We start from the raw sequence: 71,195 nt of genomic DNA, 5'->3' as shown, positions 1-71,195 counted from the left end.
TGAACGCTGGTGGATGCTGTGGAGGATCGTGGAGGCGACGATGGGGTTTTTGGGCCAGGGTCCTGGGCAGGGGGCTGACTAGCAGCTGACACAGGGGAAGGAGCAGTGGTGTGCACGGCCGGAGGTGAACGGGCTTGTTGCCACTGAGTGGGGTGCTTAGCATTCATATGCCTGCGCATACTGGTGGTAGTTAAGCTAGTAGTGGTGGAACCCCTGCTGAGCCTGGTTTGGCAAATGTTGCACACCACAGTCCGTCGGTCATCCGGTGTTTCCTTAAAGAACCTCCACACTTCTGAAGATCTAGCCCTCGCCGCAAGAGCCCTCACCACGGGAGCTTCACTAGTTGACAGTGGCGCTGATGCACCAGCTCTGGCCCTGCCTCTCCGTCTGGCCCCACCACTGCCTCTTCCAACCTGTTCAGGTCGAGGACTCTCCTCCGTCTCAGAAGCACTGTGTTCACCCGGCCTCTCAACCCAGCTTGGGTCTGTCACCTCATCATCCTCCGATCCCTCAGTCTGCTCCCCCCTCGGACTTCCTGCCCTGACAACAACTTCCCCACTGTCTGACAACCGTGTCTCCTCATCGTCGGACACCTCTTTACACACTTCCACTACGTCAAGAAGGTCATCATCACCCACAGACTGTGACTGGTGGAAAACCTGGGCATCGGAAAATTGCTCAGCAGCAACCGGACAAGTGGTTTGTGACTGTGGGAAGGGTCCAGAAAACAGTTCCTCAGAGTATGCCGGTTCAAATGGCAAATTTTCCTGGGAGGGGGCAGACTGGGGGGGAGGAGGCTGAGGTGCAGGAGCTGGAGGAGTGGGGATTTCGGTGACATGGGTGGACTGCGTGGAAGACTGACTGGTGGTGGACAAATTGCTCGAAGCATTGTCAGCAATCCACGACATCACCTGTTCGCACTGTTCTGGCCTCAACAGTGCTCTACCACGAGTCCCAGTAACTTCAGACATGAACCTAGGGAGTGTAGCTCTGCGGCGTTCCCCTGCTCCCTCATCAGCAGGTGGTGTCTCACCCCGCCCAGGACCACGGCCTCTGACCCCTGCAGTAGTTGGACGCCCACGTCCCCGCCCTCGTCCTCTACCCCTAGCCCTGGGGTTAAACATTTTTAAAATGAGAGTTATAACTTTTTTTTTTTTTTTACTTTTTTTTTTTTTTTTTGTGTGTTTTTTTTGTGTTTTTTGTTTTTTTTTGTGTTTTTTGTTTTTTTTTGAGTTTTTAGAACCAAACAATCCTATCCTATTGCTATGGCTATTTTCTAGCCAAGTATCAAAGGAAGCACACTACTATGCCAGATGAGATGACACTGAGTTATTGCCTAATAGAAATCCAACCCCTACTGAATTTTGCCACTTCAGCCTTTGCTATGGATATGTGCGCCACTAAGCGCAGAACACAGCGGTCGCAAGTCTCACTACAAATTGCTCAGAATTGGCAAGTACATGCACTGCAGAAACTACAGCCACCAGCAGATCAACCAGAAATCAAATATATAGAACGCTACTGTAGGCTTCAAGAAGCTATTTGTATTCTCCTATGGCTATTTTCTAGCCAAGTATCAAAGGAAGCACACTACTATGCCAGATGAGATGACACTGAGTTATTGCCTAATAGAAATCCAACCCCTACTGAATTTTGCCACTTCAGCCTTTGCTATGGATATGTGCGCCACTAAGCGCAGAACACAGCGGTCGCAAGTCTCACTACAAATTGCTCAGAATTGGCAAGTACATGCACTGCAGAAACTACAGCCACCAGCAGATCAACCAGAAATCAAATATATAGAACGCTACTGTAGGCTTCAAGAAGCTATTTGTATTCTCCTATGGCTATTTTCTAGCCAAGTATCAAAGGAAGCACACTACTATGCCAGATGAGATGACACTGAGTTATTGCCTAATAGAAATCCAACCCCTACTGAATTTTCCCACTTCAGCCTTTGCTATGGATATGTGCGCCACTAAGCGCAGAACACAGCGGTCGCAAGTCTCACTACAAATTGCTCAGAATTGGCAAGTACATGCACTGCAGAAACTACAGCCACCAGCAGATCAACCAGAAATCAAATATATAGAACGCTACTGTAGGCTTCAAGAAGCTATTTGTATTCTCCTATGGCTATTTTCTAGCCAAGTATCAAAGGAAGCACACTACTATGCCAGATGAGATGACACTGAGTTATTGCCTAATAGAAATCCAACCCCTACTGAATTTTCCCACTTCAGCCTTTGCTATGGATATGTGCGCCACTAAGCGCAGAACACAGCGGTCGCAAGTCTCACTACAAATTGCTCAGAATTGGCAAGTACATGCACTGCAGAAACTACAGCCACCAGCAGATCAACCAGAAATCAAATATATAGAACGCTACTGTAGGCTTCAAGAAGCTATTTGTATTCTCCTATGGCTATTTTCTAGCCAAGTATCAAAGGAAGCACACTACTATGCCAGATGAGATGACACTGAGTTATTGCCTAATAGAAATCCAACCCCTACTGAATTTTCCCACTTCGGTCTTTGCTATGGATATGTGTGCCACTAAGAGCTAAACACAACGGTAGCAAGTCCCCCTGCTAATTCCTCACAAAATGGTAAAAGATGCAAATTAAAATAAAAAAAGTAGAACGTTATTGTAGCCCTAAGAAGGGCTGTTGGGTTCTTTGAGAATCACTCCTGCCTAACAGTAAGCTAATAGAACACCCTAACGCTTTCCCTGACCAGCAGCAGCTCTCTCCCTAGCGGCATCCAGAGACAGAATGATCCGAGCAGCGCGGCCAGCGGCTAGTCTATCCCAGGGTCACCTGATCTGGCCAGCCAACCACTGCTATCGACGTGTAAGGGTACCACGTCATGCTGGGTGGAGTGCAGAGTCTCCTGGCTTGTGATTGGCTCTGTTTCTGGCCGCCAAAAAGCAAAACGGCGGGAGCTGCCATTTTCTCGAGCGGGCAAAGTATTCGTCCGAGCAACGAGCAGTTTCGAGTACCCTAATGCTCGACCGAGCATCAAGCTCGGACGAGCATGTTCGCTCATCTCTAGTTATAGTCTTTTTAGAAAGGATCGTATAAATAAAAAAGGGGGAGGGGTTTGTTTATATGTGAATTCTTGCCTCAAGCCCGTCCTGCGAGATGACATCAGTAACGCAAATGTGGAGTCCCTATGGGTGGAGATAAGAGGAGGGAAAAAGAATAATAAAATATTACTAGGGGTCTGTTATAAGGCTCCAAATATAATGGAGGCAGCAGAGGAAATGCTGATAAGTGAAATGGATGCGGCTTCAAAGCATGGTGAAGTACTTATCATGGGGGACTTCAATTACCCAGATATTGACTGGGGGGCAGAAACCTGCAGGTCCTTCAAAGGTAGCAGGTTCTTGTCAACAACAAAAGACAATTACCTGTCGCAACTAGTCCTGGAGCCAACAAGAGGGGGGGCACTGCTGGACCTTATCCTTACCAACAGACCTGATAGGATATCAAAACTACAGGTTGGGGGGAACCTGGGGAATAGTGATCATAATATCATTGATTTTGTATTACGCTTTACTAAGAGCGTTAGTGAAGGGGCAACCAACACTCTAAACTTCAGGAGGGCAAATTTTCAGCAACTAAGGGAAGACCTTAAAGGCATAGACTGGGATAATGCTCTCAAGGACAAAAGCCCCCCCCAAAAATGGGACTTTTTCTCATATATTCTGAAAAAGTCCTGTGAGAAACACATACCTTATGGGAAAAAGCATAAAAGGAACAAGAAAAACCCTATGTGGCTAACTAGTCTTGTAAGGAAAGCAATAAGCGAGAAAGATAAAGCATTTAAGGTGCTAAAACGTGAAGGTAGCGATGAGGCATTACAGGATTATAGAGAGAAAAATAAATCCTGTAAAAAGCAGATAAAGGCCGCAAAAATAGAGACTGAGCGAAATATTGCCAGGGAGAGCAAAAATAATCCCAAATTATTTTTCAAGTATATAAATGATAAGAAACTAAAAACAGAGAGTGTGGGTCCCCTTAGAAATAACATGGGGGTCATGGTGGAAGGAGATGAGGAAAGGGCCAATCTACTGAATGTCGCCTTCTCAACTGTCTTTACCCAGGAAAATCCCCTGGTGGAAGACACAATGAGGAATAATGTAAATTCTTTTTATAATGTCAACAGTTTAACCCAGGAAGAGGTACGGCGCCGCCTCGCAACCACTAAGATAGATAAATCACCGGGGCCAGATGGCATACACCCCCGGGTTCTGCATGAATTATGTACTGTGATAGACAGACCGTTATTTTTAATATTTGAAGATTCACTGAGGACTGGTTATGTTCCACAGGAATGGCGCATAGCAAATGTGGTACCAATATACAAAAAAGGATCAAATAGCGAACCTGGAAACTACAGACCCGTAAGTCTAACTGCTGTGGTGGGGAAAATATTTGAGGGGTTTATTAGAGATGCTATCCTGGAGTATCTCACTGTGCACAACCTTATAACCCAGCGTCAGCATGGGTTTATGAGAGATCGGTCCTGTCAGACTAATCTGATTGGTTTCTACGAGGAGGTAAGTTCAAGACTGGATCTGGGGGACGCTGTGGATGTTGTATATCTGGACTTCTCAAAGGCATTTGACACCGTGCCACATAAAAGGTTGGTATACAAAATGAGACTGCTGGGAATAGGAGAAAATCTGTGTATCTGGGTAAGTAATTGGCTTAGTGATAGAAAACAGAGGGTGGTCATTAATGGCACATTCTCAGATTGGGTTGATGTTACCAGTGGAGTGCCACAGGGGTCAGTATTGGGGCCACTTCTTTTTAATATTTTTATTAATGACCTTGTAGTGGGTTTACACAGTCAAGTTTCAATATTTGCAGATGATACTAAGCTGTGTAAAGTAATAAATACTGAGGTCGATAGTTTAGCATTACAGAGGGATTTGTGGAAGCTTGAGGGATGGGCAGAGAAATGGTTGATGAGGTTTAATGTAGATAAATGTAAAGTTATGCACTTGGGCCATGGAAACAAAAAGTATAATTATGTTCTAAACGGTCAATTACTTAGTAAAACTGAAGCTGAAAAGGACTTGGGCGTATTGGTGGATGGTAAACTTAATTTTAGTGACCAGAGCCAGGCGGCTGCTGCTAAAGCAAATAAAATAATGGGATGTATCAAGAGAGGAATAGATTCTCATGATAAAGACATAGTTTTGCCCTTATACAAATCCCTGGTTAGACCACACATGGAATATTGTGTACAGTTTTGGGCACCAGTGTATAAAAAGGATATAATAGAGCTGGAACGGGTGCAAAGGAGAGCAACCAGGATTATTAGGGGAATGGGGGGATTAGAATACACTGACAGATTACAAAATTTGGGATTATTCAGTTTAGAAAAAAGACGACTGAGGGGAGACCTCATTACAATGTACAAATACCTGAACGGACAGTACAAGGATCTCTCCAAAGATCTTTTTATACCTAGGCCTGTGACCAGGACAAGGGGACATCCTCTACGCCTAGAGGAGAGGCGATTCTACCATCACCATAGACAAAGGTTCTTTACTGTAAGAGCAGTGAGACTATGGAACTCTCTGCCGCAGGAGGTTGTTATGGCCGACTCTATGTACATGTTCAAGAGAGGCCTGGATGACTTTCTGGAGAGAAAAAATATCACGGGTTATGGGGATAAAACATTTATTTAATTCTTGAAGGTTGGACTTGATGGACTTGCGTCTCCTTCCAGCCTTATATACTATGATACTATGATACTATGATACTATTCCAAGTTCGGACAAATTTAAAAAACCTGACTGGGTATGCTCAGGGGTATACCAAGCCTGTCTGCTGCCTGAGGCGAGCCATAGAGAGACGCCCCCCCCCCCCCCCCGCCCATATATGTAATATTTCAGGGAGTGTCAGGACCAGATCCATCATATTGGTTTGGTGTGAAAATAAAGCAATGCAAAAATGCATACAGAGTACCGCCCTGTAGTATTTAATGCATACAGCATGCCGCCATGTAGTATAAAATGCATACAGCATACCACCATGTAGTATAAAATGCATACGGTGTGCCGCCATGTAGTATTAAATGCATACAGCATGCAGCCATGTAGTATAAAATGCATACAGCATACTGCCATGTAGTATTAAATGCATACAGTATACCGCCATGTAGTATTAAATGCATAGAGCGTACCACCATGTAGTATAAAATGCATACAGAATATTGCCATGTGGTATAAAATACATACAGCGTCCCCCCATGTAGTATAAAATGCATACAGCATCCCCCCCCCCCCATGTAGTATAAAATACATACATCATATTGCTATGTAGTGTAAAATGCATACAGCGTATACGGCATGTAGTAAAAAATACATACAGAATATTGCCATGTAGTGTAAAATACATACAGCGTACCACCATGTAGTATAAAATGTATACAGCATATCGCCATGTGGTATAAAATGCATACAGCATATCGCTATGTAGTATAACATGCATACAGAATATCGCCATGTACTATATAATGCATACAGCATATCGCCATGTAGTATAAAATGAATACAGAATATCGCCATGTACTATATAATGCATACAGCATATCGACATGTAGTATAAAATGAATACAGAATATCGCCATGTACTATATAATGCATACAGCATATCGACATGTAGTATAAAATGAATACAGAATATCGCCATGTACTATATAATGCATACAGCATATCGACATGTAGTATAAAATGAATACAGAATATCGCCATGTGGTATATAATGCATACAGAATATCGCCATGTGGTATAAAATGCATACAGCATATCGCCATGTAGTATAACATGCATACAGAATATCGCCATGTACTATATAATGCATACAGCATATCGCCATGTAGTATATAATGCATACAGCATATCGCCATGTAGTATAAAATACATACAGCATATCGCCACATAGTATAAAATGCATGTATTGTATCGCCATGTAGAATAAACCGCATACAACGTGCCACCATGTAGTATAAAATGCATATGGAATACATATATACACATATAAACACGTACATATACACATACACATCATATACACATACAAATCACACTCATATACACATTACATACACAAATCACATACATATACACATTACATACACAAATCACATACATATACACATTACATACACAAATCACATACATGTACACAAACATATACACATACATATATATATTACATACACAAATCACATACATGTACACAAACATATACACATACATACACAAATCACATACATGTACACAAACATATACACATACATATATACATTACATACACACATGACTTACATATACACATACATATACACATATACACACATACATAGACACATCACATACATATACATATATATATATATATATATACACATTACATACACACATCACATACATATACACATATACACACATACATAGACACATCACATACATATACACATATATATATATATATATATATATATATACACATCACATACACACATCACATACATATAAACAGATAAAGTTACTTTATTTTCTTTTATTTTCCAGGAAGGTTCTCCAGGAGCGGGGGAGGGGGGGGCTTGGGCATACAAGGGGGGGGGGAGCCAAGCGGAGGAGGGGGGGAGCGGAGCAGAGTGGAGGAGAGGGGGAGGACTGAGCGGAGGAGGGGGGGAGGACTGAGCGGAGCATAGCGGAGGAAGCAGAGATGAAAGGGACAGAAGGAGTGGAGCAGAGTGGAGGAGAAGGGGGAGCCGAGCGGAGGAGGGGGGGAGCCGAGCGGAGCGGAGGAGGCCGGGAGCGGAGCAGAGCGGAGGAGAGGGGGAGGACGGAGCGGAGGAGGGGGGGAGGACGGAGCGGAGCATAGCGGAGGAAGCGGAGATGAAAGGGACAGAAGGAGCGGAGCAGAGTGGAGGAGAAGGGGGAGCCGAGCGGAGGATGGGGAGAGCGGATATGAACGGGACAGAGGGAGCGGAGCAGAGTGGAGGAGAGGGGGGGCGGAGCAGAGGAGGGGGAGAGCGGATATGAACGGGACAGAGGGAGCGGAACGGAGCAGAGTGGAGGAGAGAGGGGGAGCGGAGCGGAACAGAGCAGAGGAGGGGGAGAGCGGGGATGAAAGGGACAGAGGGAGCGGAGCAGACAGGTGCCCAGGAAGATGTGGCGGCCAGCGGGTAAAAGGATGTGCCGGCTGGTGGGAAAGAGGATGTGCCAGCCGGCATGCGGGGGGGGGGGTGTCAGCCTGGGATGGTGGTCAGGTGGACGGCAGGACAGGCCGGCGGGCGGCAGCAAGGTCCGGTAGGCGGAAGCACGGGTGGGGGTTCCAGCGGCAGCATAGGCAGACTGGCGGGTGGTAGCATGGACGGCCGGGCGCACAATGCCGCCCCTCGTCCAGCAGGTGGCGCGCCGCCTGAGGCGAGATTCTCAACTGGCCTCATGGCAGGTGCGCCCCTGGGTTCTCAGCTGAAGATAGTTCTATGTCTGTCTCCGCAGCTATGCTGCCCTCAGATTCATTAAAGTGGCTTTGGTCATTGATAAATTTGCTGGCGGTGTCTTATGCTATGGCGGTTGTTTGCAAAAGTCATATAAAAAAAGAATACCTTTAATAATTGCAGCACATAGACCAGGGTGGGACTGGTGTCAATTTGAGCCAAAATTTGTGCCTAATCGGAAAGTTGCAAAATCATGAATTTAGTCTAGAGATGAGCGAGCACTAAAATGCTCGGGTACTCGTTACTCGAGTCGAACTTTTCCCGATGCTCGAGTGCTCGTCTCGAATAACGAGCCCCATTGAAGTCAATGGGAGACTCGAGGATTTTTCAAGGGGACCAAGGGGACCAATAAAATGTGTCATTTTATTGAGAAATAAGGAAGTCAGTCCTGTTTCTTCGTTTTTTTTATTCAATGGAATATTCGTGGAACTTCAAAAAGGAGAATGACCCGTGTTATCTGCAATGTGTTCTTCACACATATAGTTCTTTACATACTATTGTGAAGAACACCGTTCTGCACTAATGTTTTCTAAAAGGTAAGCAGATGTACGGAAACATCTGCAATGTGTTCTTCACAGTGTTCTTCAATGTGCTCTTCACTTAAATCATCCTTAATGATCCTTAAATGATCCTGTGTTCACTTTGTTCACTGTGCTCTTCACTGTTCTTCATTGTGTTTCCTTAAGTGAAAGCTCGTTATCGAGCAGGCGAAATACTCGTCCGAGCAACGAGCCGTTTCGAGTACGCTAATACTCGAACGAGCATACTCGCTCATCTCTAATTTAGTCCTATTGTGAGAACTAGTTTATGCAAATAATGAATTTGGGTCTTAATGACTTTTCACTGTCCTATGTTCATTTGGAAATGGAAAGTCAAAAAACATTTGTACCACAGCTTTGCCAAAACAACGGCAACATAGAAGAAGTAAAACGAACAGTGGAAAAACCACTTTTTCACTCAATGGATGCAGATACGTATAATATAAAGGTTTATTTTTACAAAATAATACTCTGAAATTATATCGCCATACTCCTTCATATACCGCTATACTCCGAAATTTTATAATTTGTTATCCAGCCATCTCAGCAGGCTTTTCACTACAATGAGAGTTTCTTGTTGAGATTGCCGCAATGGTTGTGGCTCGCTCAACATGCAAGAATTTACACAAATCTTCATCAAAGATACCTTGTGCATGTGCATCAACCAGAATACCTTTGAGTTGTCTATTCAATGTAAATTTTGGATCAGTGTTAACACGCTTGTATACATTAATATCAGAAAGTTGTCGGTGTATTTCTGCTAAGTATGAGCTGGTGTCCATGACGACGACAGCACCACCCTCGTCTCTGTAGTGATTTTGAATTATTATTTGTGATATTGACTTTTTTTCTGTAAAAAATTGTGAATTTTTTTGTATAGAGGGTTGGCATCAAGTTCTTCTGTATCTCATATCTGCAGTCACATCTTGTCATATATTAATTGTTATTCCTTATGGGGTCGGCAACCAATGTTTTGCTACAGCTGTGGTTATTACCACTGAAACAGAGGTTAATCTGCCGTTCTTTGTTTTTTTCCCCTGGGAAGGGGTTAGACATTTATTAGCACCTCCAGCCTTATTAGGCACTAATCGCAATAATTGCGGTTCACTTGCGGTCATTGTGCGTTTCTAATATGTACATCTTGCCGATACACAGGTTGCCATGGTGCGTTTCCGCCACACTTTATTGTCTGGACCGTCTGGTCCATACTGCAGTGTGAATACTAACATACATATTGTCATCACGCTTATATTTACTTGTTCATGGTTCCAGCGATGTGATCCCCTATATATATATATATTTTTTTTTTTTTTTTTTTTTTTGTCTATTGATATCAGCTGCTGTCGGCCTTTTGATTGACAGTCGTTCTGCCCATAGACTTACAATGTGCCGATCCGCACACCCGCGGTAGCAATTCCCGCTTTGCGTTTCCCCATGTGTGCCACTACAGTGCAATGGTGTATACGGCTATCACCAGCTCTTCTTTTAAAATAAGGTGGTGAGACGATGGGGACTTTGTTTATGGCTTGTTAGCTATGTTTTACGTTTTTTTTCACTTTTGTTATGTCAGTGTTCACACACATCAATGGATGATCACGATGTATGCTAAAAATATATATGCATACATATACCATGGTGAGACACATGCACATGCACTTTAATCTAATGATGTATCTATTTGATATTTGTATTTCAGTACATTTTATGAGCATTATGATTGTTTGAACTTTGCACATTGCTTGAACTTTGCACTTTGTCTGTATTGGTCAATAAAGATCACATGACCTCCTCCATTTTGTTTATATATCTGTACACAATCATGGATATTCAGCTTGAGAAAGGCTCAATTTGCTCTTTCACATGGAATAAGGCTGCATTCACACTACAGTATGGGGGACGTATATGCGGCCGATATACGTCCCCCATACACTTCTATGGGCTTGCGGCGCCCTACGGGAGCGGTACGGTGCAGCACACATGCGGCACCGTACCGCTCCGTAGCCCGGGAAAAGATAGGACATGTCCTATCTTTTCCCATATTACGCCGCCGTGGCCATACATCGCTATGGAGAGGGGCGGGGGTGAGCTGCGCTCACCTCCTCTTCCTCTCCCCGCGCTGCCATGTGCCCGCCGTGCTATGGTGCGACGGGCTCACGGCAGTGTGCATGCAGCCTAAATCCACTAAGGTATTTTTTACTACAATCTGGTGTGCTGCCTTTTTTTTCCTTTGACTCTACTAAACAGCTTGAGTAGATACATTTATTTAGTAATACAATAACATTGGGCCCCTTTTGAGCAACCTGGAGGCAGACCTTAGTGAGTGAATGTAGCAGAACTGTGTGAGTGAATGGTTGTATTTGAGTTGTGAGTGAGTAAATGGTTGTAGCAGTGGTGTGTGAGTGAAATGGAAGGACTTTTGTGTACCAACCATATAACTCAATCACAACCGCCAGCACAGGTTCTTGAGTCTGCAGAGATGTCTTTCTATGTTGCTGCAGTTTCTTCTGCTCTCTCAATAATGGCAGGAGTAGAACCGGGTCTCCAGTTGTCACAGTCAGAGACCCTGGGGCATGGGTGTCAAACACAAGGCCCGTGAGTGGTAGTGTAAATACAGGGGGGCACTGCGGATGCTGGGTTTCTCTGGCTGCTAGGGTACGCTGTGGCTGTTGCGGGGCAATGTTGGGGCTCTGCTGCTGCTGGGGGGGCAGTGTGCCTACTGGGGACACTCTGACTATTGGAAGCATTCTGGCTGTCCAAATGGCTCTGTGGTTGCTGGGGGGACGCATTGTGGTTGCCTGGGGGGGGGGGCTCCGGGGGCACTATGACTGCTGGGGAGTCACTTTTGCTGCTGGGGTTGTTCAGCTTTATGGTTGCCCTCAAATGGCAGATTGTAGTTGAAATGATCTATAAATGTAACTTCTAAACAGCTTGAGTAGATTGATGAGTTTGACACTCCTGTCCAAGGTAGTAGGTTTAAGAGGTTTATTACTGCTTCTGCATTCTCCTTTCTTCACTGCATCACACTGAAGTAGTGCAATGCAGTGAATGCAGGAGCCGAAGATGCCACCGCTGTAGACCTCTATAGTCACATGACCACTTGGGCTGTGGTGGTTACTCCGAGCTGCTGGGTCTGATCAGACATCTGCACCCACAGGGGGTTGTTTACCCTTGGATCCTTAAAGATGTCTCAGTTACATGGAAAAACTAGAAAGTGAAATAGACCCTCAGGGGTCTTTTATGACTTAATAGGGGTTATATAAAGTAAAAAAAAAACACATACACAAAGAAATATTTAAAAATAAGCATTACTATTTCGAATAAAATAAGAAAAGGCCATTAAAGTCTTAAGGTGTCTGTTATTTTAGACCATAACAGAATAGACTAAAATACATAATTAGCGGTGCAATGAATTTTTGCCTTTGATCCAACACCTTGAGAATCGGAGTTGGCTTTAGGTCTGTCATCTTAAAACTAAGAGACTATCATCTCAAAACTGAAGGCTGCATTTCTATAAACCCAATCTGTCTACTAAAGACTTCGAGATGACTTGAGTTCTTCTAGATCAGAAGATGGTGACCTCAGATCTATCATCACAAGATCACATCTTGACATTGGTTCATCACCTTGACATTGTTATATGAAGTCATATGGGAATGTTATATGATATCACTCAGAGATGGTCAGTTGGGCATGAAACTCAGAGATAGCCTCATGTCCATCATCACCGATGAATAGTGAATAGTGGCTTCAGTTCTGTAAACCGCGGCCTCAATTTTACTTTAGTGGAAACCTTACATCATCTGTATCAGAAATGAGTGGACTTTGTAATGTGAAATGTCTGACTTCAATTACTGTGTCCTAACCAATTGGGAAAATTGGTCACTTGTAGAGATGAGCGAACATACTCGTCCGAGCTTGATGCTCGATCGAGCATTAGCGTACTCGTAACTGCTCGTTGCTCGGACGAGTATTTCGCCCGCTCGAGAAAATGGCAGCTCCCGCCGTTTTGCTTTTTGGCGGCCAGAAACAGAGCCAATCACAAGCCAGGAGACTCTGCACTCCACCCAGCATGACGTGGTACCCTTACACGTCGATAGCAGTGGTTGGCTGGCCAGATCAGGTGACCCTGGGATAGACTAGCCGCTGCCCGCGCTGCTCGGATCATTCTCTGTCTGGATGCCGCTAGGGAGAGAGCTGCTGCTGGTCAGGGAAAGCGTTAGGCTGTTCTATTAGCTTACTGTTAGGCAGGAGTGATTCTACAACAACCCAACAGCCCTTCTTAGGGCTACAATAACGTTATACTTTTTTTTTTATTTGCTTGTGGCTGGGCTTGCTGGCACTAGTAGTGCAGCTTGTACCATATTGTGAGGAATTAGCAGGGGGACTTGCTACCGTTGTGTTTAGCTCTTAGTGACACACATATCCACCTCAAACACCAAAGTGGGAAAATTTATTAGGGGTTTGATTTCAATTAGGCACAGTCTGCCAGTTTCTTTTTATTTTACGTTTATTTTTTTAATAACTCAGTGTCATCTCATCTGGCATAGTAGTGTGCTTTAATACTTGGCTAGAAAATAGCCATAGGAGAATCCAAACGGCTTACTTACGCCTACAGAAGCGTTATATATATTTGATTTCTGGTTGATCTGCTGGTGGCTGTAGTTGCTGCAGTGCATCTACTAGCAAATTGTGAGCAATTTGGAGTGAGACTTGCGACCACTGTGTTTTGCGCTTAGTGACGCACATATCCATCGCAAAGACCGAAGTGGGAAAATTTATTAGGGCCCGGGGTTGTATTTCAATTAGGCACAGTCTGCCATTTCCTTTTTTATTTTACGTTTATTTTTTTCATAACTCAGCGTCATCTCATCTGGCATAGTAGTGTGCTTTAATACTTGGCTAGAAAATAGCCATAGGAGAATCCAAACGGCTTACTTACGCCTACAGTAGCGTTATATATATTTGATTTCTGGTTGATCTGCTGGTGGCTGTAGTTGCTGCAGTGCATCTACTAGCAAATTGTGAGCAATTTGGAGTGAGACTTGCGACCACTGTGTTTTGCGCTTAGTGACGCACATATCCATCGCAAAGACCGAAGTGGGAAAATTTATTAGGGCCCGGGGTTGTATTTCAATTAGGCACAGTCTGCCATTTCCTTTTTTATTTTACGTTTATTTTTTTCATAACTCAGTGTCATCTCATCTGGCATAGTAGTGTGCTTTAATACTTGGCTAGAAAATAGCCATAGGAGAATCCAAACGGCTTACTTACGCCTACAGTAGCGTTATATATATTTGATTTCTGGTTGATCTGCTGGTGGCTGTAGTTGCTGCAGTGCATCTACTAGCAAATTGTGAGCAATTTGGAGTGAGACTTGCGACCACTGTGTTTTGCGCTTAGTGACGCACATATCCATCGCAAAGACCGAAGTGGGAAAATTTATTAGGGCCCGGGGTTGTATTTCAATTAGGCACAGTCTGCCATTTCCTTTTTTATTTTACGTTTATTTTTTTCATTACTTAGCGTCATCTCATCTGGCATAGTAGTGTGCTTTAATACTTGGCTAGAAAATAGCCATAGGAGAATCCAAACGGCTTACTTACGCCTACAGTAGCGTTATATATATTTGATTTCTGGTTGATCTGCTGGTGGCTCTAGTTGCTGCAGTGCATCTACTAGCAAATTGTGAGCAATTTGGAGTGAGACTTGCGACCACTGTGTTTTGCGCTTAGTGACGCACATATCCATCGCAAAGACCGAAGTGGGAAAATTTATTAGGGCCCGGGGTTGGATTTCAATTAGGCACGGTCTGTCATTTCCTTTTTTATTTTACGTTTATTTTTTTAATAACTCAGCGTCATCTCATCTGGCATAGTAGTGTGCTTTCATACTTGGCTAGAAAATAGCCATAGGAGAATCCAAACGGCTTACTTACGCCTACAGTAGTGTTATATATATTTGATTTCTGGTTGATCTGCTGGTGGCTGTAGTTGCTGCAGTGCATCTACTAGCAAATTGTGAGCAATTTGGAGTGAGACTTGCGACCACTGTGTTTTGCGCTTAGTGACGCACATATCCATCGCAAAGACCGAAGTGGGAAAATTTATTAGGGCCCGGGGTTGTATTTCAATTAGGCACAGTCTGCCATTTCCTTTTTTATTTTACGTTTATTTTTTTCATAACTCAGCGTCATCTCATCTGGCATAGTAGTGTGCTTTAATACTTGGCTAGAAAATAGCCATAGGAGAATCCAAACGGCTTACTTACGCCTACAGTAGCGTTATATATATTTGATTTCTGGTTGATCTGCTGGTGGCTGTAGTTGCTGCAGTGCATCTACTAGCAAATTGTGAGCAATTTGGAGTGAGACTTGCGACCACTGTGTTTTGCGCTTAGTGACGCACATATCCATCGCAAAGACCGAAGTGGGAAAATTTATTAGGGCCCGGGGTTGGATTTCAATTAGGCACAGTCTGCCATTTCCTTTTTTATTTTACGTTTATTTTTTTCATAACTCAGCGTCATCTCATCTGGCATAGTAGTGTGCTTTCATACTTGGCTAGAAAATAGCCATAGGAGAATCCAAACGGCTTACTTACGCCTACAGTAGCGTTATATATATTTGATTTCTGGTTGATCTGCTGGTGGCTGTAGTTGCTGCAGTGCATCTACTAGCAAATTGTGAGCAATTTGGAGTGAGACTTGCGACCACTGTGTTTTGCGCTTAGTGACGCACATATCCATCGCAAAGACCGAAGTGGGAAAATTTATTAGGGCCCGGGGTTGTATTTCAATTAGGCACAGTCTGCCATTTCCTTTTTTATTTTACGTTTATTTTTTTAATAACTCAGTGTCATCTCATCTGGCATAGCAGTGTGCTTTCATACTTGGCTAGAAAATAGCCATAGCAATAGGATAGCATCGTTTGGTTTTAAAAACTAAAAAACACACAAAAAAAAAAAAAACACAAAAAAAAGTTAAAAAAAAAATTAAAGTTATAACTCTCATTTTCAAAATGTTTAACCCGAGGGCTAGGGGTAGAGGACGAGGGCGGGGACGTGGGCGTCCAACTACTGCAGGGGTCAGAGGCCGTGGTCCTGGGCGGGGTGAGACACCACCTGCTTATGAGGGAGCAGGGGAACGCCGCAGAGCTACACTCCCTAGGTTCATGTCTGAAGTTACTGGGACTCGTGGTAGAGCACTGTTGAGGCCAGAACAGTGCGAACAGGTGATGTCGTGGATTGCGGACAATGCTTCGAGCAATTTGTCCACCAGTCAGTCTTCCACGCAGTCCACCCATGTCACCGAAATCGGCACTCCTCCAGCTCCTGCACCTCAGCCTCCTCCCCCCCAGTCTGCCCCCTCCCAGCAAAATTTGCCATTTGAACCGGCATACTCTGAGGAACTGTTTTCTGGACCCTTCCCACAGTCACAAACCACTTGTCCGGTTGCTGATGAGCAATTTTCCGATGCCCAGGTTTTCCACCAGTCGCAGTCTGTGGGTGATGATGACCTTGTTGACGTACTGGAAGAAGTGTGTAAAGAGGTGTCCGACGATGAGGAGACACGGTTGTCAGACAGTGGGGAAGTTGTTGTCAGGGCAGGAAGTCCGAGGGGGGAGCAGACTGAGGGATCGGAGGATGATGAGGTGACAGACCCAAGCTGGGTTGAGAGGCCGGGTGAACACAGTGCTTCTGAGACGGAGGAGAGTCCTCGACCAGAACAGGTTGGAAGAGGCAGTGGTGGGGCCAGACGGAGAGGCAGGGCCAGAGCTGGTGCATCAGCGCCAAATGTGTCAACTAGTGAAGCTCCCGTGGCGAGGGCTCCTGCGGCGAGGGCTAGATTTTCAGAAGTCTGGAGGTTCTTTAAGGAAACACCGGATGACCGACGGACTGTGGTGTGCCACATTTGCCAAACCAGGATCAGCAGGGGTTCCACCACTAATAGCTTAACTACCACCAGTATGCGCAGGCATATGAATGCTAAACACCCCACTCAGTGGCAACAAGCGCTTTCACCTCCGGCCGTGCACACCACTGCTCCTTCCCCTGTGTCAGCTGATAGTCAGCCCCCTGCCCAGGACCCTGCCACAAAAACCCCATCGTCGCCTCCACGATCCTCCACAGCATCCACCAGCGTTCAGCTCTCCATACCCCAGACGCTGGAGCGGAAACGCAAATATAGTGCAACCCACCCGCACGCCCAAGCCCTTAATATGCACATCTCCAGATTGCTAAGCCTGGAGATGCTGCCCTATAGGCTAGTAGAGACCGAGGCCTTTCGCAGCCTCATGGCGGCGGCCGCCCCTCGGCATTCGGTCCCCAGCCGCCACTACTTTTCCCGATGTGCCGTCCCAGCCCTGCACCAGCACGTGTCAGACAACATAATCCGTGCCCTGACCAACGCCGTTTCTGACAAGGTCCACCTGACCATGGACACGTGGACGAGTGCTGCCGGGCAGGGCCACTATGTATCGCTGACGGCACATTGGGTTAACTTGGTGGAGGCTGGGACCGAGTCTGACCCTGCGGCTGGTCATATACTGCCGACGCCGAGGATTGCGGGGCCTACCTCGGTCCAGGTGTTTCAGGCCTACTATGCCTCCTCCTCCTCCCACCCCTCCTCCACCTCCTCCGAACGACCATCCGTGCGCATGGCGCCATCAGTCGGTAGCTCTAGGCACAGCAGCAGTGCCGTCGCTAAGCGACAGCAGGCGGTGCTTAAACTGCTGAGCCTAGGCAATAAAAGGCACACCGCCCAAGAACTATTACAGGGCATCACGGCGCAGACTGATCTGTGGCTGGCACCGCTGAACCTGAAGCCAGGCATGGTTGTGTGTGACAACGGCCGTAACCTGGTGGCGGCTCTGCAACTCGGCAGACTGACACATGTGCCATGCCTGGCCCATGTGTTAAATCTGATAGTTCAGCGTTTCCTCAAGACATACCCCAATCTGTCTGATTTGCTCACGAAGGTGCGCCGCATCTGTGCGCATTTCAGGAAGTCCAGCACAGATGCTGCCACTCTCAGGGCAGCGCAGCGCCGCCTCCAACTGCCCGCTCACCGACCGTTGTGCGACGTGCCCACGAGGTGGAATTCAACACTGACCATGTTATCCAGAGTTTACCAGCAGCGCCGAGCGATTGTAGACTGCCAGATGTCAACTTCCACCAGAACTGGTAGTCAGGTCAGTCAGCTTCCTCAAGTCTACAATGAGGAGTGGACGTGGATGTCTGATATCTGTCAGGTGCTGAGTAACTTTGAGGAGTCAACACAGATTGTCAGTGGCGATGCCGCCATCATCAGCCTCACCATCCTGCTGCTTGGCCTGTTGAAAAACTCTCTGGTCAGCATGAAGTCGGAAGCTTTGCGCTCCTCACAAGAGACGGGGGAAGAAGATTCCCTTGTTGATAGCCAAAGCACCCTTAGGTCTGTTTCTCAGCGCATATCGGAGGAGGTGGAGGTGGAGGAGGATGAGGAGGAAGAGGAGGAGAATGTTGGCGAGACACAAGAGGGGACCATTGTTGAGTCCTTCACTGTTGAGCGTGTATGGGCAGAAGAAGAGGAGTTGGAGGAGTTGGAGGAGGAGGAAATGGACAGTCAGGCCAGTGAGGGGAGTGAATTCTTACGCGTTGGTACTCTGGCGCATATGGCAGATTTCATGCTAGGCTGCCTATCCCGTGACCCTCGCGTTCAAAGAATTTATTCCAGCACCGATTACTGGGTGTTCACTCTCCTGGACCCACGGTACAAGCAAAATCTTTCCACTCTCATCCCTGGAGAGGAAAGGAGTGTGAGAATGCATGAATACCAGCAGGCCCTGGTGCACAAGCTGAAACAGTATTTCCCTTCTGACAGCGCTAACGGCAGAGTGCGTAGTTCTGCGGGACAAGTAGCGAGGGAGAGTAGGCGAGCAGGCAGCTTGTCCAGCACTGGCAAGGGTACGCTTTACAAGGCTTTTGCCAGCTTTATGTCACCCCAGCAAGACACTGTCACCTGTCCCCAGTCTCGGCAGAGTAGGGCTGATCTTTACAGAAAGATGGTGAGGGAGTACGTAGCTGACCATACCATCGTCCTAAATGATCACACAGCTCCCTACAACTACTGGGTTTCAAAGCTGGACATGTGGCACGAACTGGCGCTGTACGCCTTGGAGGTTCTTGCCTGCCCTGCCGCTAGCGTCTTGTCCGAGCGGGTTTTCAGTGCAGCTGGTGGCATCATCACCGATAAGCGTACACGCCTGTCGACTGACAGCGCTGACAGGCTGACGCTTATCAAGATGAATAAAGCCTGGATTTCTCCTAATTTCCAATCTCCACCAGGTGAAGGAAGCTCAACCTGAATAATTTATCCACTCCTCCTCCTCGTCATTTTCCTCCTTCTCCTCCTCTTTGTACAGTAAAGCAGAGGAAACTGGCTATTTTTTGACAGGGCCCACTGGCTCTAGCTATAGTACTTTATGCATTTAATTTTTCTGGAGGGCCACCGACCCGGTCCTCTGTTTTAAACAATTTTTGGGAGTGCCACATACAGGCACTCAATCTATTCAATTTTTCTGGAGGGCCACCTACCTGCTCCTCTGGTTTGAAAACTTTTTTGGACTGCCACATACAGGCACTCAATCTATTCAATTTTTCTGGAGGGCCACCTACCTGCTCCTCTGGTTTGAAAACTTTTTTGGACTGCCACATACAGGCACTCAATCTATTCCATTTTTCTGGAGGGCCACCTACCTGCTCCTCTGGTTTGAAAACTTTTTTGGACTGCCACATACAGGCACTCAATCTATTCCATTTTTATGGAGGGCCACCTACCTGCTCCTCTGGTTTGAAAACTTTTTTGGACTGCCACATACAGGCACTATCCAAATTGAATTGTCTCCATAGCAGCCTCCACACGTTGTCTCCATTGCTACCTCCAAAAGTCGTCCATATAGCTGCCTCCATACATCGTCCCTTTATCAAACGAGGTGTGTCAGGCCGAAATTTGGGTTGTTTTCATGGATTCCACATCAAAGTTGTTAACTTTGTCGCCACCCTGCTGTGTTATCCACAAAATACACTGGCAAACTTTTACCATTTACGGATATTATTTCAGCGCTTCTTGCGCATCTGTTTACATTCCCCTCACCCGCCATATCCTAAACTTATAAGAACGCTACTACACTTGATCTTATACAAAAGGTTCTTAGAAGTGCTGTTTGGGGAGTAGCCTAGAGACAGGGGCTTGGATTGGCGAAAGCTCGCCTGGCAGCGGAGCGCCAGCTCCATGCCAAGAACCAACTAACATAGTTTTAACTGCAGCACCTTTAATCTACTACTAGTTCACTGCCTCCATACATGGCCGCCTTATCAAACGTGCTGTGTCAGGCAGAATTTTGGGTTGTTTTCATGGCTTCCACAACAAACTTGTTAACTTTGTCGCCACCCTGCTGTGTAATCCTCAAAATATACTGGCAAACTTTTACCATTTACGGATATTATTTCAGCGCTTCTTGCGCATCTGTTTACATTCCCCTCACCCGCCATATTCCAAACTTATAAGAACGCTACTACACTTAACTTGGTGCAGGCTGGGACCGAGTCTGACCCTGGGGCTGGTCATATACTGCCGACGCAGAGGATTGCGGGGCCTACCTCGGTCCAGGTGTTTCAGGCCTACTATGCCTCCTCCTCCTCCCACCCCTCCTCCACCTCCTCCTCCGAATTACCATCCGTGGGCTTGGCGCCATCAGTCGGTAGCTCTAGGCACAGCAGCAGTGCCGTCGCTAAGCGACAGCAGGCGGTGCTCAAACTGCTGAGCCTAGGTGATAAAAGGCACACCGCCCAAGAGCTATTACAGGGCATTCCACATCAAACTTGTTAACTTTGTCGCCACCGTGCTGTGTAAGCCACAAAATATACTGGAAAACTTTTTTCATTTACGAATATTATTTCAGCGCTTCTTGCGCAGATGTTTACATTCCCCTCACCCGCCATATCCCAAACTTATAAGAACGCTACTACACTTGATCTTATACAAAAGGTTCTTAGAAGTGCTGCTGGGGAGTAGCCTAGAGACACGGGCTTGGATTGGCGAAAGCTTGCCTGGCAGCGGAGCGCCAGCTCCATGCCAAGATCCAACTAACATAGTTTTAACTGCAGCACCTTTAATCTACTACTAGTTCACTGCCTCCATACATGGTCCCCTTATCAAACGAGCTGTGTCAGGCAGAATTTTGGATTGTTTTCATGGCTTCCATGTTAACTTTGTCGCCACCCTGCTGTGTAATCCACAAAATATACTGGCAAACTTTTATCATGTACCGATATTATTTGAGCGCTTCTTGCTCACCTCCTTTGGTTCCTCTCTGCCACCCATTGGTTTGAAGCCTGAGTCCATTTAGGGTATGTTGCCATGACACTCTCTAGCCTGCCGCTGCTGCCGCTGCCTCTGCATGCCGTCCCCTATAGTGTCAGGGTCAATTATTGGATGTTTTAGATGCTATCTAGCCTCATTCGGTCACTCTGTCATGGCCATGCTGTTGCCCATAATTTTGGCATAATGGTGCGATTAAGCAGCCTCAGAGGCATCCATGCATGCTGCCCCTGCTGTTTCCTGTCCATTTCCGTGGTGTTTCCATCCTTTTCTGAGGTTCCCAGGTGTTTGGCCAAGCTTCCCTGTGCAGAGCCTTGGTCCCCTTGAAAAATGCTCGAGTCTCCCATTGACTTCAATGGGGCTCGTTACTCGAAACGAGCACTCGAGCATCGGGAAAAGTTCGTCTCGAATAACGAGTACCCGAGCATTTTAGTGCTCGCTCATCTCTAGTCACTTGTCATTGGTTTTCTGCTCACCAAAGGAATAAACACTAGTGATCAGACATTTTTGTCACACCGAAAAAGTCTATAGGAACTACAGTATGTGAACAGCTAAGAGATTCTCCCCAAAATTGTGCATCTCAGATGCAATATGTCAACTTTTATTTGTGGGATATCACAATTATAACATAATGTTATGGAATTATCACAGATGTTCTTGAGATGCTCTTCAGATGTGCAGGTTCACAAATTGTAGACATGGGTAATAGAGGATAGTAAGAAAGAAACACAAATTAATTAGCAGCAACGGTGTCTTGGATCCAGGTGTTGTAGTTGCAGACTCTAGTGTAGACTCCAGGATAATTCTTTTGGGCACAGCCGTATCCCCAGGAGACAATACCCTGCAGTTCTCCATTACATACAACAGGTCCACCAGAGTCACCCTGGATAAATAAAGAAAAAAAAATTACAAGCTGAAAATATTATTGACCCAGTTAAAATAATCTGAATGTTGTCTTGTATTGGAATATGAATGGTCGAAGAGAAAGCGTGGGTCTGTAGTCCACTCCCTGAAGAAAGACCAGACTTCCCAATTCCGCGTGGACTACAAAGGGCTCAAGGCTGTCATAGTCACCCTGTGCATTTATGACCTGATCGATCAATTTTTTGGGGCAAAGTATCTTAGATCTGAGTTAATTTAGGGAAATTTAGGTTTTCCTTATATTTCAACTGTAGTTTCTATCTTAATAGGGGGGATTATAGGTCTGGATCATAAATAGAGGTCCAAAGCAGGGAATGATCACTTAGAAAACTAATGAAATGCACAAGTCATATAGTCATAGTGGGGCAGATTTACTTTTGGACTTTGGCCATCTACTCACAAAAACTTGCAAACGTTTCTTATTCCAAATTGATTTACTGTTTTTGATATGTTTGAGAGTTTCTGTTCTTAGTCATGGGTGGAGCTTATTGGAAGTGGGATGGGGTTGAATTAAACTGGGAGGGATAAGGACGTGCCAAGAAAATGTGCTAAAAACGTTGTTATTTCAATGTTAAAAACCAAGTCAACTAATAGATCGAGTACACGAGACAGCCTGACAATCATCTAGCATCAGTCGTTGATACATTTTCTAGTCTAAGTTTACCGCACAAAAAAGTTTTGCTCAGTCTCCTCATTTATAGAGTGGTCATATCGGTGAGTCCATTACCTGGCAGGAATCTTTTCCTCCTTCCATGTAGCCAACGCAGACCATATTGGCTGTGATCTCTCCTGGATAGGCGCTGTTACACTGAGCATCAGTCAGGACTGGAGCGTCCACACAATGCGGGAGATCGGGGTAGTTTGCTGAAATAATAGAACATAAAGATATAAAATACAACATATTTAGCCTTCAAAAATGTTGCATAAATAAAAGCAATAATACTGCATAGAAAAACCTTGAAATATATCTAATCAGAAAAAATGTGTATCTCTCTCCATTACATTTACCGTGAATTGAAAGTTCTGCTAAATCCATATAGTCCCACAATAATTACTTAATGTACTAAAAGTAGGGAAGAAACTTGAGGGGTTGCAGAGACTGCGGACACAACTGGGTCCAAGAGGCTTTGGGAACCCATTAGGTCACTTTTCCATATGAGAAGGCTAGTACAGTATTTTTCAGACTATAACGCGTACCGGATTATAAGGCGCACCACGAATAAATGCCTGCTAAAACATCTAGGTTTCAGATATAAGGCGCACCGGTTTATAAGGCGCATCTCATTGTAAGGATGAATGACCAGCAGCTGGCAGACCTGTACACAGTTCTAGGCAGCTGTTGTCTGTAAGTATGGTTCACATATAAGATGCACTGGACTATAAGGCGCACCTTTGATTTCTGAGAAAGTCAAAGGATTTTTTGTGCGCCTTATAGTCCAAAAAATATGATACTATAAACCATATTAAACATAAGCCTGGCACAGACTTTGCACTGGGCCCATCCGCTTAAAGTTATACTATTGATAAAGTGTCAATAAGAGTCTATGGAGGGGGATGGGGGTAGGAGGAGGAGTCTAGTGGAAAAACAGAGACACAGACAAACAGATTCTTCCTGCTGCAGATAACTATACGTTCTGTTCCACTTCAAGTGATTTATTTCCATAAGAACAGTTGAGTACTTCTCTATAATGTTCTACATGATCTTGCTAAGTCTTATGAGTGACACAGAGAGAGATAGCAACCGAGCAGATTCGTATCTACTTTCTGTGTGCCGTGTATGGGAGACATCACGCTGGCTAGTCTCCAGCCACCTGCTTTGACAATGCATTATAAAAGTCATAGAATGGCCAAGATACGCAATACTTAAAAGAAATTAATTTACCCATGACATGTGTGTGGAGATATGCATTGGAGGGGCACCAAAAATAACTTTGCATTGGGCCATAGAAAACCAAATCTGACACTGCATAGCTATATGTGGCTATAGAGTCATGAACTTACAGCCACTGCTGAGGGTATTTCCCCAACCGGAGATCAGACAGCTGGTGCCGGCGGTGACACATCCTGAGGGCAGGGGGATAGTATTGACAAAGGCATTGAGAGTAGCGGGAGTGGAAAGCTTGATCAGGAGAATATCGTTGTCCAGGGTCCTGGAGTTGTACTTGGGGTGCTTGATGGACTTGGCATTGTCGATGAACTGCTCTGTGCCTTCACTTACAGCAATGTTATGTTCTCCCAGCCTCACCTGTACCTTCCTATAGTGAAGAACATAACCATCACATACATATACATACATATACATACCTTAAAATGAGTTTTCCACTTATCACTACATGTTTACTATCTGTAAGTATTTATTTGTTCCTTGTTCCTCATGGGTGGGGCCAACTTGTGCACTCATTACAGTGAATGGCAGACAACTGTTTCCAACTTAGTGCCCTTTGTTAATGCAAAGCTAAACAGCTGATCAGTTTGGGGGCCTGGTGATGGCGATTGATGCCCTACTGTATCGTTCAGACATCAATTTTAATTCTTGGGCAACCCATTTAATACCAAAACTAGCCATGGTTAGTTTCTAGGGGCTTCAGTTTGCCAGATTGGCTGTTCAGCCACCAATCCGGCAATATGACCATGTTGCATGGCGAACCTCGAGCACCAATGTAGGGTCTACTCATCTCTTCTTCTGATGGAACCCTTTTGATTGGCAGCTGCCATTGTCACTATGATTTTAAGCTCAGATTATTATCTTCCTGGTTCTGATAGTTTACACTTACTGTTTGTGGCAGTGAGCAGCAGAGACCACCCACAGGCTATTAATCAGGGACCCTCCACAGAAGTGGTAGCCCGCATTAAGGGACACCTGCCAGGGGACAGAGTTCTTAGCACAGACGTAGCCTCCTACAATTTTATCTTCTTCAAAGGCAACTGAAAGAGAATACAAATAAATCTTTGAAAAAATGTTTTTAAATATTAACATTTAAAATAATAACAAACATAACAATATATTACTATAACAATGACAGAAGTAAATTATCAACTGCCACAGATAAAAGCAGGGTGGATATATATATATAATAGATATGATATTGCACATGGTATAGACACTGAGACATAAATATAGTGGGAGTTTAATATAGAAATCCTATCTTAATCAAAGGTAGAGCCATCGACCAGGTCTACACCTACAAGTACACCGCGCTGACATCGGAGGGTGAGTATTTAAGTTTATTTTTTTTTAAGTGGGTAATTTTTTTTTTGTTATAGACTCGTGTATAAGCCGAGGGGACGTTTTTCAGCACATTTTTTGTGCTGAAAAACTTGGCTTATACACGAGTATATACGGTAAGTAGTTCAACAACTGCAACACAATGTTCTACGAATCAAAAGGATTATATCCTACACCATTGTCTGCTGGGACAGCCAATCCTAAAAAAAATGAATATAACAGGCTGGCCAAAATCACCAAAAAGTCTCAAAGCATTGTGGGAGATAACCTGAGCCCTATCGACAGCATTGGACAGGTTAGAGGTCGCAGCAGGTTTATTACCATTGTAGTAGTACCAAGTACTACTCCAACAACGGAGCACCAGAAGTGTCCAGTGTAGACCGATCTGCTACCGGACGAGGAGGCTTCAGAAGTCCTTCATACCAAAAGACCTTGATCTCTACAATAAATGGACTCAAGGAGCAGCCAAATCAACTTAATTACCCTTTGCTAGCACCTCCCCCCAAGCCATTGTTTTTATAGGGGCACATTTACTACCCAGTCCGCGGAGTTCACAGAAAGTGCATTGTCCGTGTATGATGCCCTGTGCTGCGATTCATTGTTCGCCCGATATCCTGCATGTGTCGCTTCCCCGCTCAGGTCCGACAGAGTTCACCTTCTTCTTCTTGGTGCATGTAAGTACTTGATCTTGCGACACAATTTGAATCTTAAAACCCACACTCAGTCCGAATCAGTGCAAATCCGACGCCCCCCGATTTGACTTCAGTCGCATGAAAGCCAGCGCAGCTGCGCCAAAATCTGTCGCTTGATACACAATCCCAGCGCAGACCCCTGTTAAATAGCTGTCAAAGCTGCGCAAATCCCAAAACCGCCAAACAGTCAAAAGTGCGATCCTTAGTAAATAAGCCCCATTGTATTATGTCTGTGCTACTGTTTATCTCTGTGATTTTCTTTGTACTCTACATACCGGAGCTATGTACACTACAATATCCTTAATAAAGCTTTATTGTATCATATTTAGAGATGAGCGAACATGCTCGTCCGAGCTTGATGCTCGGTCGAGCATTAGGGTACTCGAAACTGCTCGTTACTCGGACGAATACTTCGCCCGCTCGAGAAAATGGCAGCTCCCGCCGTTTTGCTTTTTGGCGGCCAGAAACAGAGCCAATCACAAGCCAGGAGACTCTGCACTCCACCCAGCATGACGTGGTACCCTTACACGTCGATAGCAGTGGTTGGCTGGCCAGATCAGGTGACCCTGGGATAGACTAGCCGCTGGCCGCGCTGCTCGGATCATTCTGTCTCTGGATGCCGCTAGGGAGAGAGCTGCTGCTGGTCAGGGAAAGCGTTAGGGTGTTCTATTAGCTTACTGTTAGGCAGGAGTGATTCTCAAAGAACCCAACAGCCCTTCTTAGGGCTACAATAACGTTCTACTTTTTTTATTTTAATTTGCATCTTTTACCATTTTGTGAGGAATTAGCAGGGGGACTTGCTACCGTTGTGTTTAGCTCTTAGTGACGCACATATCCATAGCAAAGACCGAAGTGGGAAAATTCAGTAGGGGTTGGATTTCTATTAGGCAATAACTCAGTGTCATCTCATCTGGCATAGTAGTGTGCTTCCTTTGATACTTGGCTAGAAAATAGCCATAGGAGAATACAAACAGCTTCTTGAAGCCTACAGTAGCGTTCTATATATTTGATTTCTGGTTGATCTGCTGGTGGCTGTAGTTTCTGCAGTGCATGTACTTGCCAATTCTGAGCAATTTGTAGTGAGACTTGCGACCGCTGTGTTCTGCGCTTAGTGGCGCACATATCCATAGCAAAGGCCGAAGTGGCAAAATTCAGTAGGGGTTGGATTTCTATTAGGCAATAACTCAGTGTCATCTCATCTGGCATAGTAGTGTGCTTCCTTTGATACTTGGCTAGAAAATAGCCATAGGAGAATACAAACAGCTTCTTGAAGCCTACAGTAGCGTTCTATATATTTGATTTCTGGTTGATCTGCTGGTGGCTGTAGTTTCTGCAGTGCATGTACTTGCCAATTCTGAGCAATTTGTAGTGAGACTTGCGACCGCTGTGTTCTGCGCTTAGTGGCGCACATATCCATAGCAAAGGCCGAAGTGGCAAAATTCAGTAGGGGTTGGATTTCTATTAGGCAATAACTCAGTGTCATCTCATCTGGCATAGTAGTGTGCTTCCTTTGATACTTGGCTAGAAAATAGCCATAGCAATAGGATAGGATTGTTTGGTTTTAAAAACTCAAAAAAAAAACAAAAAACACAAAAAAAAAAAAAACACAAAAAAACACCAAAAAAAACAAAAAGAAGTAAAAAAAAAAAAAAAAGTTATAACTCTCATTTTAAAAATGTTTAACCCGAGGGCTAGGGGTAGAGGACGAGGGCGGGGACGTGGGCGTCCAACTACTGCAGGGGTCAGAGGCCGTGGTCCTGGGCAGGGTGAGACACCACCACCTGCTGATGAGGGAGCAGGGGAACGCCGCAGAGCTACACTCCCTAGGTTCATGTCTGAAGTTACTGGGACTCGTGGTATAGCACTGTTGAGGCCAGAACAGTGCGAACAGGTGATGTCGTGGATTGCTGACAATGCTTCGAGCAATTTGTCCACCACCAGTCAGTCTTCCACGCAGTCCACCCATGTCACCGAAATCCCCACTCCTCCAGCTCCTGCACCTCAGCCTCCTCCCCCCCAGTCTGCCCCCTCCCAGGAAAATTTGGCATTTGAACCGGCATACTCTGAGGAACTGTTTTCTGGACCCTTCCCACAGTCACAAACCACTTGTCCGGTTGCTGCTGAGCAATTTTCCGATGCCCAGGTTTTCCACCAGTCACAGTCTGTGGGTGATGATGACCTTCTTGACGTAGTGGAAGTGTGTAAAGAGGTGTCCGACGATGAGGAGACACGGTTGTCAGACAGTGGGGAAGTTGTTGTCAGGGCAGGAAGTCCGAGGGGGGAGCAGACTGAGGGATCGGAGGATGATGAGGTGACAGACCCAAGCTGGGTTGAGAGGCCGGGTGAACACAGTGCTTCTGAGACGGAGGAGAGTCCTCGACCTGAACAGGTTGGAAGAGGCAGTGGTGGGGCCAGACGGAGAGGCAGGGCCAGAGCTGGTGCATCAGCGCCACTGTCAACTAGTGAAGCTCCCGTGGTGAGGGCTCTTGCGGCGAGGGCTAGATCTTCAGAAGTGTGGAGGTTCTTTAAGGAAACACCGGATGACCGACGGACTGTGGTGTGCAACATTTGCCAAACCAGGCTCAGCAGGGGTTCCACCACTACTAGCTTAACTACCACCAGTATGCGCAGGCATATGAATGCTAAGCACCCCACTCAGTGGCAACAAGCCCGTTCACCTCCGGCCGTGCACACCACTGCTCCTTCCCCTGTGTCAGCTGCTAGTCAGCCCCCTGCCCAGGACCCTGGCACAAAAACCCCATCGTCGCCTCCACAATCCTCCACAGCATCCACCAGCGTTCAGCTCTCCATACCCCAGACGCTGGAGCGGAAACGCAAATATAGTGCAACCCACCCGCACGCCCAAGCCCTTAATGTGCACATCTCCAGATTGCTTAGCCTGGAGATGCTGCCCTATAGGCTAGTAGAGACCGAGGCCTTTCGCAACCTCATGGCGGCGGCCGCCCCTCGGTATTCGGTCCCCAGCCGCCACTACTTTTCCCGATGTGCCGTCCCAGCCCTGCACCAGCACGTGTCAGACAACATCATCCGTGCCCTGACCAACGCCGTTTCTGACAAGGTCCACCTGACCACGGACACGTGGACGAGTGCTGCCGGGCAGGGCCACTATATATCGCTGACGGCACATTGGGTTAACTTGGTGGAGGCTGGGACCGAGTCTGACCCTGGGGCTGCTCATATACTGCCGACGCCGAGGATTGCGGGGCCTACCTCGGTCCAGGTGTTTCAGGCCTACTATGCCTCCTCCTCCTCCCACCCCTCCTCCACCTCCTCCTCCGAACTACCATCCGTGGGCACGGCGCCATCAGTCGGTAGCTCTAGGCACAGCAGCAGTGCCGTCGCTAAGCGACAGCAGGCGGTGCTCAAACTGCTGAGCCTAGGCGACAAAAGGCACACCGCCCAAGAGCTATTACAGGGCATCACGGCGCAGACTGATCTGTGGCTGGCACCGCTGAACCTCAAGCCGGGAATGGTTGTGTGTGACAACGGCCGTAACCTGGTGGCGGCTCTGCAACTCGGCAGACTGACACATGTGCCATGCCTGGCCCATGTGTTAAATCTGATAGTGCAGCGTTTCCTCAAGACATACCCCAATCTGTCTGATTTGCTCACGAAGGTGCGCCGCATCTGTGCGCATTTCAGGAAGTCCAGCCCAGATGCTGCCACTCTCAGGGCAGCGCAGCGCCGCCTCCAACTGCCCGCTCACCGACTGTTGTGCGACGTGCCCACGAGGTGGAATTCAACACTGACCATGTTATCCAGAGTTTACCAGCAGCGCAGAGCGATTGTAGACTGCCAGATGTCAACTTCCACCAGAACTGGTAGTCAGGTCAGTCAGCTTCCTCAAGTCTACAATGAGGAGTGGACGTGGATGTCTGATATCTGTCAGGTGCTGAGTAACTTTGAGGAGTCAACACAGATGGTCAGTGGCGATGCCGCCATCATCAGCCTCACCATCCCGCTGCTTGGCCTGTTGAAAAACTCTCTGGTCAGCATGAAGTCGGAAGCTTTGCGCTCGTCACAAGAGACGGGGGAAGAATATTCCCTTGTTGATAGCCAAAGCACCCTGAGGTCTGTTTCTCAGCGCATATCGGAGGAGGTGGAGGTGGAGGAGGATGAGGAGGAAGAGGAGGAGAATGTTGGCGAGACACAAGAGGGGACCATTGTTGAGTCCTTCACTGTTCAGCGTGTATGGGCAGAAGAAGAGGAGTTGGAGGAGTTGGAGGAGGAGGAAATGGACAGTCAGGCCAGTGAGGGGAGTGAATTCTTACGCGTTGGTACTCTGGCGCATATGGCAGATTTCATGCTAGGCTGCCTATCCCGTGACCCTCGCGTTCAAAGAATTTATTCCAGCACCGATTACTGGGTGTTCACTCTCCTGGACCCACGGTACAAGCAAAATCTTCCCACTCTCATCCCTGGAGAGGAAAGGAGTGTGAGAATGCATGAATACCAGCAGGCCCTGGTGCACAAGCTGAAACAGTATTTCCCTTCTTACAGCGCTAGCGGCAGAGTGCGTAGTTCTGCGGGACAAGTAGCGAGGGAGAGTAGGCGAGCAGGCAGCTTGTCCAGCACTGGCAAGGGTACGCTTTACAAGGCTTTTGCCAGCTTTATGTCACCCCAGCAAGACACTGTCACCTGTCCCCAGTCTCGGCAGAGTAGGGCTGATCTTTACAGAAAGATGGTGAGGGAGTACGTAGCTGACCATACCATCGTCCTAAATGATCACACAGCTCCCTACAACTACTGGGTTTCAAAGCTGGACATGTGGCACGAACTGGCGCTGTACGCCTTGGAGGTTCTTGCCTGCCCTGCCGCTAGCGTCTTGTCCGAGCGGGTTTTCAGTGCAGCTGGTGGCATCATCACCGATAAGCGTACACGCCTGTCGACTGACAGCGCTGACAGGCTGACGCTTATTAAAATGAATAAAGGCTGGATTTCTCAGAATTTCCAATCTCCACCAGGTGAAGGAAGCTCAACCTGAATAATTGATCCACTCCTCCTCCTCCTCCTCATTTTCCTCCTTCTCCTCCTCTTTGTACAGTAAAGCAGAGGAAAATGGCTATTTTTTGACAGGGCCCACTGGCTCTTGCTATAGTACTTCATGCATTTAATTTTTCTGGAGGGCCACCTACCCGGTCCTCTGTTTGAAACAATTTTTGTGAGTGCCACATACAGGCACTCAATCTATTCCATTTTTCTGGAGGGCCACCTACCCGGTCCTCTGTTTTAAAAAATTTTTGGGACTGCCACATACAGGCACTCAATCTATTCCATTTTACTGCAGGGCCACCTACCTGCTCCTCTGGTTTGAACAATTTTTGGGACTGCCACATACAGGCACTCAATCTATTCCATTTTACTGGAGGGCCACCTACCTGCTCCTCTGGTTTGAAACATTTTTGGGACTGCCACATACAGGCACTCAATCTATCCCATTTTACTGGAGGGCCACCTACCTGCTCCTCTGGTTTGAAAAATGTTTGGGACTGCCACATACAGGCACTATCCAAATTAAATTGTCTCCATAGCAGCCTCCACACGTTGTCTCCATTGCTACCTCCAAAAGTCGTCCATATAGCTGCCTCCATACATCGTCCCTTTATCAAACGAGGTGTGTCAGGCAGAAATTTGGGTTGTTTTCATGGATTCCACATCAAAGTTGTTAACTTTGTCGCCACCCTGCTGTGTTATCCACAAAATATACTGGCAAACTTTTACCATTTAGGGATATTATTTCAGCGCTTCTTGCGCATCTGTTTACATTCCCCTCACCCGGCATATCCTAAACTTATAAGAACGCTACTACACTTGATCTTATACAAAAGGTTCTTAGAAGTGCTGTTTGGGGAGTAGCCTAGAGACAGGGGCTTGGATTGGCGAAAGCTCGCCTGGCAGCGGAACGCCAGCTCAATGCGCATCATGCGCTTCTTGCGCATCTGTTTACATTCCCCTCACCCGCCATATCCCAAACTTATAAGAACGCTACTACACTTAACTTGGTGCAGGCTGGGACCGAGTCTGACCCTGGGGCTGGTCATATACTGCCGACGCAGAGAATTGCGGGGCCTACCTCGGTCCAGGTCTCAAAGGCCTACTATACCTCCTCCCACCCCTCCTCCACCTCCTCCTCCTCCGAATTACCATCCGTGGGCATGGCGCCATCAGTCGGTAGCTCTAGGCACAGCAGCAGTGCCGTCGCTAAGCGACAGCAGGCGGTGCTGAAACTGCTGAGCCTAGGCGATAAAAGGCACACCGCCCAAGAGCTATTACAGGGCATTCCACATCAAAGTTGTTAACTTTGTCGCCACCCTGCTGTGTAATCCCCAAAATATACTTGCAAACTTTTACCATTTAGGGATATTATTTCAGCGCTTCTTGCGCATCTGTTTACATTCCCCTCACCCGCCATATCCTAAACTTATAAGAACGCTACTACACTTGATCTTATACAAAAGGTTCTTAGAAGTGCTGTTTGGGGAGTAGCCTATAGACAGGGGCTTGGATTGGCGAAAGCTCGCCTGGCAGCGGAGCGCCAGCTCCATGCCAAGATCCAACTAACATAGTTTTAACTGCAGCACCTTTAATCTACTACTAGTTCACTGCCTCCATACATGGTCCCCTTATCAAACGAGCTGTGTCAGGCAGAATTTTGGGTTGTTTTCATGGCTTCCATGTTAACTTTGTCGCCACCCTGCTGTGTAATCCACAAAATATACTGGCAAACTTTTATCATGTACCGATATTATTTGAGCGCTTCTTGCTCACCTCCTTTGGTTCCTCTCTGCCACCCATTGGTTTGAAGCCTGAGTCCATTTAGGGTATGTCGCCATGACACTCTCTAGCCTGCTGCCGCTGCCTCTGCATGCCGTCCCCTATAGTGTCAGGGTCAATTATTGGATGTTTTAGATGCTATCTAGCTTCATTCTGTCACTCTGTCATGGCCATGCTGTTGGCCATAATTTCGGCATAATGGTGCGATTAAGCAGCCTCAGAGGCATCCATGCATGCTGCCCCTGCTGTTTCCTGTCCATTTCCATGGTGTTTCCATCCTTTTCTGAGGTTCCCAGGTGTTTGGCCAAGCTTCCCTGTGCAGAGCCTTGGTCCCCTTGAAAAATGCTCGAGTCTCCCATTGACTTCAATGGGGTTCGTTATTCGAGACGAGCACTCGAGCATCGGGAAAAGTTCGTCTCGAATAACGAGTACCCGAGCATTTTAGTGTTCGCTCATCTCTAATCATATTGTATTGTATTGTATTTTATATGCTATATACTATATTACATGTATATTTTTATATACCAACAACTACCAAATACCAAGTGGAAATATTAGCAATTTTAGGGAAATCAGAGAACAAAAATTTGTAATAAGTTGCAAAACTTTTCATAATATAATTTAGTAAACTAACAGAACATAAAAAGATTTTGTGTAGGTTTTTCCTTTGCTAGAAATTGCATTTTCAAAAACATGGTCTTCTTTTGCATTTTATGGCGTAAAGATATCTACTAAAGTGCCAGTGACATGAAGTGAATGTGTAACTTAGACCTTGACAAATCGATTTTTTAAAAAACAGTTTACAACTTTAAGATGGCCAAAAAAGATTTTAAAAAAAACTACTGAAGATTTCAGATTGTAAGGACCAATTATAAAAACAAACACAAATGATGATTGACATAATCTGGCAGGACTTACCGGCAGCTCCGAGGAGCAGGCAGAGCAGGAAAAGCTTCATCGTGGAAAATTTCAGAAAAAATGTAAAGGACACTATATATAAAGAAGTGAAGGTAAGTGCTCCCCACCCCCTTCTGCTATGAGATACACAGAGAACACTTATCAGAGACCTTGTGGAGATATTTGTTTCTGAAAACGCACATATGATATATTCACATGATATTACTACGTTGGGAATGTTTTGTTGAAGAACCAGAAACAAGGTCCTATGGCCACTTATCTCACTCTGATCTGAGTTCAAGTACAGGCAGTCCCCGAGTTACGTACAAAATAGGTTTCATAGGTTTGTTCTTAAGTTGAATTTGTATGCAAGTCAAAACTGTATATTTTATAATTGATGCTCCAGACATTTTTTATTTTTTTTTGTCCCAGTGACAATTGGAGTTTCAAAATTTTTTGCTGTATTGGGACCAAGGATTATTAATAAAACTTCATTACAGACACCTTACAGCTGATCATTGCAGCCTGGGACTACAGTAACATCCAGAGAGGTCACCAGAGGTCAGAGGGGGCAGAGGGGTCCGTCTATAACTAGGGGTCGTCTGTAAGTGAGGTGTCCTTAAGTAGGGGACCACCTGTATATTCATATTTAAATGGGTAGACTAAAAAGCACTAAAAAAACTAGTTAAATCTTAAGGAGAACCTGTCACCAGGTTTTACCCCACTAAAGTAAAATCTCCCCCAAAGTCTGCAAATATGACTCTCGTTTATTGTCACAGGTCAATTTTAGTGGTTGCAGTTTGAGTGTCATTTCAGAAGCCTCTATCTACTGTTCTATAGCAGGTGGCTTATGACTTTTTGAGCTACAGAACTGTAAATACAGGTAGCTTAAGAGTTTGATTTGCAAGCTGCACATAAAAATCCAGTTCCTTCCTATTTTTTAACTGCCTGTATGTCCAGTTCTGTAGCGTACAGAACTGTACGGTTGATTGGATCTGAAAGATGAGATTCTTATCTTTAAAATAACACCAGCATGTTTGTAGGCAATAAAGAACCAAATATGGGGCTCATAAAGTGACACCCTCCCTGCAACTCCCAAACGTGACCCACTTCATGTTAGAATGAGGTGAGAACTGCAATATTTGCCTCATTTTGGTGGATTTTTTATTGGTTGAGATTTTTCAGAAACATTTATAGATATTTAAAATTTGGCAAAGACATGTCCTATCCTACCTGAGGGGACTAGTAATTAAGTAAGGTAAAACCTGGTAAAGATAGTGGAGGGATTCTGAGGACTGGCTTGGATGGACCAGCCTACACTAACCGAGAGATGACAACTGGTCCATATTCCCTTCCTGGGCCAAAATTCAAACAAGGAGTCAAAGACAAAGGGGGTTATTTATCATATGCAAGGGCATGCCCGCCGGCGTATGATAGCCCTGTCGCTGCTCTTGGGCACCCCCAGAGGCTTCGATCTATCATCTAAAGATTACAATGTGACTTCTGATAAGCAGAGAGACAATCTAAAATCTGTCATACTGAAACTGAGAAATGGATTTAGGGCAGAAGATGGCCTTATAATTGCCATCTCTAAAATGAGAGATGGCCTCACGTCTATCACCTAACAACAAAACGGCGACTTCAGTTCTAAAATCCTTAACATCAGTGGTGGCTTCAACTTTGTCATCTTAGCACTGAGTAGTAACCTTAGATCTGGTATATCATAAATGAGTTGTAAGCTCAAGTCTAATGTATTAGGATCATGAAGCTACATCACGATTGATATAAGGAGAGGAGGTCTTATATGCAAATATTGTTTTTAATGTCTTAGGCTTTCTAACTTCAGATAGTGGGACCTCTTTCATCAGGAAAATTGTGAGAAGACTTTTTGGTCTCTGAAGAAAAATATAGGATTTATAGGTCTGGTTGAGTCATTCTCCAAATAAATGGACATCGTACTGGTAAAATTCCAACCTTTATTTATGGAATATGAAATTGGTAACAATGCTTTATAAGAATATCACACATCATCACCAGATGTTCTTGAGATGTACAGATGTCAAAGATGACTAGACGTGTCTTAGTCGTAGAGGCCAGTAAAAATACAAACACAAATTAATTAGCAGCAACGGTGTCTTGGATCCAGGTGTTGTATTTGCAGACTCTAGTGTAGACCCCGGGGTAATTCTTTAGAGCACAGCCGTATCCCCAGGAGACAATACCCTGCAGTTCTCCTTTACATGCCACAGGTCCACCAGAGTCGCCCTAGGTGAGAAAAGAAATAAATTACTGTTACGAGTAGAAAAAGTTGATGGAAAATGTTTGTTTTTGAATGTAATGAAATGTGGATGGTCAAAAGAAAAAAATGGATGTTGATACCTCATACTGGTCAAGAGTCATCCCATATAGAGAGGTCCTTACCTACAGTTATGGATCCAGCTTTAAATCATCATAATGGAGTCAAGGGAAGTTTTATTGGGCCATAAGTTTCCTCTGCTGCAGCCAGCTGAATGATGGATCTATTTTAGAGGATGTTCTCTAGATTTTATAGAGGAAGCTCCATGCCCTTTCAAGATCTCTAAGATTCCATGGGCAGTAGTCATCCTTATGATAACAGTGGGCGGTGTTTTACTATTCGGAGTCTCTATTCAGTTTATCTAAGGTTTTTTCTTGGACCTAAACTAAATTATTTGATCAGAGGTGGTATTTTCAGAAGAAGTATTCTACACATGGGGGCACAATTACTTACCCGTCCGGTATCCTGCATGTGTCACTTCCCCGCTCAGGTCCGCTGGAGTTCCCCTTCTTCTTCCCGGTGCATGTAAGTGCATTGCTTGCGACACAATTTTAATCTTAAATTCCGCGCTCAGTCCGAATCGGTCGGATCGTCCGAAGACCCAACCCCCGATTTCTGTTGCATGAAAACCAGCACCGCTGCGCCAAATTCCGATTGTGTGTGACTCAATCCCCTTCTAAATACCTGTTCCAGTGGCGCAAATCCCCAAAACAGTGATCAGTTCGACGGAAATGCGATCCGAGGACCTTTAGTAAATAAGCTCCCTAGAGATGGATCAGACACTTCCGTCCATGGTGTTACCGACTGTTCAGGGATGAGGTTTATTGGAAGAGGGAGATTAGAGAGGCGAGCACAATTAGCAGCCTGGATGTCTCTTTTCTAGGTGATACCAGCGTATCAAGCTTAAAGAAGAACACCGCTGGGATCGGAATGAAGAGGAGCGTAGGTAAGTATTTGTAGTTTATTTTTTGTTTAACGATATGGTCGTTTTCCTTTAAGACATATTAAATACTTACAGCTTGGAATTACTTAGGGTGGACAAGATGGCCTGACAATTCTTTAGCATCAAGCAGTGTTATACAGCTAATCTCAGACAGGATGTAGAGTAAATTTTAAATAGTCATTCGCTGGGGTAATGGTGGGTTCATTATGGTGAATCCATTACCTGGCAGGAATCTTTTCCTCCTTCCAGGTAGCCAACACAAATCATATTGGCTGTGATCTGTCCTGGATAGGCGCTGCTACACTGAGCATCAGTCAGGACTGGAGCATCCAAACACTGCAGGAGATCCGGGTAGTTAGCTGAAATAATAGAACATAAAGATATGAAATACAACATACATACATGTCCTACATAATCCTGCTGACATTTATGAGTGAGAGGGTTATAAAGCAGCATATCCTCCACATGTGCAGCATATGGGAGACATCATAGAAGCTGGTCTCCAGCCGTCAGCACCTGGGACAACTGGGAGTTACAGTTAGAGTCTATAGAGGGGAAAACTGCTAAATAATGCAGAATGGAAGACACCAAATGACAGACTAAAGTGTTACCCCTCTCTATACACAGAGAGCTACTATAAACAAAACCTAATTTTAATAAAACTTTGCATACAATACAAGATTTAGCCATGCAATTATTTGGGGATCCAGAGTTCAGGACCCAAAAATATCTTTCCCTGCATGGGTGATGCATAGATTCATGAACTTACAGCCACTGCTGAGGGTATTTCCCCAACCGGAGATCAGACACCTGGTGCCGGCTGTGGCACATCCGGTGGGCAGGGGGATAGTCTTGACATAGGCATTGAGTGTAGCGGGACTGGACAGCTTGATCAGGAGGATATCGTTGTCCAGGGTCCTGGAGTTGTACTGGGGGTGTCTGATGGACTTGGCACTGTTGATGAACTGCTCGGTGCCTTCACTTACAGCAATGTTATGTTCTCCCAGCTTCACCTGTACAGACCTGTTGTAGAGAGCATAGCTATTATATACATATTCAGATGTAACACTGGGTGTAAACTAGGCTTAAGGTGTGTTCACTTATTAAGTCAACTAATGAAACTGGAGGTACCTTATATTACCTAACGCTACTGACTGAGCAGAAATGTCTGGTTAGCTTTATAAGTTATTTTAACCAGTGCTACCTCTGTAAATGCACATAACATTTGCAACAAAGAGTTATTCACTTTTCAACTGTGGTATAGTATTGGCAATCTGTAATATTGATCTGCTGTTCTTTAATCAGGTTCCTCAAGGGTGGAGCCAATCATAGCAGGCAACACCTCCATATTAGAATATTTAATATTAGTAAGAAAGAGGATAATTATGGTTACATCATTTAACATAATTAAATGTTCTTCACCTATCCCAAACTGTCCTTGGGTAGAAGATGCCGTGGTCCTGGTTGGATAGCACTGGTGTCTCACAAAACTCCATAGAGATAGCTGTCCAGCCAATCACTAGGCACTACTAGGCTTACTGGTGACTTTCCAGTATTCAGGATCTACAACTATTCCTACATAAAGCTAGGCTGTGGAGTTCAACAGGAATCTTGTCTTTGTTTGGGCCCAAGCAACAAGGGAACTTTGATAGGGGAGTAATATTTTGTTGTGTTAAGGGCCCCATATTTCCCTGGGGGGGGGGGGGGGGGGCTATTTAAAGGATTGTCCAGGAATTACTATTGATGTTCTTATCAATGAAGTTGATCAATTTATATCTGAGTGATGTCGGGAAGAGATGAGCAAATCAATACGATGAATTGAAGACTCGTTAGGAATCTGCCTATTTTCCAGGAATGGATTAAATTAGATTTTTCTATGATTCCCTTCTAACAAACCCTAAAAAAAATTGGTATTTAAACCCGTCTAAACCTCTAATAAATGATGATTTTTTAAAAATAAAAAAAATAGATCCTATCTCATTTCACTTATTATATACTGATATTTTTTATTAGGGTTATGCTAAGGGTTAAAAAAAAAAAGGAGTGCAAAATGTATGAAACAAGAAGAGGAATAGAGGGGTAATATACCAATTTTCAGCAGAATTGGAGTAGTTTGATTTGGTCCCTAAACAAAGCTTTTGAAAAATTCATCAATTCTTTGGCGAATTGAGTCTTGAATTTGACAAGCTTTGTGTAGGCGCTATATAAAATAAAGAATTATTAATTATTATTATTGAATGATTTGCTCTTCTCCAATGGTGGGCCAACTCATGGGCTGCTCAGACCATCAAAAACATGGAGCATTGAGCCATATGTAGTGGTGTCCATGACCCATGAAGTAGGGGAGTTGTAACTGAAGCCATGACTACCGGTCAATTATGTAGCAGTTCAAACTTACTGTTTTTGGCAATGAGCTGCAGAGACCACCCACAGGGTGTTAATAAGAGACCCTCCACAGAAGTGGTAGCCCGCATTTAGTGACACCTGCCAGGGGACAGAGTTCTTAGTGCACGTTTTCCCTCCAACGATTTTATCATCGTCAAAGGCAACTAAAACAGAATAAAAAGAGAAAAAACATCAACATCAAGTAATAGAAATAACAAAAAACATAAAAATATATCGAAGTAACTATGACGCAGGTAAACTATTCCCTAATATGAAATAAGGAAAGGATAATCTGATAAAAAAAAATAATAAATTGTGGTTAAGATATTCAATCATTTGTAACGTAACACAACGTGCATAACATCAACAAAGCAATAGAAATAACAAAAACATAAAAAAATTATATTGAAATAACTATGACACAGGTAAACTATCCACTAATATGAAATAAGGAAAGGATAATCTGCTAAAAAAATTTTTTTTTTTTAATTGTGGATAAGATATTCAATTATTTGTAACGTAACACAACATGTATAACATTAACAAAGCAGTCGAAATAACAAAAACATAAAAAAATTATATTGAAATAACTATGACGCAGGTAAACTAGCCCCTAATATGAAATAAGGAAAGGATAATCTGATAAAAAAAAAATTAAAAAAATGTGGATAAGATATTAAATAGAGATGAGCGAGTATACTCGTCCGAGCTTGATGCTCGTTCGAGTATTAAGGTACTCGAGACGGCTCGTTGCTCGGACGAGTATTTCCCCTGCTCGAGATGGAGCATTTAATTTAAAAAACACAGTGAAGAACAGTGAAGAATAGAATAAAAACAGTGAACACAGGATCATTTAAGTGAAAAACACAGTGAAAAACACAGTGAAGAATAGATTACACATGTTCGGCACATCTGCTTACTTGTCGGAAGATACGCGCGAAACGGTGCAAACAAAATAGTATGTGAAGAACACATTGAAGAACACGGTGAGCAGCACAGAGACACCAGGGAGCAGCACAGAGACACCGGGGAGCAGCACAGAGACACCGGGGAGCAGCACAGAGACACCGGGGAGCAGCACAGAGACACCGGGGAGCAGCACAGAGACACTGGGGAGCAGCATGGAGACACCAGGGAGCAGGACATGGAGACACCGGGGAGCAGCACATGGAGACACCAGGGAGCAGCGCATGGAGACACCGGGGCAGCGCATGGAGACACATTGGGGCAGCACGGAGACACATCGGGGGAGCACATGGAGACACCGGGGAGCAGCACATGGAGACACCGGGGAGCAGCACATGGAGACATCGGGGAGCAGCACATGGAGACATCGGGGAGCAGCACATGGAGACACCGGGGAGCAGCACATGGAGACACCGGGGAGCAGCGCATGGAGACACCGGGGCAGCGCATGGAGACACATTGGGGCAGCACGGAGACACATCGGGGGAGCACATGGAGACACCGGGGAGCAGCACATGGAGACACCGGGGAGCAGCACATGGAGACATCGGGGCTGCACATGGAGACATCGGGGCAACGCATGGACACATCGGGGCAACGCATGGACACATCGGAGCAGCGCATGGACACATCGGGCAGCACGGAGACACATCGGAGACACCGGGGAGCAGCACATGGAGACACCGGGGAGCAGCACATGGAGACACTGGGGAGCAGCACATGGAGACACCGGGGAGCAGCACATGGAGACACCGGGGAGCAGCACATGGAGACATCGGGGCAACGCATGGAGACACCGGGGAGCAGCACATGGAGACACCGGGGAGCAGCACATGGAGACACCGGAGAGCAGCACATGGAGACACCGGGGAGCAGCACATGGAGACACCGGGGAGCAGCACTTGGAGACACCGGTTAGCAGCACATGGAGACACCGGGGAGCAGCACATGGAGACATCGGGGCAGCGCATGGACACATCGGGGCAGTGCATGGACACATCGGGCAGCACGGAGACACATCGGGGCAGCACGGAGACACATCGGGGCAGCACGGAGACACATCGGGGCAGCATATGGAGACATCGGGGCAGCACATGGAGACATCGGGGCAGCACGGAGACTTCAGTGGAAGAAGAGGAGCGGATCCCAGGACAGCGTATCTCCCGACAAGTAAGCAAATATGCCGAACATCTGCAATCTATTCTTCACTGTGTTCTTCACTGCGTTTTTCACTTAAATGATCCTGTGGTCACTGTTTTTATTCTATTCTTCACTGTTCTTCACATCTGCTAACTTGTCGGGAGATAATATACGCGCGGAACAGTGAAGAATAGATTGCAGATGTTTGCATACATCTGATAACTTATCAGAAGACATTCTTTTTCAATTAAATAACACATTTTATTCCCGAACCACGGTCCCTTTGAAAAATGCTCGAGTCTCCCATTGACTACAATGGGCCTCGTTATTCGGTACGAGCACTCGAGCATCAGGAAAAGTTTGTCTCGAATAACGAGCACCCGAGCATTTTAGTGCTCGCTCATCTCTAATATTAAATTATTTGTAATCTAACACAACATGCATAATAAAACATACAAAAACATTGCATAAGTAATAGATAGTAATCAAACTATACAGCAGTTGTATGAGTAAGGAGGGAGCTTATTATAAACTTATTAGTGATAAAATAAAAATTAAAAAAAAGCTGGAGATTTCGGATTGTAATGAAGTTATGAAGATGGGATTGTACTGTAATTTTATTTTTCATTAGGCTGCAGGACTTACCGGCAGCTCCGAGGAAAGTAAAGAGCAGAAGAAGCTTCATCGTGGAAAATGTCTGAAAAATGTAAAGGAAACTTTATGTATATAGGAGGGAAAGTACGGTAACTGCTCCCCTCCCCCTTTACTGCCACGAGATATACAGGGAACATTTATCAGAGACCTTGTGGAGATATCTTTTCCCGAAACGCACACACATGACTTCTCCTGAGGTGAGAGCTTTACACAATATTAATAAGTTGGAAATGTTTGGTCATACAGGAAGTTATTTCACTTTGTTCGGAGTTCATGGATATTCATGGTTCTGTAGGTAAACACCAAATAAATTTGTTTCCATTTTAATACAGTTGAAGGATTCTAAGAACCAAGGGCATTGCCCTAATTGGCCACCATGATGATGGAACCCAGAGACAGACATTTGTTTGGGAGAGTTTGTCTACTCAACCCTCCAGGGGGTTCTCTAAGATTTTAAAATAAGCAAATTGGTGCCCTACTCCTTAAAGGAAACCTACCACTGCTCGCATGATAAAATCATGCGAGCAGACCACCTGGTAGGCTATTTAATACTGATGCCGGCACATACTTTAGTTAGGCACGGCGATCGTTAGTTTAGATAAAAAAATGTTTTACTTACATATGAAAATATTCCTCCGGTGCTACGCCTACATCATCTTCGGAAGGGAGATGCCTTCCGATCTTTAATTATTCACGCCTCCTTCATTGTAGCCGTTTCCTTCGGGTGCCGAGAGCCGTGACGTCACCAAGCTCTCGGCACCTATCGCTGTCCGGCTGTGTGAGAGTTAGTATCTGCGCATGCGCGATAGGTGCCGAGAGCTTGGTGACGTCACGGCTCTCGGCACCCGAAGGAAACGGCTACAATGAAGGAGGCGTGAATAATTAAAGATCGGAAGGCATCTCCCTTCCGAAGATGACGTAGGGGTAGCACCGGAGGAATATTTTCATATGTAAGTAAAACATTTTTTTATCTAAACTAACGATCGCCGTGCCTAACTAAAGTATGTGCCGGCATCAGTATTAAATAGCCTACCAGGTGGTCTGCTCGCATGATTTTATCATGCGAGCAGTGGTAGGTTTCCTTTAAAAGCCAATGATATGTACCTGTGGTCCAGATGTCCAGGATCTCTCCAGCATCCATATCCTGGCTTCACTGTAGACGCCATTCCACCTTTGTCTTCTTACACTACATTGGTCCCCGAATGTAGTTGGATGCATGCCCGGTGCAGATCACACCAGTGTAAGGGTAAAAGCGAGCATCTATTAAATTACAGTTTTTCTGTAAAAATGCCAACTCATCTTCAGGCTCTCTTCAGGCTCCCTCCGAGGCATGACTCTTCAGGAGACATGTAAAGTCCCTTATATCTTATTTTTACCCTTACCCCAGCATCCATAGGGTTTCCAGAATGAAAAGGAATGAAAAGGAAATCCATCATGATAAACCAGGGACATAGCTCCAGGCACCGTGACTATCCATGGCCTCCTTCCTTCTAAAATCAACGTTTAAAATTATGCTAATGAGCCCGAGAGTCTACCCTAGCCTGGCTTTACCGACTTTTACACTGTCTCACCCTCCCATTACTCCCTCAGCAATGGTTGATCATGGCTGATCAACCATTTTATCATGGTTTATCATGTTTGATTTTGATATTACCACTAGGATGAAGGATTGTAAATCAAGGACCCTGCCATATTGGTGTGTGCCCCCTCTGGCAGGATCTACTCTTCATTTAGCTTCTTATTCCATGGTTTCATGGTTCCATGGTTTCCATTTTAAAATGGTTTTTTTTTAATTATGCAAATGAGCCTGAGGGTCTCCAGGCTCCATAGATGTTAGTTGGGCCTTGAGCCCCTCAGGCTCATTTGCATACGTTTAAAGTGTTTTGTTCTTAACACAAGGATATATGAAGCTTAAAGAAGAGTGGATCGTGCCAGAGGAGGCACTCAGCAGTATGGCAGTGTGTTTGTTTTACAATCCTTCATCCTGGTGGTAGATGTGTGAGGTGATGAACTCGCGACGCGTGCTGCTCGGATCGCATGGCTCGAACGTTGCAAACCGGAACTGAACTGATATGCTCAGTTCAGTTCCGGTTTGCAGCGTTGGGACTGTGCGATCCGAGCAGCACGTGTTGTGAGTGTGATGCAAGTTCATTGCATCACACTCGCGAGTGTAGAAGATGAAAGCTACAAATCATTTATGTGGACCTGAATTTCCACCTCCAACATCTATAACTTTTTGGAATAGTGGCCTCTATGAAGCCCAGGTAGGTCCGCATCTGCCATAAGGTGCAATGTTGATCTCACCTCAGTTAGTAAAATGCAGCCCTGAAGCGACGTCAGAATGGGCAATGATAATGTAGGCGATTCGGGAACAAAATTGCGCACCTGCCAAATCAATAGCACATGTGTCTTTAAGATACAGGCACAATTGATGTGTTTAGATACTTTTATCTGTGCTACTGCATATACTCTGCAGGGCACGGGTGAAGTGATGTCCTGGGGGAGGAGTATCTTTTTTTAAATTTTACTACTGGCTACATTTATTATATGAAATGACTGGGAAGCAGTATATAGTATGATTGTGAGGGGAAGCTGTATAATCAAAGACTGGGGAGGCTGTATATACTATGACTGGGAGGGTGGAAGAGATGTGGGTTATACTATGACTGGGGAGAGATGACCCTGTACAAACTATAACTGGAGAAGGGAGGCTGTATATACCAGGGAGAGCATTCTGTATATACTATCACTGGGGAGATAGTATTTACTATAACTGGGGAGGGAGAAGGTTATATATACTATAACTGTGGAGGGGAGGCTGTATGTACTATGACTGGGGAGATAGTATTTACTATAACTGGGGAGGGGAGGCTGTATATACTATGACTGGGGAGGGAGAAGGTTATATATACTATAACTGGAGAGGAGAGAGGCTGTATATACTATGGCTGGGGAGGGAGAAGGTTATATATACTATAACTGGAGAGGAGAGAGGCTGTATATACTATGGCTGGGGAGGGGAGGCTGTATATACTATGACTGGGGGAGGAGACTCTATATACTTTAACTGGGGAGGGAGAAGGTTATATATGCTATAACTGGGGAGGGGAGGCTGTATATATTATGACTGGGGAGATAGTATTTACTATAACTGGGGAGGGGAAGCTGTATATACTATGACTGGGGAGAGGAAACTCTATATACTATAACTGGAGAGGGAGAAGGTTATATATACTATAAGGGGGAGTGTACAATGTGTATACTATGATTTCAGAGGTTGTATATACTCTATCTGGGGAGGGGAAAGCTGTATAAACAATGACTGGGACGGTTGTATATACTATAACTGGGGAGGGGGAGGCTGAATATACTATGACTGGGGAGGGGGAGGCTGTATATACTAATACTGGAAAGAGGAGGTTGTATATAATATGACTGAGGAAGGGAGGCTGTATATAATATAACTGTGCAGGGAGAGGGTCTTTATATACTATAATTGTGCAGGGGTGCACCGTATACTGTGAGTGATTGTGGTATTTTTGGGTGCACAGTGTGGGGGATTTGCAATGCGGAGCTGAAGACATCTTGCAACAAATTCATCAGTGATAAACCATGGCTGGGAGAAGTCATCCTCCTGATGGAGCAGATCATCACCTGTAAAGAACTAGATGGCACAAATGTCTGCGCCACTGACTGACTAGTAGTGTGTGAGGCATCATTAGCATGTGTAGCCACTGGCACTGGGTGGGGGTTTTATTAATTTTAAGTAAATGATAAAAGCTTCTTAAATATTGATCTGTAAATTATGTGGGTGGAATATAGCAGATGATCAGGGACTTCTGAAGGGGGAGGGGGAGCTTAAAGGAAACCTACCACCACAAATCTACCTATAAAGGTAGATCGGGTGGTAGGTGAATCAATGGGACGTGAGGATAGCCCTTTTAAGGGCTAATCCTCACGTCCCCGCACTGTTTTGTAAATTTTTATTACCCTAATATGTTAATTTACTTATGCGGCTACTGGGGCGTGGAGTAGCCGCATCTGAGGTTACACGAGGCGGCTACTCCACGCCCCGGTAGCCACATTACCCCTCCTACTCACCATGTTCGGCGCGCAGCTGCTCGTAGCTGCGCGCCCTCGTCCGCCGATCCTGCCGTCTGCGCATGCGCAGAACAGCAGGCCCGCGTCTGTGCAGCCCCGGCTTCAGAGCAGTGACCGCGCAGGCGCGGGCCTGCTGTTCTGCGCATGCGCAGACGGCAGGATCGGTGGACGAGGGCGCGCAGCTACGAGCAGTTGCGCGCCGAACATGGTGAGTAGGAGGGGTAATGTGGCTACCGGGGCGTGGAGTAGCCGCCTCGTGTAACCTCAGATGCGGCTACTCCACGCCCCAGTAGCCGCATAAGTAAATTAACATATTAAGGTAATAAAAGTTTACAAAACAGTGTGGGGACGTGAGGATTAGCCCTTAAAAGGGGTATCCTCACGTCCGATTGATCCACCTACCACCCGATCTACCTTTATAGGTAGATTTGTGGTGGTAGGTGCCCTTTAAGGCAGCGAAAAAGCCAGAATCGAACCTGGCCCTAGGATGTCAGGGGAGCCAAGCAACTTAGACTAGTCTGCACACATGCATAACATTTCTATATGGAGCTCCTTTCACAGACAACAACGCAGTGTTGGTACACCATGGGGGACATGTATTATCGTATCTGCCCCTAAAAAATGCCGCGATCTTTCGGGGGTGTTTTGGCACAGAATTGTTGCGGAACATATGTAATGAGTTTGCACCAGAAAGAACAGATGTTTCCGACTATTCCGACTCCTCTGTCTCTTTTTGGTGCAAGTGGGCGTGGCCTAACTTTTCCACATTATCCGTCACATTTATGTGTATTTTGTCTGCATTTTTAGCCGCAATTTTTGGACAGAAAGCAAAATTAAGGCGCAGTCCATATAAGATTTTGGCGCACATCTCATTGATGTCGCCATTTTTATGGCGCACGACTGATTATTACCGTCTACCCATTATTTACTTACATCCGGGTGCCATTTTAAAACATCAGGCTGTGCTTTCCGGAGATTGATCTCCGATGCCGACAGTTGTGCTTGCGCCAGAATTAGTAAATCCCCCCCCATGTGTCCTTGTGGAGGCAAAGTAATGTGATTTATTGCTCGTTCCCAGGCTAAAATTTTGCTATGTGATGCTTCCTTTCTTAAGTAAAGGGAACAATGTAACATGTCCTATCAGTACGGAGCGCTTCTTTCCAAGATATTGTCCTTCCACTTTTCATTGCGTAATCTTAGTTGAATTTGATCTCACTAGCAATAAGATTGGAGCTCATTGATATGTCTGATAATATAGAAGTCTATGGAGAAGAGAGGTAGAGGAGTAAGTCACAGCTTTGCTGGTATTCGATGCCACACTGTAGTATACAATAGATTGATATTATACAATAAAGTTGAAAATAGGGGACATGGCACAAACAGGGATGAATTTTCCAATTTTCATCCCCTTGTGCCAAGTTCTCTATATGGATAAAGTTGGATTGAGAATCCGACATTGAGCACCACAACCACAAAGAGTGCGGTCACTATTTCTCCTCGTGTCAAGAGTTGAAATTAGGATCAACGTGTACGATACTGTCCTTGACCTTAGAAAAATGAACGTGCTTACTATTCTTTTTCTCAATGGAAAAAAACTTAAAGGAACAATTGTTTTAAATGTGTTCTATTTATTAACACATGAACTGCTACAATGTTGGGTGTTAGATTACAAGAGCAGAAAAAAAGATGAAAGAAAGAAGAGATGTTTAGTTGGCAGAAACGGTGCTGGAGATCCAGGCGTTGTAGTTGCAGGCCTTGGTGTAGACACCAGGATAGTTCCTGAGGGCACAGCCATAGCCCCAGGAGACAATACCCTGGAGCTGTCCATTGCAGACCACGGGTCCACCAGAGTCACCCTGAGAAGAGACACAGAGACATTGTTAGCTTTTTAGAAACCTTGACAACCCATCACTTAGTTAGACGTAAACTGGAAGAAAACTAGAAATATAAGATCTGGACTATCGTTGTTAAGATTAAGAAGACTGATTACCTGGCAGGAATCCTGGCCTCCCTCCATGTATCCAACACAGATCATGTTGCCGGTGATCTCTCCGGGGTAGGCGCTGCTACACTGGGAAGAGGTCAGGATGGGGGCGTTCAGGCACTGGAGGAGGTTGGGCATGTTGGCTGCAAGTAAATGGATATCCAGCATGAGCACATAGTTTATTCAATAGATCTGGTCTTCATTTATTGTATATTTCTATCTATCTTATTAAAAACAAGTCAAAAAGTAAAAGTAAAGGTCCGCAGACATGAAAAATATGCAATTCCTGAGCTTCCTAGTGGTTTCTATAAATGGCCTAGGACAGGGGATGCCTGTTATTAATGGTCATCGAGGAGGGATGCAACACATGAGACGCAAAGGCAACACACCCTGCTGGTCAATGTAGCCTATGGGGGAAGGGGAGAAAGATAGCTAAAGTTTCATCACAACATAAATGAATCGCCAGTATATTAACATTAAATGTTAAATGGCGGGTGGGAGCCTTTATTAATGGACTTTATACTATATGAGATCTAGTAGTGCATTTTACTTTAAAGGGTTTGTTCGAGATCGGTAGGGGGCTGCTCAAAAAAATTAACATTTACTTACATCCGCAGTCCCTCTTGACATCCCGCGATGCCGGCTCTCTGGTCCCTTTAACCAAACAGGGGCACGGAGGCTGCGCGGAGTTCACCTTCCAGTCGGCTGAGGTGGCATGCCACGCCAACCCATCCCTATTCCCAGCATTTATGATGCGGAATGCGTGGGCATGGAGGCCACCTCGGCCATCCAGCAGCTTAACTCTGTGCAGCTTTCGTGCCCCTGTAAACAAACAGAGGCACAGGCCAGAGAGATGGCAGCACGGAACGCCGGAGGGACCACTGGGGTAAGTAATTTTTTTTTAAGCAGTCACCTATGATTTTATTTAAGGCCTCAGACAACCTCTTTAACTTTACAAAAAAAAGCTTTATATTTTGCAATGGTGCCTTTGAGCTTTAAACTACATCTGGCAGAGGAAAAAAACATTGGGGCCCTCAGAGACATCTGCTATTGTCAAGGTATTCAAGAGGGATAAATTAAGATAAAAAATGCCTATAACTTGATGCGTCCAAAAAAAATAAAAAATTAGAGGCTGTAAGGAATCTGTCTCTTATTTACTTAAAGAATAATGATCTATATCATGTAACCTATATTATTTTAAAGCTGTAATGTTGATGCACATGACAGTACTGAGAAACATGTAGCCCATGACTTACTTCCACTGCTCAGGGTGTTGCCCCATCCGGAGATCAGACAGCTGGTGCCGGCGGCGGCACAGCCAGAGGCAAGAGACACAGCCTTGACGTAAGAGTTGAGAGTGGCGGCAGAGGCCAACTTGATCAACATGATGTCATTGTCCAGGGTTCTGGAGTTGTAGCTTCCATGTCTGATGACCTTGGCGGAGTTGATGAACTGCTCGGTACCTTCACTAGTGGCGATGTTGTGTTCTCCCAGTCTGACCTGAAGGCTCCTGCAAAAGTGGAATGAAACCAGTGTATAAACTCTGAAAGGCTATGGTTTATCTTTGATGGATTGGGATTTGGAACTCAAAAACTCAATTTGGTCTAGTTCATAAAGTGTAATTCAATGGGGGTGGTGTATAATTTTTTTGTCTATGTTTACCAGTGTTTTGGCACAGTTGTAGTGCAATAGCTGTTTTGCGACTTTCCATTGTGCCAAATGAACATGGGACAGTGCATAGTGACATAGTGACACAGTGCATTTTGACATAGATCCTGCTCGCAACAAATTCATTACACTTTCCGTTTATGCACAAGTTTTGGCACAAATTGACTCCAGTCCCACCCTGATCTATGTTCTGTTACTTTTGATGTTTTTTGTGACTTTTTATCAGATTGTTGCCAACAAACCCAATAGCATAAAACACTGCCAGCAGATTTTTCAATGGTCAAAGCCACATTAATGAATCTGACGGTAGGGGAGCTCCGAAGACAGACATAGAACTGTCGCAAGGTGCCGCCTAATGATAAATTACCCCCATTGAAATAATCTCAGACAGGACTAAGGTAACTTACGCCTTGTAGCAGTGAGCAGCAGAGACTACCCAGAGGTTGTTGATCAGAGCTCCTCCACAGAAGTGGTAGCCGGAGTTCAGAGATGCAATGTAGGGGACAGAGTTCTTGGTACAGGTGTAACCTCCGACGATCTTATCATCATCCTCAAAAGCAGCTGAGAATATGATAAAGGATCACATTATATAATAATCACATTGGAGAATCCAGAAAATTAGAGAAAAAGAAGAAAAGAACAATTTTAAAAACATAACGTGAAAATGATTTTAAATGAGCAATGTACTTAAAGTCATATAAAAGAGGATAAGACTCACCAGCTGCTCCGAGGAGCACACAGATCAGGAGGAATTTCATGGTGGAAATAGGTCCGGAATGAAGAGAGAGCATAGAGGACAAAGATTTATACCCAAAACTCATCATGATATCTCCCCTCTGCCCCTCTCTGCACCCAATGAATGTCCACAATGTTAATGAATGTCCATATAACTGAAAATATACCAGGTAAACAATAGGTGAAGGCCAATAAGACCTATTGAACACTGCACATACATTTCCATCCTTGAGGGTTATTTTTAGTCACGAAATATGTAGATTAGACCTCGTGATGTGGGTGCATGATCACTCCATGTTCTGCGTGGGAGTGGCTGCACATGTCCGACCAGCCATTATAACCTACGGGCTTCTTATTGCATTTTATGAAGTTATTACAGTTATTTGGTACTAAATGCTTTGTTATAATTATGATAAAGGAGGTTGCTTACTTATAGTTTTTACAGTTAAAAAATACATGTATGTCCATAATGTTTAATCAAGAAAACAAGTGAAGGGGCTGGGATGTAATATGAGTACAATTCTATATTACAAGATCATTTTTAGATGCATTTAGGCCCAGTGTAAAGCTCTCTGCTGTCCCTGCTGTGCTCTGTTCCTGAGCTTAGCTGTTCTCAACATTTCTAATTCTTCCGGTGTAGAAGTCTAGTCTCCTCTGGAGATTGAATCTATTTTTTTCCAGACAAAGACAGCACCCCCTTGTCTTTTGATGTGATTTGACTTTTCAGCATTTTTTTTAAATGGATCATTTATATATTTATATAGACAATTTTATTAATATTAAATATAGATAAATAGTCATCTCTTGTTGAGACTAAATCAATTAAATTGTTGCAATATTATGCTCCATGCTTCCTATTATACTTAGGAACTGAAGCTTGAACTGAACCGGATATAACAAGATCCTTCTGGTTTAAAGGAATGTAGGATAGTCCTTTATAGGGCTAATCCTTTACTCCCCTCTATCTTTGCTAATCTTTAATCAGGGTATTATGCAAATTTTCTAAAGAGGCTACTGGGGCGTGGAGTAGCTGAGCTGAGCCTCTTTGATCCTCCTACCCAGACATCTTCAGTGCGCAGCTACAAGGAGCTGCGCTCACTTGTCCAAGATAGAGAACAGAGGTCAGCAGCTGCGCTATCTCAGCTCTAAAGCCGGAGCTACTGTGCATGCACAGAACTCCAGCTTCGTGGACGAGTGCGCGCAGCAGATGTCTGGGTAGGAGGATCGATTACTCTCCATGACTACTCCAGTAATCCGGAATCTCCAACAATCCGGCATCTGTTCTGAGATAGTTTTGGCCCGTTGCCTGCAGTTGTTCTAATAAAGAACCGTGAGTTATTTTGCCTCCGTCTGGTCCCTGCTACGGCTGTATCACCAGTGGTGGCTCCCCATCCATTACCCAGAGACATATACTACAGACACTCAGGGGTGGCCCCAGGGAGAACCAGTACATCAGCCTCTCCCTCCATATTTTTTGCACACACCACCTGCTTGAGACCTGCCAGGCTGTACGACAGCCCTCCGGTCCCCATACCAAGCACCGTGACATCAGCGCCCCTTAGGCCGCAACCGCTAGCCACCCCGGAATTCTGGGTCCCGGCTGCCTCCAGGCCCCAAGAAAAGGCTAGGCCCCGGTGGGGGATGTTGCACATGCCTATTATTAGTCCCCAGGTGCAGAAACATTTATCCACATTGAACTTCCTGCGTCAAAATGGATGTCCAAACACTCATGAAGGGGTCTATTTATTAATTGCAGCTAATGCTGGTTATACTAAGAGGCTTCTCAGGACCTTTCTACAAAAGAACCTGCTTGGTATAAAATTGTACTGTAACCTGTGCCAGTATCTTGGCATGGACTGTATTTAATGAGATGTGCCCTGGCAAGCAGCAATTCTTGGCCATTCTACAAGTCATGAATAATACTGGGCCAGCTTCTAGCTTATGAACATTCATCATAGATGATACTGTATTACACAGCTGACTTCACCTTGGTGTCGCCTTGGAGAAGTGTACGGATGTCGATGGCACTTCCCTCCAACTATTGGAGGGCCCCCATTTATCTACTGGAAGCCACTAGAACACTGGATGTCATAGGAAATCCCTGACTCCTGCTGCCATTGGGTCACATGACCCATAACACATCCCCACTGGGGGCTGGCAGTATATGGATGCAGCTATATACCAGGATCTGAGTGACTAGCTTGTTTGTGGCCTAGCCATGGATGGTATAGTAGCACAGTCTCAGTGTAGGCCTCATGTACACATGGCATTGCCGGTAGGATAAAGTACGAAGAGGGTAAGGTCGCATGACAGTAAAGGTTCTCCCTGGGGCACTTTCAGTGTAAGAAACTGAAGTGTATTTATAGAATCTATGAAGGTTCCAGGGAGCTAGCCGATAAACAACCTACATTACCTCAGGTGAAAATACATTAATATAAACAAACCACTGACTTTTTTTTAAGAACAAGACAGAATACATACATACATACATACATACATACATATTGAACTCAATGATACCCATTTCTAGAACTAGATGGTGCCATTGTTACACAATACTACACAATGCAGCCTATGCAGGGTATCTGAACCTGGATAAGCTTGGTTACTCTCCCTAGACAGCTGAATCTCTAAGTTACAGAGTCCAGTAAGGTGATCAGTCCCACTGGGTCTACTACAGCGAGAATTCTAGACCTAAATTTTGTAATGACCCAACTCTGGCACATCACACTTCCACAGCTTCTGCAAACTTCAGATACACTTTAACAGGGTAAGTACAACATGGATTACTCTGTTTGGGTCTTGAACTTACCCTGGTAAAGTTTGTTATTAGTGACCAACCTCTTCAACCTCAAACAACTTTCTCCTCATTGCACCACCACTAATCCTCTTTTCCCGAACAGCAAGGGACATTCACTGTATTGCATAACAAGTCCTACTAGTCCACTTTCCAGAGCAGTTACTATCACCCTGTACTTATTACCAGTACACTATTGTGCTGAAGTTCCTGCATGGAGGAAAATGAAAGGACAATGGATCTGGATTCTGTCAGCTCTAAATGGTGCTGGTACCAGTTAAGATGTGAAGCCCATTGGATCTGCTAGCTGCTTGCTCACTCTAGCATCAGCAACAAAGTGGAAGTGAGGTGGAAAGCACATGGCATAACTAACTTGCAATGGACACCTAGAACACCAGGTCACATTACATTAAACCGTGTGAGGTCAGACTCTACCCATAGGCCTTGAGTTTAACACGTATGCTATAGACTGTATTGTTCTTTGTAGTTTCACAAGATTGGCTTTCTGATTCTAGTGCAGGTATTGGCCACAAGACAAAGGGGCTTATTTTTATGTCCCATTATACCCTTTCCTTTTTTGTATAGGACACTTCACCACTTTCATGTTCGCTAAAAAAATAGCTTCTTTATGCTGGGGCAATCTCTTTTCTTGGACAATGACATGGTCCTCCACATTGTATCAGAGGTTTATGGAGATATTCATATAAGTGAACAGAATTAATTCACTGTAAAATAAAAAGTTATAACTTAGCTGAGGACTTGGAGACAGAGATTTCAGAGGGGAAAACACACAATGACCGTAAACATGGTATATGGTAGCCTCAAGATTGAATGAGAGACATGAATGGGCCAGAAACTACTCTATGCCACACTGTAGTCTACGATAGATAATATTATACAATAACCAACATCGGTGGACCTCATTGGTATTCAGGTCTATCTGTGTCCTTGGAGTCGGAGTTAGGATCAACATGGTTAAAATGGCCCTGTACAATACTGTCCTCAACCCTAGGAAGACTAATCTGTACTTTCTTCTCTATTTCCCTACGGAAAGGTAATGGAAAAAAAATCAAAGAAATAAGTATTTGTTTTAAAAATTTTATTTAACAAGATGTGAACTGCTACAAATTTGGGTGTTAAAATCCAGTAGCAGAATAATGGATGAGAGAAAGAGATGTTTAGTTGGCAGAAACGGTGCTGGAGATCCAGGCGTTGTAGTTGCAGGCCTTGGTGTAGACACCAGGATAGTTCCTGAGGGCACAGCCATATCCCCAGGAGACAATACCCTGGAGCTGTCCATTGCAGACCACGGGTCCACCAGAGTCACCCTGAGAAGAGACACAGAGACATTGTTAGCTTGTTAGAAACCTCGACATCCCATCACATAGTTAGGAGTGAATGGAAGAAAACTGGAAATAGAAGATCTAGACTATCGAGTGTTAAGATTAAGAAGACTGATTACCTGGCAGGAATCCTGGCCTCCCTCCATGTATCCAACACAGATCATGTTGCCGGTGATCTCTCCGGGGTAGGCGCTGCTACACTGGGCAGAGGTCAGGATGGGGGCGTTCAGGCACTGGAGGAGGTTGGGCATGTTGGCTGCAAGTAAATGGATATCCAGCATGAGCACATAGTTTATTTAATAGATCTGGTCTTCATTTATGTGGTATGGATCTCTATGTCATTGATAGTGAATCAACAAATGAAGAATTTAACTAAAGTTTGAATATTGGTAAAAGGTTTGAAACCTGACTGATGAACAGTCAAGTTTCTGCAAGTCACAGGCCACATACACAGGTGTCCGATTGCAGGAGCACACAGTCACGTGACAGCTTAGCTCCACCCACGGAAAGAGCACATTACAATAAAAGTAAAAATTATTTATGTTAACATTAGCATTTTACATTTTTATTTTAGTTGTACATGGGGGGTTAGAGCTTTAATTAATGGATCTAGTTGAGAGAGCCTTCAGTGGTTTTCTTTGATAGTTAAGAAACAAGTGTAACCACCACTTAAACAATATATGAGATCTATTTATGTATTTTACTTTAAATATACAAAAACAAATTTGATATTTTGCAATGGGCCCCTTCAGATCCAAGCTATGCTTTTTAGAGGGGATTTTAGAGATATCTGCAATTGTCAATGGATTTAAGAGGGGGCTTGAAGACCACAAATGGCTAGATAACTTGACACTTCACTCAGTGGTCAATTTTTTTAGGAGACTTTAAAGAATCTCTCTCTTTTTTACTTTAAGAAAGAAAGATCTACATCATGTAACCTGGATGTTTTGTAGCTTTCATGTTGATGCGTCTGCCAGTACTGAGAAATGTGAAGGCCATGACTTACTTCCACTGCTCAGAGTGTTGCCCCATCCGGAGATCAGACAGCTGGTGCCGGCGGCGGCACAGCCAGAAGCAAGAGACACAGCCTTGACGTAAGAGTTGAGAGTGGCGGCAGAGGCCAACTTGATCAACATGATGTCATTGTCCAGGGTTCTGGAGTTGTAACTTCCATGTCTGATGACCTTGGCGGAGTTGATGAACTGCTCGGTACCTTCACTAGTGGCGATGTTGTGTTCTCCCAGTCTGACCTGAAGGCTTCTGCAAAATTGGAATGAAACCAGTATATAAACTCTGAACGGCTATGGTTTATCTTTGATGGATTGGGATTTGGAACTCAAATTTGATAAATATCTTATCAAATATTACAATACAATTTGATTATGTATGTATGTGCACATTTTTTATTCCAAATATTAGCTTAATGATCCACCGTCCATCATCCCCTATATAATAAACCCTTAAAGCATCCAATTTTGTCTCTCATTAGCTAGAAAATTTGGACCAATTAGAATCAATTAGGTCCAATTTTTTACTTATGGTATTCTATTCTAATTCAATACAATAGTCTTAGACAGGACTGGGGTAACTTACGCCTTGTAGCAGTGAGCAGCAGAGACTACCCAGAGGTTGTTGATCAGAGCTCCTCCACAGAAGTGGTAGCCGGAGTTCAGAGATGCAATGTAGGGGACAGAGTTCTTGGTGCAGGTGTAACCTCCGACGATCTTATCGTCATCCTCAAAAGCAGCTGAGAATATGATAAAGGATCACATTATATAATAATCACAATGGAGAATCCAGAAAATTAGAGGAAAGGAACGATTTAAAAAACCTAATGTAAAAATTATTCTAAATGAGCAATGTACTTAAAGTCATATACAAGGCGTAGGACTCACCAGCTGCTCCGAGGAGCACAAAGATCAGGAGGAATTTCATGGTGGAAATAGATCCGGAATGAAGAGAGAGTATAGAGGACAGACATTTATACCCAAAACTTATCATGATATCTCCCCTCTGCCCCTCTGTGCACCCAGAAGAAAGTTAATCAATGTCCACATAACCAAAAATATCCCGGGTAAACAAAAGGTGAAGGCCATTGTGCCATACTGCACATACATTTCCATCCTTGAGGGATATTTTGAGTCATAGCATATGTAGATTAGACCTCGTGATGTGGGTGCATGATCACTCCATGTTCTGCGTGGGAGTGGCTGCACATGTCCAACCAACAACCACAACCTACAGCCTTCTTATTGCATTTTATGAAGTACTTACAAGTATTTGGTACTAAATGCTTTGTTATAATTATGGAAAAGGTGTTAGCTAGTTACAAAGCAATTACGGTTAAAAAAAAAGACAACCCTTTTAACCCACAAGGACGTTCCACAAATTCCAAAATAGGATATTCACCACATCACTTAACCCATTAACGACCAGGCCCTTTTTAGTTTTTCCATTTAAATTTTTTACTCTTCACCTTCAAAAATGCATCACTTTTAGTTTTCCCTCTAAGGAGCTGTATGGGGGCTTGTTTTCTGCGTAAACAAATTGCACTTCATAGTGATGGTATTAAGTATTCGATGTTGTGTACTTGGAAGTGGTGAAATTGGTGCAAAAATGCGATTGCACAGTTTTCTTGTGGGCTTGGAAGCCCCAAATGACATGTCTACTTTATTTTTTGGGTTAGTACGATCATGGGGATACCAAATTTGTATAGGTTTTATAATGTTTTCATACAATTACAAAAATTCAAACCTCCTGTACAAAAAGAAAAATTCTTCCCTTTGCCATTTCTGGCGCTAATAACCAGCTGTGGGTGATGTAATTTTTTTCGACTTTTGATGACGTTTTCAATCCTTTCATTTTAAAGACTGTACAGCCTTTTGATCGCTTTTTATTGAACTTTTTATACCATGCAAAATGGTAGTTTTTTCGCTATTTTCCGTTGCGGGGTTAAACAACGGAAATGGACATTTTAGGATGCACATTACCTAACATGTTTATGATTTTTATTGTTTATTTAGATTCATTTCAGTTCTAGGGAAAGGGGGTTGTCTGATTGATCCTACTCCTGTAATACATTTAGTAAAAATAGACAGCCTGGGGGGCGTGGCTAGCAGCCAACATGGCTGGACGAGCTTGAGCGAGCTCCGTGCGGACCCCTGATAATCCTGCCAACATCCTGAGGTACCAGCAACCCAGAGGCATCACAACCCTCCTGTGCACCCCAGAGCCCACCTGCGACTTACCGGTGGAGTCGGCAGGAGATACGGAGCGACGGGAGAGGAATACCCCGACACCGCGGCCTGCGACAAGAGGAAAGTCCTGGCCGGAAGTGTCGCTCCGGACCCAGCTGCTCCTGCGCGCGGACATCTTTGGAAGGCGCGCAGCAAGAGACCGAAGTGGAGGTGCAGCATCCAGGCGCGGGAGGCCGCGAATACTGACCCCCGGGTAAGCAGAGGAGCGGGGAGCGCAGTACCGGCAGGCCGGGCCTGCTATCCCGAGGTGCCCGGGAGTTGCGCCAGAGTAGCCACCTCGTGCTGGCAGCAGCAGCTGCAGAGCCTTTGATCCGGCCATTATCCCCCAGGCCTTTGTTAGAAGAGGGAAGACCCCCTGCCAGCCCAGACACCCGCAGGGCAGCACATATCCAGGGGCACTCCGGAATCCACAGGGCTGCAACCCTGTGCACCTTCCAGAATGGGCCCCACTAAGGCAAATGCGGCGGAGAGACTGCGGGAATTTGCCCGCATGGAACAAGGAGAAACGTCACGCACACTGCAACCACAGCGCTCAGCCCAGTCCAGGGCAAAGCAAAGTTCCAGTGGCCCTGTGGCATCTGAGGAGGAGGCAGAAGAACCCACCCTGAAGCAAGTCACCTCTCAAGTACTAGCTGCAATAGATGCATGTAAGAGCTCTCTGACCGGGAAGCTGGATGAAGTCAGGGTGGATGTTAGCCTGCTTAGGCAAGATCTCCAGACAGAGTGCATAATGCAGAGGAGAGGATATTGCAAATGGCAGATAGAAATGCCAATATACCCATAACAGTTACCACCTTGAAATCAGACTCTGAAGCTCTGAAACAAAAGGCGGACGACATGGAGAATCGCCTGAGGCGTAATAACATAAGAATCATTGGCCTTCCAGAACGTACTGAAGGTCGTGCGCCAGAGGACTATGTAGAAAGATGGATAAAAGGCTTATTTCCAGACGCGCATTTCTCTGCAGCTTACGCAGTCGAAAGAGCCCACAGGGTACCAGCCAGAGCTCCACCTCCAGGAGCCACACCAAGACTGCTGTTAGCCAGATTCCTGAACATCAGGGATCATGATCTCATCCTGCAGCAGGGCCGCAGAAAGGCTGACATCAGAGTAGACAACGCAAAGGTATCCATTTTCCCAGACTTTTCTCTGGAATTACAGAAGAAGAGGGCAACATTCCTAGACGTCAAAAAGAGGTCATGGACGGGGACAAAGTCCTATTCTTCGTGACCCTAAGTGAAGCCAACGACTGGTTGGCGCAGTATAGAAGATCTCCTCCTCGCTAGAAAAGCGGTTCCACATAGGAGGCTTCTGGTATCCTTTTCATATCTATAATTCACCACACGGGCATACTTGCAGCCCCGGTTGTCCGTCATGTGTTATGTGAGAACTGGGCCTGAATCACGTGGGGACTATAGGGGTGTCCTAATACTTGCGAGACTTTTGATCAGATGTGACGCCCGGGTACCGGGAATATGGTTAAATGTTAGGGGTTCGTGGAGCGGAGTGCATACTACATGCCTATGTTACATTTCACGAGGCATGAGTATCCCATAACGCTAGACAGTTATGCCCTGATTCACCCTACGTGGAGAGACCAGCTGTTTGGCCGTTGCCAAAATGAGGGGGGATCGGGAGCATTTATGTTACAATGTTATTGTTATTACAGGTATCTTGTTACAGTCTGTAGGTGTCATGGCAGCCCCACATAAGGTCAGGGTGTCGAAAAGGTGGAGACATATTTCTTTCCCCCCAAAACAATTTACTTCTGCATCAGTATGTCAATGAATCGTCATGTCAGAACTTAGATTCCTTACATGGAACGTTCGAGGCCTTGGTAGTCCTAATAAGCGCCTGATGGTAGCTACTCACTTAAAACAACTGAACCCACACATAATTTGTTTGCAGGAGACACATCTTGTTCCTTCCAAGGTACAGTTCTTGCATAAGCCCTGGGTCCAATGGGGAGTACACTCCTGTTACAACACTTCGTCGAGAGGGGTCTTGATACTGATACATAAAGAGGTGCGCTGGGAGGCGAAATCACAATTAACCGATCCAGAGGGCAGGTTTGTGTTTGTGCACACTCACATAGATGGCGTCCCTTATAATGTGATGGCAATATATATACCGCCACCTGCATCCATGCAGGTTTTACGCCAAGCAGCCCTGTTTGCAACGTCACACCCACAGACGAGGACTATATGTCTGGGGGATTTCAACATGTTTTTAGACCCGTCATTAGACCGATTTCATAACGCTCACACCCCTCCAACAAATGCGCAACAGAGCAGCCTATCACGTTTTTTTGCAGAAATGGGATGGACAGATTTTTGGAGGCAAAGACACCCATCGGCCAAGACCTTTTCATGCTATAGTGCTTCCCATAAGTCCTTATCCCACATAGATTACATTGCAGGATCCATAAGCACAATTCCACACATACAAGACATACAATATCACCCCAGAGGCATATCTGACCATTCACCGGTGACCTGTGTCATAGGCAAACGTTCCACCTCCTCAATGCATAAAGTCATGATCCATCCATTTTGGTTAGAGTTAATAGGGCCAACAGACAGGATGCCTGAACAATTAAATGCATTCTTCCAGGCCCACAACCCAGAGACAGCCCACACATCCCTCTGGGAGGCAACAAAAGCATACATGCGCACTTGTTTACAGTCCGCAATCTCATTTATTAAACGGGAATCAGTGAAGAAGGAGGCAGAACTGGCAATACAAAGCCAGTCCCTGGAGCAGCAATAGATCGCAGACCCCACTGAGGCAAACAGGGTCAAATGGTTACATATGGGTCGCCTATATCTTCATGCCCTAAAAGAGAAAGCTGATAATAAGATGTTTTTTTTATAAGCAGACGGCCTTTGAACTGGGCAACCAGTCAGCAAAGTTGTTAGCCCACTTAGCAAGACAGCACACCATGTCCCCACCCATCTTAGAGATTAAAGATGAGCATGGATCACTTTTAAAAACCCACTCGGAAATTCTGAATAGATTCACTGAATTCTATACAGACCTATACGATACTAAATTAGAGAAGACAGATAATGACATCAACACATATCTAGAGGATGTACACTTCCCGACACTAACCCCGGAACAGCGCATCCAATTGGATGGCCCCATAACCTCAGAGGAGATTGAAGATGCGATAGACAGTCTGAACAATAACAAGGCATCAGGTCCTGACGGGCTCCCCAAGGAGGTGTATGCCAAGTACAAAGAACTCCTCGTACCGCGATTGCAAAAAATGTACTCCTCTGCCTTTGAGGCCGGGGCTTTGCCCCCCTCCCTTTATGGGGCCACGGTAGTATTAATCCTTAAGCAAGGAAAGGATCCAGCAGATTGCGGATCTTACCGCCCCATAGCATTACTCAATATTGACTACAAAATCCTTTCTAGGATTTTTGCGACTAGATTGAATACCGTGATTCTCTCCCTGGTCCATCCGGACCAATGTGGCTTCATGCCAGGCAAATCCACATCGGATAACATCAGAAGGGTACAGGTGGCGGCACAGATGGGACAGGTGGCGGCACAGATGGGGCAGGTGACGGGGGGGGGCAGGCCTTGGCCTCCCTAGACACGGCTAAGGCGTTCGACTCTATTGAGTGGGCCTTCCTCAAACAATGCATACAGAAGTTTGGATTTGGGCCAAGATTCTCCACTTGGATAGATATCCTATATGCTTCCCCAGTTAGCAAAATTTTGATCACTGGAGAGCTATCAGACCAGATTGTACTACACAGGGGAACCCGGCAGGGATGTCCACTTTCCCCGCTCCTCTTTGCCCTGGCAATAGAGGCTTTGGCTTTGAGACTTAGGCAGGATAATCTCTTTTATAATCATAAAAGTGGGAGAAAGAGAAGATCGAGTCGGCTTATACGCCGATGACATGGTGCTGTTCATGTCTGATGCAGAGACCACCTTACCACATGCGATCTCCCTCATTAGTGAGTTTGGGAAATACTCCGGACTATTGGTGAATTGGTCCAAGTCGGTGTTCATGCTGCTAGGCTCATCCCCATGGCCGGGACCTGAGGTTGTAGAGGGGCTGAAAGTGGTCACGGAGTTTGAATATTTGGGGATTACCATCTTTAAGACATACCACAACACAAGTAAAAGGGTAACGGACCCACTGTTGTCTTTCGCTAGAAACAAGAGCAAGGCGTGGAGGACCCTTCCGCTTTCCACTGCGGGTAGAATAAATTTTGTGAAATTAATTATACTGCCCAAATGCCTATATGTACTACAACATGCAGCGGTGCCGGTACCGAAAAGGTTCTTTAAAACACTACACTCCCTTATAGGCACCTTCATATGGAACACATCCAGAGCTAAGCTAAGCCTAGCAATATTACAACGCCCCAAAGAAGAGGCCGGAATGGCCCTACCAGACTTTCACCTCTATTACATGGCAGGTCAGCTCAAATATCTTAGACACTGGGTCACAGAACAACCATTGCCAAATGCAGAACATCATCTCATGCATCACTTGGGCGTTCCTAGCCTTTGGCCGGTTTTGATACCAAATCCTGACTTAGAACTTCCCTTACTCCCCCTACATAGACTTGCTAGGCAGGTTTGGCAGGCAACAGTTAAAGTGACAGGGTTCACTGGTACCATAGCAGAGATGCCGCTTTGGAACAATCCATCACTACCACAGCTACAACAGCTGGAGGGGGGTTCCCTATGGGAAAGTAAAGGTATACGCACCCTGGCCAATGTATATAATGCGAATGTCCTCCACTCCTTTCAGGAACTCCAACAAAAGTTTGAATTAGAGAGAAGTTTCTTTTACAGATTCCTACAATTACGCCATGCCTTGGAATCCCAGTTTCCTCCCCCCAGGACACCCATTTCCTCCTACTCATTAATAGGGATATGCAAAACACAAGGGCCTAGGGGCATTATCTCGGCAATGTATACCCATCTCACTCAGGGAAAGCTAGCCAGTAATAAACTTCCGGTGCTAGACAAGTGGAGGACTCCTATCCCTACATTAGAGGATGAATCATTGGACGAATTACTTGCTGCACATACCAAAGTGTCCCCCTCAATAAACAACAGGATGACTCAATTATATTTCACCCACCAGGCCTACCTAACACCCGTACGCATGGCAAGGATGGGACGAGTTCCATCGACCGCCTGTCCAAGATGTGGTGAGCTCGGGGCAGATTTCTGGCACATGAGCTGGACCTGTCCCCCGATTCAGAAGTTCTGGAAGGACATCACTAGCTTTTTGTCCTCTTTATTACACGTTCCCATCCCTGAGGCATGTCTTTTGGGTCTTCTTTCTGAAGAAGATTGGTCTCATTACCAAATTATTTTCCTGAGGGAAACTCTATTCATGGCCCGAAAGAGCATAGCACTCAGATGGTACGATCCTAATACCCCAAACGTAAACATGTGGAAAGCACAAATTAACCAAATTTTACCATACGAAAAACTGGTGTACAAACACCACAAATGTCCTGACAAGTTTGAGCGGGTGTGGGGGAGCTGGTGTGAGTCGAGAGACACAAATTATTCAGCGTGCAGACTGAGACAGGAATTGAGGGACCTGACTTCGACAGTATAAATCAGCAGAGCAACGGGAAAGACAGATCATACCCTATCATCGGGGGGACAACCCCCTAGACATGGTGGCTGGTAGACCCTGGGTGGGATGGTGAAAGGGGAAAGGTATAGGAGCTGAGGGTGCAACAGGGATAGTGAGTGGAGGATTTAGGAATAAAAGGAGGGGCTGACACATCAAGTACCTGTAGTGTTTCATAGTTGAGACTAGAAGAGTTGAGTTCAGACTCTAGTCTGTTGCGTATTATGTTATATATATATATATATTTTTTTTTAATGTCTATTTTATTCTGCTTATTATCATATGTCATGGCGCAATTGTACAGCCGAACAAAAGAGACATGGTAGAAAAATTAAAAAAAAAAAAAAAAAAGTGATATGATTTATTCATTGTTATATATAGCTTGCTATGCTCTGCATCACTGTATTCACACAACTTTGTATTATTGTATACAGATGTTAATGTCTCAATGTACTGAACGAACGTGTGTAACATGTTTAATAATAAAAACAGTTTAAAAAAAATAGACAGCCTCACGTCTTTGTCTGACCCAGAGGCTGTCATAGCAATGGATCGCTGCTCCCCAATGATGTAAAAGGGAGCGACAATCCAAGCCAAGATGGCGGCGCCCATGCGCCACCGGCTTTCTAATACCGCTGGCAGCTTGTTGGTTGTATCAAGTCAAGACGGGTGAGAGTTCAACATTGAGGTCAAGTTGGGGAGCATTGACATCATGCATTGGACTTCAGGAGATCGGGTTAGTGATGTCTCTGAATGCAGGACCACCAATTACAGTGAAGGGGGTTTTCTGAGGAAGAGAGAAGTTGACTTCAGTGTTAAAACCTTGACTTTATACAACCTGTTTATATCTCACTTCAAAGTCGATTTTCTGGATGAGACCACCACACTGGGTCATGAAAGAAACATTATCTGGAAGGTGATTGGCTGCTTGGCAACCTACTGGTAGTGGTTTATTAGGTCTGACAGGTTCCCTTTAACTAGTCCACTTTCCCCAGCAGGTATTATCACCCTCACCTTATTACATCTCTAATACCACATTATGCTGAGGTTCCCTCAAGGAGTCTAATGAGACAACAATGGATCTGGATTCTGTCAGCTCTAAACTGTGCTGGTAGATCTTCTAGTTGCCTGCCCATAAATGTTTCAGCAACAAGTTGGAATTGAGGTGGCAAGCACATGGCCCAATGTCACATCACATAGGGCAGAAGGTTGGACAGAGTAATGATTCTTGTAGTGTAGCTCGATTGGATCTCTTATTCTAGTGCAGATATGGACATCTAAAGACAAAGGGGCTTGTGTTTAACCTCTCCCCATAACGTTTCAACAATTTCTTGTTCAGTAAAAGTATTGTCTATTTCAGGGGCCAAACAAGGAGAGGTAGGGCACCATAGCAGACTTCTTAATGAGGCCCCTTCCTCTTAAAAATGATGCAAGTTTGTATACTAACACATATGAGTTACAATCACACACATTTATATACTTCTACATATACAGTGTATACACACCATGTACACACATACCGCATAAACATACATACAGTATACTCAGAGCACATGTATATACATATATATACACACACATACATACTGTATCAAATAGAAATATGCAGCATATACACATCACATATAGACACATACAGCAAATTCACACATACAATACCATATAAAGACATTAAATATATACACACCACACACATACAGTATATACACATCCAATAGCTAAGATGCTGGGACTCCCTGACACTGCAGGTCCCATAGCGGCTGCTATAGCTACTACCCCTGTATTTATGCCCCTGGTGTCTGTAGAAAAGACAGTTCAGCACAAAATAGCAAAATTACTGGGGAAACCTCATTTCTACATCCTCATAACAATAGCACTCCACTTTATTGCCCAATGTCTAAGGAAATATTTTAATAAGTGAAGAAATTCCAACCAATGATTAAAAATCATGACCAAAACCTACAATTCTTTTCTTCATCTTTCTAAACAAGTTTTATACAATAATCCCAAATACAGGCAGTCCCCAGGTTACATACAAGATAGGGTCTGTAGTTTTGTTCTTAAGTTGAATTTGTATGTAAGTCGGAACTGTATATTTTATCATTGTAATCCCAGCCAGGACTTTTTTGGTCTCTGCGACAATTGGATTTTAAAAATGTTGGGTTGTCATAAGAATCAGAATTAACACTAAAGCTTCATTACAGACACCTGTGATAACTGTTATAGCTGATTATTGTAGCCTAGGACTAAAGTACAATACATTAGCAATATCCAGAGGTCCGTTTGTAACTAGGGGTTGTATGTAAGTCGAGTGTTCTTAAGTAGGGGACCGCCTGTAGCTCTTTTGGACTGTCCACCAGTGTACCAGAAGATTCTCTAATGAGCCCAACCTCTCACCTAATACCAGACCCCAGAGGTTTCTAAGTATGATGAGAAACTAACAGTTTTGGGGGGAATACAAGAGGCATCGGATACTCAGGTCCTTTCCCGGTAGTTGCGGGAGTTGGGTATGATTGAGTGTGTGGGGCCTACTGAAGTATCTACCACGAGAGATATTCAAGCACTCGTGTAAGCTGCCACAACGCCATCTTGTATGTCATGGTTGGTCCACTATTTCTATTTACAGTCTAACCATAGCTAGTAGGTACAGCCAGTGTCGGACTGGGTTTCCTTAGGCCCACCAGAGAAAATCAATCCGGGGGCCCACTCTTCATTATCCCCCAGGAAATATAATCTAGCAGCCTTCAAATGGTGTTGTTATCTGGTGGACCTCTGGGGTTCAGTATTGGGTTGAGCCAGGATCAGCTGGTACTCTGGTGGGCCAGTCTGACACTGGGTACAGCATAATTGTAAGGTAGGCCAGAGGATAGGTAAATATTGAAATATTTTATGGTTATGCTGCTCGTTATGTATCATGAGGGTTTGGGGTCGTGTGGGGTTTAGCCCTGCAGATATTATTGTTTAATTAGAGTAAAGTGTATCGAATGAGAATAACAGTGGTTTATAGTGAGGTTGTTGTCACATAACCAGCACAAGCTAGAAGAAACTATATTGGCGCAAAACGACTGTGTTGTGCTTGTGTTTCGCACCCCTGCACATCATATCTCCCCCGTAAGTTTTTTGAATGACAAATTTTGTTATCAACAGCTGGATGAGTGCAGAAACGAAACATCCTTACTCTTTGATACTTTGCTGTGCATTGTTGCTTCTATATCATAAGAACAGAGCACCCAGTGTTAAAGGGGTATTCTGGGAATATGAACATCTGATACAAAAACCCATAATGCTATAAATAAATCAATATAACAAAACTCAATGTCATTAGTCACAAAATGGAACTCAAATAGTTTGATTTTATGATTCACAAAATGTTATGGGTTTTCTAAAGTCGGCGGAGTTATCACCAAGATGGCCGAAACTGGAAACTACAAGTCCCATGATCCTTTAGTTCTCAATAACTCCTCCTCCCTCTTATGCTCTGCTCCCAGTGATGATGTAGCAGACTGTCCTGCACTGTTACCATAGTAATGATGTGTAACTGCCATAACTGCACATCACCTCACTGAGATGAACCAACCAACCGACTACACCCCAACTAAGTGATGATCACATGACCTGCCCAGGCAGGTGCAGGACATGTGATGTGGACATGTGACCAGCAGCCATCTTCTGTCCTGTGTCTGCAAGGAGACAATCTGGACTGATGAAAGGGCCAGTAGCATATTAATTATTCATTACAGTGTATGTTAACAGCATTTTTCGAAAAGGGAAGCAAAATTTTAAATACCAATATTATTTTTTAAGACACCAATTTATTAAGTATGTGTAATAGTAAAGGATAAAAAAAGAAATAGGCATTTAGTTGGCAGAAACGGTGCTGGAGATCCAGGCGTTGTAGTTGCAGGCCTTGGTGTAGACACCAGGATAGTTCCTGAGGGCACAGCCATATCCCCAGGAGACAATACCCTGGAGCTGTCCATTGCACACCACGGGTCCACCAGAGTCACCCTGAGAAGAGACACAGAGATATTGTTAGCTTATTAGAAACCTTGATAACCCATCACTTAGTTAGAAATGAATAGAAGAAAACTGGAAATAGAAGATCTAGACTATCGAGTGTTGAGTTTAAAAAGACTGATTACCTGGCAGGAATCCTTGCCACCTTCCAGGTATCCAACACAGATCATGTTGCCGGTGATCTCTCCGGGGTAGGCGTTGCTACACTGGGCAGAGGTCAGGATGGGGGCGTTCAGGCACTGGAGGAGGTTGGGCATGCTGGCTGCAAGTAAATGGATATCCAGGATTACCACATAGGGGGCTTAATAACCTCCAAAAACATTTAGTGTATATTTATTGCAATAAACATGAGAAATATGTAGCCCATGACTTACTTCCACTGCTCAGAGTGTTGCCCCATCCGGAGATCAGACAGCTGGTGCCGGCGGCGGCACAGCCAGAGGCAAGAGACACAGCCTTGACGTAAGAGTTGAGGGTGGCGGCAGAGGCCAACTTGATCAACATGATGTCATTGTCCAGGGTTCTGGAGTTGTAGCTTCCATGTCTGATGACCTTGGCGGAGTTGATGAACTGCTCGGTACCTTCACTGGTGGCGATGTTGTGTTCTCCCAGTCTGACCTGAAGGCTCCTGCAAAAATTGAATTAAACAGTATATAAACTCTAAAGGGGTTTTAATCTTTTATCATTGATGTCTTGGGATTTGTTACCCTATTACATTTTTGAAAATTTATGTGGTTGATTTTAGTCAACAATAGTCTAGCTACAGCTAATTAGTCCAAAATATTATGTGTGGGCGTCTTTTGGGTTACAGCATTTCGGCAGTTAGAGACTTGGACAATTTTTAACTCTCATTAGGCTATTCTAATTTAATGCGCCTGAACATGGGTAACTTACGACTTGTAGCAGTGAGCAGCAGAGACGACCCAGAGGTTGTTGATCAGAGCTCCTCCACAGAAGTGGTAGCCGGAGTTCAGAGATGCAATGTAGGGGACAGAGTTCTTGGTGCAGGTGTAACCTCCGACGATCTTATCGTCATCCTCAAAAGCAGCTGAGAATATGACAATGGACCCAGTTATAAAAGGTTATAAGAAGTTCAAAGACTAACAAAATATTTGGAAAATATAATGGAAAAAAATTACCGTATCTACTGATAAGCTGAGTTTTTCCGCACAAAAATGTGCTGAAAAACTTCACCTCGGCTTATATTTGAGTCATGAAAAAAAAAAAAACTCTGTACTCACCTTCTGACGCTCCCCCCCCAGCAGGTCCTCTTCTATATCGCGATGCTCCGTGTCCCCGCGCTGTCCGTAGCCTTGATCGTGACGTCAGCCGCTCGGCACACACAAGGATGTCAGCGAGCGGCTTACATCACTATCCCTGCGACGGACTGCGTGGGGACACAGAGCTTCCGGAGCATTGCGGTATAGAAGAGGACCTCCCAGGGTGGGAGGGAGTCGGAAGGTGAGTACAGTGTTTGTTTTTTTTCCTAAAGGAATTGTACTACAGACAGGGGCTGGGCAGGCTATATACTACAGGGGGCTTGCTGGCTATATACTACAAGAGGCTGGGCAGGCTGTATACTACAGGGGGCTGGCTGGCTATATACTACAGGGGTCTGGGCAGGCTGTATACTACAAGGGTCTGGGCAGGCTGTATACTACTAGAGGCTGGGCAGGCTGTATACTACAGGGGCTGGCTATATACTACAGGGGGCTGGGCAGGCTGTATACTACAGGGGGCTGGGCAGGCTGTATACTACATGGGGCTGGCAGGCTGTATTCAACAGGAGGCTGGTAGGATGTATACTGCTAGGGCTGGCTATATACTGGGAGGCTTTGACCAATGCATTTCCCACCCTTGGCTTATACTCAAGTCAATAGGTTTTTCCAGTTTTTTGTGTTAAAATTAGGGGTCTCGGCTTATACTCGGGTCGACTTATACTCAAGTATATACGGTTTATTAAAATATATACTGTACAAAATGAGAAATAGACTTAAAGTCAGATTAAAAACAGACAAGACTCACCAGCTGCTCCGAGGAGCACACAGATCAGGAGGAACTTCATGGTGGAAATCGATCCGGAATGAAGATGGAGCCTAAACAACTGACTTATATACCCCATAAGTTATCACAATATTTCCCCTCTGTCCCTCTCTTTACCCAAGAGAAAGTTAATCAATGTCCACATAACCTAAAATATAGCAGCAAACTGTGGAGGAAGGTCGTTGTGTTCAAAATGTTATTTGACGTATTGAATACTGTACAAATATTTTAACCTTGAGAGATATTTTTTTTAGTCTAAGAATATGTCTTGGTCTGATATATTGATCTCTTGATCTATTGATATTGTAGGTGCATGATCACTGCATGTTCTGCATGTGAGTAAAGCACATGTCAGAAAATGAGCTGCAACATACAGGTTTATGGTTGTTATGAGTTATAATTATTTTGATGATCAGAAAAAGAGCAATTACAGATATAACTGTACTCCATGATTTCTCCCTTGAGAAAGATCCACCTCATATATCATATATCATTGTCCTTCGACACTGAAAATTACAAGATTGACTGACTATCCCCAACTATTGGAATAAGTAGGCTGATTCTCTCCATGGCAAATTCATGATCAATGCCTAAAATGATGCTCTTCACTGTACCAGACAAGATCATTTTACTTCTATAGTCTTTAGAGTATCTAATAACCCAACATTACTCTTATACAGTGTTTGACTAGCTGAACAGATAACCTGATGAACCTCTGATTCTCGTCTCTAACCCAAGACTAGAGCCCAGAGTTCCAGAAGAAGACAACTAATTTTAAGGAACTCAGCAGAAGGGTTGTTTTGGAAAGCAGAAGCACAGATCTTCTGGTATCGTTCGTCTCTCTCTTCATGTACCGTATATACTTGAGTATAAGCTGACCCAAGTATAAGCCGAGGCCCCTAATTTTACCATAAAAACCTGGTAAAACTTATATTTTTTTTTACTCGAGTATAAGCCGAGTTTGGGTTTTCAGCACATTTTTTGTGCTGAAAAACTAGGCTTATACTCGAGTATATATGGTAATTCCAGACATCTCAATATGATGCTGAGGGGCTCAGAGGAGACTATATCCTAATTTCCAGAAATACTCGTGTATTCGATTGCCAAGGATAATTAGAATGGTAAACCAAATGTCATCTGGAGAAGACATTCCTATGAAACCTCTGAAATAATCATTATCCTGCAGCTGGAAGCCTTGTGTAGTCTCTCCATATCTCCTTGTCCCAAATTGTACAAACTCTCAATGTATCTATGTCTCATCTTGGACATCTTCTCCATGTCTAT

General features: G+C 44.7%; 5 protein-coding genes across 5 annotated transcripts; all 5 read right to left on the bottom strand.

Annotated features, from left to right (window-relative positions):
• Positions 1-22,008: 22,008 nt before the first annotated feature.
• Positions 22,009-34,084, bottom strand: LOC140105668 (trypsin-like). Its single transcript, XM_072129672.1, has 5 exons — positions 33,981-34,084; positions 25,124-25,274; positions 24,351-24,604; positions 23,077-23,213; positions 22,009-22,311 (listed from the first exon to the last, which is right to left on the bottom strand). The coding sequence occupies exons 1-5, from the start codon at positions 34,018-34,020 to the stop codon at positions 22,162-22,164; spliced, it is 732 nt and encodes a 243-aa protein (XP_071985773.1). The 5' UTR covers positions 34,021-34,084; the 3' UTR covers positions 22,009-22,161.
• A 1,831-nt stretch (positions 34,085-35,915) lies between these two features.
• LOC140105648 (trypsin-like) lies at positions 35,916-42,537 on the bottom strand. The gene is made up of 6 exons (XM_072129655.1): positions 42,492-42,537; positions 42,335-42,386; positions 39,597-39,747; positions 37,968-38,221; positions 37,421-37,557; positions 35,916-36,224 (listed from the first exon to the last, which is right to left on the bottom strand). The coding sequence occupies exons 1-6, from the start codon at positions 42,525-42,527 to the stop codon at positions 36,075-36,077; spliced, it is 780 nt and encodes a 259-aa protein (XP_071985756.1). The 5' UTR covers positions 42,528-42,537; the 3' UTR covers positions 35,916-36,074.
• A 5,515-nt stretch (positions 42,538-48,052) lies between these two features.
• Positions 48,053-50,924, bottom strand: LOC140105646 (trypsin-like). The gene is made up of 5 exons (XM_072129653.1): positions 50,815-50,924; positions 50,504-50,657; positions 49,685-49,938; positions 48,435-48,571; positions 48,053-48,300 (listed from the first exon to the last, which is right to left on the bottom strand). Exons 1-5 carry the CDS (start codon positions 50,918-50,920, stop codon positions 48,151-48,153), a joined length of 801 nt encoding a protein of 266 aa, XP_071985754.1. The 5' UTR covers positions 50,921-50,924; the 3' UTR covers positions 48,053-48,150.
• Positions 50,925-54,712: 3,788 nt separating this feature from the next.
• Positions 54,713-56,967, bottom strand: LOC140105663 (trypsin-like). The gene is made up of 5 exons (XM_072129668.1): positions 56,867-56,967; positions 56,565-56,718; positions 55,978-56,231; positions 55,091-55,227; positions 54,713-54,956 (listed from the first exon to the last, which is right to left on the bottom strand). The coding sequence occupies exons 1-5, from the start codon at positions 56,904-56,906 to the stop codon at positions 54,807-54,809; spliced, it is 735 nt and encodes a 244-aa protein (XP_071985769.1). The 5' UTR covers positions 56,907-56,967; the 3' UTR covers positions 54,713-54,806.
• Positions 56,968-67,643: 10,676 nt separating this feature from the next.
• Positions 67,644-70,019, bottom strand: LOC140105647 (trypsin-like). The gene is made up of 5 exons (XM_072129654.1): positions 69,894-70,019; positions 68,763-68,916; positions 68,243-68,496; positions 67,994-68,130; positions 67,644-67,859 (listed from the first exon to the last, which is right to left on the bottom strand). The coding sequence occupies exons 1-5, from the start codon at positions 69,988-69,990 to the stop codon at positions 67,710-67,712; spliced, it is 792 nt and encodes a 263-aa protein (XP_071985755.1). The 5' UTR covers positions 69,991-70,019; the 3' UTR covers positions 67,644-67,709.
• Positions 70,020-71,195: the final 1,176 nt, after the last annotated feature.

Source organism: Engystomops pustulosus, chromosome 11, assembly GCF_040894005.1.
Source record: "Engystomops pustulosus chromosome 11, aEngPut4.maternal, whole genome shotgun sequence".
NCBI classification, from domain to species: domain Eukaryota; kingdom Metazoa; phylum Chordata; class Amphibia; order Anura; family Leptodactylidae; genus Engystomops; species Engystomops pustulosus.
This window is presented reverse-complemented; position numbering and strand designations above follow the sequence as displayed.

Excerpts from the sequence above, each read along its gene's own strand:
- LOC140105668 (XM_072129672.1), bottom strand. The coding sequence starts at position 34,020 with ATGAAGCTTTTCCTGCTCTGCCTGCTCCTCGGAGCTGCCG. Across the intron at positions 24,605-25,123 it reads GCTGCTCACTGCCACAAACA|GAAGGTACAGGTGAGGCTGG; the intron begins GTAAGTGTAAAC and ends TCTTCACTATAG. Across the intron at positions 23,214-24,350 it reads AAATACCCTCAGCAGTGGCT|CAAACTACCCCGATCTCCCG; the intron begins GTAAGTTCATGA and ends CTATTATTTCAG.
- LOC140105646 (XM_072129653.1), bottom strand. The coding sequence starts at position 50,920 with ATGATGAGTTTTGGGTATAAATCTTTGTCCTCTATGCTCTCTCTTCAT. Across the intron at positions 50,658-50,814 it reads TGTGCTCCTCGGAGCAGCTG|CTGCTTTTGAGGATGATGAT; the intron begins GTGAGTCTTATC and ends TCATATTCTCAG. Across the intron at positions 49,939-50,503 it reads GCTGCTCACTGCTACAAGGC|GAGCCTTCAGGTCAGACTGG; the intron begins GTAAGTTACCTT and ends CCACTTTTGCAG.
- LOC140105663 (XM_072129668.1), bottom strand. The coding sequence starts at position 56,906 with ATGAAATTCCTCCTGATCTTTGTGCTCCTCGGAGCAGCTG. Across the intron at positions 56,719-56,866 it reads TGTGCTCCTCGGAGCAGCTG|CTGCTTTTGAGGATGACGAT; the intron begins GTGAGTCCTACG and ends TCATATTCTCAG. Across the intron at positions 54,957-55,090 it reads GAGGCCAGGATTCCTGCCAG|GGTGACTCTGGTGGACCCGT; the intron begins GTAATCAGTCTT and ends GTCTCTTCTCAG.
- LOC140105648 (XM_072129655.1), bottom strand. The coding sequence starts at position 42,527 with ATGTGTGTGCGTTTCGGGAAAAGATATCTCCACAAG. Across the intron at positions 42,387-42,491 it reads GGAAAAGATATCTCCACAAG|ACATTTTCCACGATGAAGCT; the intron begins GTCTCTGATAAA and ends TACATTTTTCAG. Across the intron at positions 38,222-39,596 it reads GCAGCTCATTGCCAAAAACA|GTCTGTACAGGTGAAGCTGG; the intron begins GTAAGTTTGAAC and ends TCTCTACAACAG.
- LOC140105647 (XM_072129654.1), bottom strand. The coding sequence starts at position 69,990 with ATGGGGTATATAAGTCAGTTGTTTAGGCTCCATCTTCATTCCGGATCG. Across the intron at positions 68,497-68,762 it reads GCTGCTCACTGCTACAAGTC|GAGCCTTCAGGTCAGACTGG; the intron begins GTAAGTTACCCA and ends CAATTTTTGCAG. Across the intron at positions 67,860-67,993 it reads GTGGCAAGGATTCCTGCCAG|GGTGACTCTGGTGGACCCGT; the intron begins GTAATCAGTCTT and ends GTCTCTTCTCAG.